Source organism: Nesoenas mayeri (assembly GCF_963082525.1).
Source record: "Nesoenas mayeri genome assembly, chromosome: 7".
In the NCBI taxonomy this organism is placed as follows: domain Eukaryota; kingdom Metazoa; phylum Chordata; class Aves; order Columbiformes; family Columbidae; genus Nesoenas; species Nesoenas mayeri.
The window spans coordinates 13,044,558-13,105,505 of NC_137551.1; the positions used below are offsets into that span (position 1 = coordinate 13,044,558).

The 60,948-nt window shown below is 38.3% G+C and overlaps 2 protein-coding genes across 2 annotated transcripts; one reads left to right on the plus strand and one right to left on the minus strand.

Annotated features, from left to right (window-relative positions):
• Positions 1 to 7,735: 7,735 nt before the first annotated feature.
• LOC308042382 (pulmonary surfactant-associated protein A-like) lies at positions 7,736 to 10,538 on the plus strand (the record flags this gene model as incomplete). Its single annotated transcript, XM_080347728.1, has 3 exons — positions 7,736 to 7,886; positions 9,365 to 9,442; positions 10,162 to 10,538. 3 exons carry the CDS (start codon positions 7,736 to 7,738, stop codon positions 10,536 to 10,538), a joined length of 606 nt encoding a protein of 201 aa, XP_080203854.1.
• Positions 10,539 to 38,946: 28,408 nt separating this feature from the next.
• MAT1A (methionine adenosyltransferase 1A) lies at positions 38,947 to 60,248 on the minus strand (the record flags this gene model as incomplete). Its single annotated transcript, XM_080347729.1, has 12 exons — positions 38,947 to 39,105; positions 39,609 to 39,688; positions 42,023 to 42,152; positions 42,931 to 42,946; positions 43,857 to 43,990; positions 44,535 to 44,717; positions 47,648 to 47,866; positions 48,663 to 48,806; positions 50,396 to 50,508; positions 52,248 to 52,370; positions 53,227 to 53,304; positions 60,155 to 60,248. 12 exons carry the CDS (start codon positions 60,246 to 60,248, stop codon positions 38,947 to 38,949), a joined length of 1,473 nt encoding a protein of 490 aa, XP_080203855.1.
• Between the last annotated feature and the right edge of the window lie 700 nt (positions 60,249 to 60,948).

The window sequence follows — 60,948 nt, forward strand, 5'->3', positions numbered from 1 at the left end:
TGCCAGGCTGCAAGAATGATTCCTCAAATTAGAGCAGTGAATGCCAAACCAAACTTAAACATAAATAAATGTTAACTGGTGGCTGAAGTGGTTATTGATAATTTTGTAGTTCATCTTGTCTTACTAAGAAAAATAACGTTTACACTTCAAAACTGCATGTAAAGCTGCTATAGAGGCTGTAAGGTGTGACCCCCATGGAACAACAAAATTCTATTTTATTAAAGTAGCTGACATCCACGATTATTACATTTCTCAGGGTTATTAAACATTCTCTCTGATTTGCCACACAAGCTAAGTCTGCTGTGTTTTAATAGCCTACCTTATTACTTAGTGTTCCCTGAATCATTCTGTTCGGCACAAAAATACTCTTTACTGGTTTGAAATAAGCCATACTTCTATTGAATTTATCCTCAATTTTGTCCTATTTATTTACCCAACTAGTAATATGAAGTAAAATCCATCATCTGTATCTCTGTTAGTAGATCACTGGCTTTGTTATACCTCAATATACAGGAAAATCCAAACAATTTCATCCAGTTGTGTTTATTTTCTTTAAGGGTTTGGCTTGCAAAGTCTTTTAAGGAGCTCAGCAAGGAAATTGGTTTGTAGAGAAAGACTGTAAGTATATTTCAAAATAGCAATAAACTTTTTAGTCTAAGATTTTTGAAAACAGTAACAAACAAAATTACTGCAGAAAAATACAAAATAACTCTCTTTAGTATTTGGGCTCTAGAGTGTTCTGTTCCAGATGCCCAGCTACAGTCAGGGAAATACTCAGGGTGAAAGGAAAAGGGTTTATATATGTATACATATATATATGTGTGTGTGTGAGTGTGTGTGTATATATATGTGCGTGCGTGTATATATGTGTGTGTGTGTATATATATGTGTATATATATGTGCATGTGTGTATATATATATTTCATATATATATATATGTATGTATGTAGCTGAGCCTTTCTTTTCTCTTAGTACCTTACAGGAGTATTCCAAGAATATTTCTACACTGAAACCTCTGTGACAGCTGCACCTTATGTAGTTCCAAGTCAGTTTGGGTATCAATGAAAAGTAAGGAGATTAATCTACTTTCTTGTCCACTTCAGTCTATGCCTGTTCCTTGGCACCTCAGTGCTGTAGCTCTCCCACCAGCAGTGCCTGGTGTGGTAGGTTTAAAGCTGCCAGAGATCTGCAGGCAGAAGCTGCCATGGTTGTTCATCTATGCCTTTGCACTAATTAGGATGTAAAAATGTGCCATTACAAAACAGGTTCAGTATATTAAATACTATATGCTTCAAACCACACTATCAGCTAAAACAGAATTTTGTGTTCAATGTCCTGAAAAGTTCTGTGCAAAATGAAATTCTGTAATACCTATTGTCTTAATTTGCAGCTCATAACAGCAATAACAACCACGGGATGTGGCGTTCTCTGGAAATTCATTACCAGTTGGGGTCCCTTCAGTAAGATGCCATACAGCTTCATTTACTGTGACCATCAGACCTTAACTGCAGCTTGGTTAGTTTATTTTCATTCGTAACTCTTTATTTTCTGCCATGTGTTTTCAATAACAAGTTTCTCCCGATGACTTTGAATTTCAATTGCAAATAAAATGTTGACAATGCTTTTGAATATATATGTTGTTACACTTATCAGTGAGACATTAACTGGGCCATTTCCCAGCAATAACAATGTAATAACAGCTTAGCAGGATTTTTTGCTATCTGCAGGCTAGATTATCTTCATTTTAGACTGATAACAAGGGCCAGGTGGTTGTTTATAAGGGCAAGATATAAATTGCAAGCGTATGTTTCCAAGGCAATGCTGGCCAGTGACTATTCAATCATAAATTGCTTTCTATTATATTACCACTTTTGAGAGGAGGGACATGGCACAGTTCATCTCCATGGGAACACAATATGACAGGACACCTCTATGATTACTCTTTGCACTATTTCCAGTAAAAAAAAAAAAAAAAAAAAAAAAAAAAGGCAATATTTACTCTTATCATAATACTGCTAATTGATATTGAAGTGGGTAATTTTGCTGTGTTGTTAACCAAGAATTAGCAATCATCTCCCACACTATTGTGTAGTATTCTTGTAGAGGGCTACATGCCTAGTATGAAAAATACAAGGATGAATTCTAGAGTCGGTAATATGACCTTACAGGATAGAAAAGTGAATTGATGCTTTTGGAAAAAAATTTACTTCCCCAACGATGCTCAATGATAGCATGTCTCTAAACTTTAGTTTCCCTAGCTGTGAAATAGGTTAAATACAGACCTTCCGGAAATCATTATTAGGTTGTGAGTTAGAATGAGATGATTCTGTTTGTTTCTAAAAGGACAAGACAGAAGCTGATTACAATATGGTTACATTTTTACTAAGCCTAGAGAGACAATACGAGAAGGGGAGAGTACTTGTCCTGCCTGAAGGAATGAAGATGGTTGCGTCTAAAAATCTGCCATGTTACATCAAAGCAGGAGCTGCTTACTGCCTTCATTTTAATGTGCGCTAGTTGATTTTCTCTCTTTTTTTTTTTTTTCAAGGCATAGAAGTAGTGGTTCAGTCAAATGACTTGTCTAGCCACTTGCCTACCATTTGCACATCATACAAAAGGCCACTTTGCTGGTGTCCTGTAGTATGCTGACTACGAACCTGTAGTTTAAATCAGTTGCTTCAAGTATATGAGAAAGAAGGAATCGGATATAATCTGAGAATAAAGAACAAGTAAGTTCTTCTGTTAATATAGTTTTAAGGTTTTAAGGTTTTGCTAGGAGAGAACTATACCTGTTTTTTTAACAAAAGCTCTGAAAAAAATAGCCACCCCTTTTCTTGATCATATGGTTTGAATTTCTCTTTCCTATACTTTACAAAAGTAAAATATACTTTATTAAGTTGACGGCATGTCACCAATACCATGTTTGTTCATAAATATGTCTCATCGGCAATCACATTCTTCCTGTAAGATGCTTATCCTCAAGTTAAAGTGGCATCAGTCTAGAGCACACACAGCAATAACACAAATTTTAAGAGGTATAGAAAGCAAAACTTGTATTCTTTCTCTGTTAGCAGTGTAGTAAGGTACCACACTCTCTACATTTTCATCCTATTCCTATATCAATGCACTGTAAAACAGCAAAAAAATAATTTTATCAGTGTTCCTTATTTTCCAGAGGCAGGGGGACTGTTGACCTTCCTATGTTTTTTGTTTAGATTTGCCTCAATAAAATCAAACTGGAGGCAGCACTTTACCCATTGGGTTGTTTCACTATGTAATAGGTGATATATATTTAGTTCCCTGTATTTCTGATGGGAGCTTAAGCTGATGCTAATGAGTCTTCTTAAAACTGACTACAGGCACCTAAGTCTGCATGATTCTAAGATCTGTAGCAACAGAGCAGATAGATTACAGTGGAAATACTAGACAAATATATTTTTAAAAAAGACTGCTGTTTTGAAGAAGGTAAAGGTGGAAAATTGACCACACCTGTTTACCACATAGATGCTGTGCCAAGGCCAAGCTCAGAGAGCTTCCATCAGGAACTTGCAGCCAAGTGACACATTTGAGAGTAATGTCTCACAAAGTGTTAAAATAAACTAGCGTGACTGTACAGCACTGCATTTAGCATTAGAGAGTGCAGCGTAGGTTTATGCAGATTGGCCTATCATAAGGTTGTCAGTAATCAGCTCATTTCAAAACAGTGTGCTGAGCAAAATAGAGAGTTTGTCTTGTTTTCTGAAAATTAGAGGTTTGAAGGCTACACAGAATTGATTCTGGTTTTTGGAACCAATTTGGCAGTTTTCAAATTACTTTTTTGAGAGTGAGTTTTTCTAGGTATGTGGTGTCTTTGAAAACAAATTTCCTCTTTTTGCGAAGTTCTCGGTTGCTAATAGTTGAGCAGGCCATTCTTGGGTTTGGGTTTAATTCACTGGCATTAGCACCACAGTTATTTAACGCATTAGGAGACATCAGAAGGAATGTTATTGTTCTACTTAATGACAGAAAGAAGGGTGCAGTAGCTGGGGCTCCCTGAAACCATTAGAGTTTCCTGGCTGGGTTTTGTGCATTGTTACCCAACTAAATATCTTCAACCATTTTCACACAGGTTTACCTCTGAATTTCAGAATACTGAGCCTCCTAGCTATTCTACAGAAGTGCTAGGCTGCAGGAAAAGAAATATTTACTTTCTTTCTTCCTTATTCTGGTATATTTGTTTTCCCAAATTCTCTGCTGCATAACTAAGAAAAGTAAATCTAATGATTAAGTAATTTCTCACATTGGACTATGTTTCAGATTTCTTATCAGCTTCCGTTGTGTAAGTATTATATGACTCATGGGAGAAGAATTGTTATCAAATGTATGTTTCTGTAAAAGTTTTGGTAAAAGATAATAATTTATAAGGTTTTTCTACATGTTAAACCATTATAAGCCATGTTTTTCTCATGCCACACTTTCTTGATTGGGCAAAAATAGTGGGGCTCTACTGACTTCCCTGCTTAACGTTTCCAATACTTTTAAGTATAAACTGTGTTAGGTGGAAGAAATAATCCAAATCTGCAAAGATTTTTCATGTTGTTCATGTATTAAAGTTGCATACATATGCATGAGAAGGATGTATATGGGCAGTGATACCACAGAACAGTATTAACCATTCCGACTGTTGCAGAGTTGCCTAGAAATAGGATCTACATGAGGTTGTGTTCTGGTAAGTTAGATTCCCAAGAACCTGGGCATTTAATCATTTAAAATATTACTTCCCCAAATCCACATCCATAAATTCCATCCTATCTTTCAACTGCAGAAATTTCTGAGAGCTGTGGGTACCCCAGAGTTCTGCTGCCATTCACAGATAGGATTAGCCATTTCTTGATTGTGCTGAGTTGCCTGGTACCTGTGCTGTTCCCAAACTGCTGCAGGATTCAGAAACAAGGTATTTTACCTACTGGGTTCTTTCTAATCCGCACTTAATATCGGTGCTTTTAAACTGCCTGATTTAACTACAGAAGGAAATAATTTCAACTGCTGGGCTTAGAGGCAAAAGAGACCAGATGCTCACAGAAACATTGAAGGTACACACAGCTAGAAAATTATATTAAGGTAAGGTAGATCAATCATATACAGAGAGGGGAAGCAAAGATTAGAATTTTGATTATCACGACAGACTATCTGGAAGGTAATGTGCTTCCCTAATTAACAAGAACAACTTTCTTTCTACAAAAGCCACTGGTCAGGCATATGCCTTTTTCGCTTTAAAACAAGAAAAAAGAATTATTGCTACAATAACACTTAGAATCACCAAAAGTTTATTTAATTTTTATACGTTTTGTATGTGTCTATAAATCTAGAGTTATTTGATAGTTCTAGATTGTTATTTCTTCAACTTGGGCTTTTTATTGTTATAAAAGAAAAAGAAATTTCTCAACTCTTAAAATTGTTCTCAGTATTTGCATAACAGGTGTGTAGGCAAAACTAAAAGACTCATTCGTGCCCTCATTATCCAGTCTCTGCTTCAGTGGTGTCATTTAACAAACACAACACTATATAAAGGGGACTTGCATGAATTGCTCTTTCATTTCACTTTGAAGCAGAAGGGTAAGTTGCATTTCTTTTTAATAAATCACAAGGAACTTCAGCTAGAAGGCAGACCTGTTCCTTTTAATTTCTGTGGTCATATTTACATTTTAAAATTAAATTTTCCTTTATTAGTATTTTTTTCCTTTGCTTATATCAGCAATTTTAATAGATGAGGAGATGCCTGAAGGACACCAGATTGTAATGACTGATGAAGGTCATTAAAATGAGATTAAAACTGAAGAGCTGTTTTTTCCATTCTGCTATATAACTGATCAGGACTCTAACTCTGCATTGTAATCCAATTATGAGCTGGATGCAGTAGTCCATTCAAATTTAATTCCCTGAACGATCAGCACCAGACAAAGAATACCTGTTGTAATTGCATTTCCCTATCTCAGGATGTAAGTATTCCTGGCCACGTAAGGTAGGTTTCTGTCAGAGACTTTATTAATCTACTCTCTGAGTCATTGGTCAGCATTGTCAGAGGTGTCTGTTAGCCTTCAATATAGTAAAGAGAAAACAACTTGAGTCACTTTAGATTCAACACATGAAATACAATAGCACTTTTCATACAGTACATTTGTTGTCAGGTGGACTTGAAATTTCCACTCATTAAAGTGGAAATTCTTGGCCAGGAGGAACAGACAGACACTGCTATTATTTAAACAGATTCCATACGCAGCAGGAAAACACTGACATTAATGATGTAACTGAATATTCTTATGTCCAAGGTGTGTCACACCGAATTCTTTTTGATGACACTTTCTTCTAGAAAACCAAGTGAACTTTGCTCTTAAAAACAGTTGATATTGATGTAAATCTGGAATAATGTCAAAAGCCACCTATGGTAGGGTCAGTCCAGAAGATGTGAACAATACTTTATTTTTAAAAAGCTTGGTTCAGCTATAGTGTATCCATTTAATAAATAGTAACAGCATATATGCTTTGAAAAAAATTCCTTGTTTCAGTTGATGAGCTCAGGTGTTAGTAACTGTGCTGCATTGAAGCCAGCCAAGATTTATTTTCAATTTTAAGTTAAGATGGATTTAGAACATACTATGTATCAATCAAAATTATCTTGTCGGTTCTGACTTTTTTTAAAGATGGAAGTTTTTAAGAGAGTGTAGTACACAATCCTCTCTAATTCATACCAAAAGAAAAGTGAAGTCATGGGTATTAAATTACATGTTTTGTACGTGAGTCAACCCATCATCATCATCTCATTAGAAAGGGATACCTATCCTGACATATTGAACCTTTCTTTATCTCTCTTAACAGAATGGTGCCAATAAGTGGACATCTCCATGCCACAGTGTCTTATGGTCCATTGGTTCAGGTTTTATAACTGCATAGCGTTACCAGTGCTGAATACCCACTGGTTGCATTGTAAACCCATGATCTATAGTTTCAGAGTGTTTTTTATCCAAGATATCTTGGCACTGAGATTATAATACTACTTAATGTTACATCTGAAAGGATAAAATCAGACAAAAAGGCTTATTGCCAACCAGCAAAAATGCATTTTCTACAAGACTAACTCTGACATTTTCAAGCTTGTGGAATTTTGTTCAAAACAGGATCAGAATGTCAACTGAGCTCTAAAATTTTGCACATGTATGAAACACTCTATCAATCTGCTTATTTCAAATAAATGTACTGAAATAGTACTGTGCTTAAAGCTAACTAGCTCCAAACCATTGCAACCACCACTGTAACAGATTGTGTGCCTTTCAGGTTGGTAGCATATGCATCTATGTTTCACTGAGTGACTACAGCTCTTACAGACAACTAATGGCTTAAGAGCTATCAGTTACAACTGAACTTGTCACTTCTCAAGGATTAATCCAACAAATAGTCAGTGATAGCAAAAAGGATGATTTGTCTTCCCTGCTCCCAAATGTGTAGCTATCATTCTGTAATGAACATACTAATCTGTATCAGTCTAGAAGAAGCTTTGTGTACAGGCTATGCAGTGGTAGCAAAATGTCTTATGCCTAAACCATAAACTTTATTTGAACAAGGAAAGAATGTATATTTCAAGAAGGCATGGGGCATGCAGAGAAATAAGTGTTCAAATATATACCCCAATGTTCACAATTTCTTACAGAATCATTGCCTGACAAATATGTGGGTTTCCTTACAGCTGGCCTGAGCAACCATGTTGTCTTACTCATCTTACGTGCTCACAGCAGTAGCTGCTTTGCTAGTGACTTGCCACGCACTGAGGAAATTTCCAGAAGTTCCCAGGCTAGCTGGTATCCTTGGACTGCCTGGGAGGGATGATCTGAGAGGGCAGCCACCTATATCTGGTAAGTAAACTTTCTTTTTTCTTTTGCAACAAACCCTTGTCATGAAGGCTGCGTGGATAAAAACAGCACAGAAGGACATGTGCCCTTGAGAAAGTAGCTGTGTTAAACAGAGGAGGCAAAACTGAATGGAGCAAATGGCCAGTTTAATTTTTTTTTCTCCTAAAAGATACACCTCCTCTCTCTTTTGGGAGAAGAGGGGAAATAAACAGACTATCATATAATATATTAAATATATATATATATATATCTTTGTCATCCTTTTCCCCTGATTCTCCAAAGGGAATTGCTTCTTTCACAGCAAAAGCTTTTTCTTTTCCTTTCTTTTCTAAGTATGAAAAAAAAAAAAGTTATTTCAGTATATACAAGTGTAATTAAAAGGCTTATGTCATGTTTCTCTAGTGTTCAAAGACAGTGTCTGCAAAAGTAGTCTGGTAAGAAACACACTTTGTGGAGTAGTCTTCTTTCTATGTAGAAATACTTTCTCCAGGTCAATTACCAAGGATAAAGCACCATCAAAATTGCTCATAGACGTAACACATTTCAGTTTGAGGTGAGGTTCTTTTTCGTCCTGAAGTTCCTAGAATATACATCAATTGGAAGGAAAATTATGCTTCTCTTTTCCAGGTCTCATAGGACCCTCTGGAAACCTGATTTGGCCTCCTAGAAATGGTCCTCCTTGTGTACAAGGTGAGAAATGAGAAGAAGGGACCACCATGTCAAAAAAACTGGTGTCCCTGTAATGTTCTGTCAGTCAAATGGACACTTTTTACTGGGCCAAATATGTCGCTTTTTACTGACTGTAAAGTGCAGTGAGAGTTGCAATATTTTGTGCTTCTACATTGCTATTTGTTTTAGTTGTGAATAATGGGACAAGGTCGTGGGAGCACACTAGTAACTTTATTCCACATATAAGACCTTTGTTACCCATGGAAATTTGTATTGAAAAGTACCTACATTTACAGTGAGTTCCCATCTTTAGCAAGCAGTGCTGGATGGAGTGCATTTCACACCATCTATGCAGGAACCCTCCTACCCGTGTTTATGGTTTCCATTGAAATAAGAAACCACTGTACAAACACAAAGCATTCACCCAGCAGATTAAAGAGAAAATGGTGTGGTGCCACAGGAGCTGTTCCCTAACTGTTATTATAATGAAAAAAATTCTCTTTGGCAAAGCCATGTTCACAGACATGACAAACATAAGGCTTCAACCTAGAAAAATTCGTTTTCTCCTGTGCAGAGGGGAATTATCAGCACTTCAGAGGGTTGGAGGTCGTCTTTTGTTTGCTTTCATATAGGTTAACAACAGCATGGAAATAAATATACGGGGAAAATGTTTATTTTATGCCAGATGACGTTAAAAAAATATATTGTGTGCTAGTTAAGTTTTCAAAATTATTAGTTTTAACCAAGAAATTGTTCCTATCAGCAGAGCCTAGTTTTTCTTGATTGTATAACTTTTATTTTCATCTGTGTAGGTCTGCGTAATTCTCTGGACACTGAGCTCTATGATATTTTAGTAAATTTGGGAAAACGACTTTCCAGACTTGAAGGCGGTAATTTTTCACATTTTTATTTAAGCTCACAATCAGTTTTAAGTGCAATCGGCAAAAATAATTATAAAATCATGACTTGCAGGAAAGAAATTGTACTTGAAAATCATACTGCATGACAAAACTCCATTTTCTTATCCAAAGCAGGGAACATCAGGACTAATCTTCCCTGGAGAAGTGTATTTGTTCAGGAACACTAATGCTCACTTATTCAAATTCGATTCATTAAAAAAAATTCTGATGTTGCACTTTCCACATGGATTCATGGGAACTCCTCAGCCTTGTAACACTTTGCTAGTATTTTTATCTATCAGCAACTAGATTGTTGAAGGTAGTAAATTGTTTTTTTCCTGAGAAGGAATTCAGAAAAATGATCATTTCTCTGTTTCACTTGTTCAAATTCGTAACAAGTTGATCGTCTTTAGAGAGTACATGGGATAATAGTGGGCTAAAAGTGTATGTAGCACATGTTAGTGAGACATCCTTGTCTTGGAGAAGACAATGACAAATGGTCACAAGCAGCATAACAATATACTTAATGAACAACTAGTCAATTGGTAAAATTTTGAAAACTTTTATTCCTCTTCATCCTTTCTATTCCCTCCTCTGTTCTTCTTATTACTTTTAATTTTTTCTTCATCTCTTGATTTGTCTTTGTTTTCTCATCAATATGCTATAAGAGCTTAAAAAAGTTAACTAGGTTTTTTCTTTTCCTGTTTTAGTGCTTGCTTTGAATGGAAAAATAACAGAAGTAGGAGAGAAAATACTTGCAAGCAATGGGAAGGAAGTTGATTTTGCATCTGCACTAGAAACCTGTGAAAAGGCTGGAGGAACTCTTGCAGCTCCCATGAATGAGGAGGAGAATAACGCTGTTTTGAGTATTGTAAAACGGTATAATCGATATGCTTTCTTGGGCATTAAGGAATGTGAAACTTCAGGTCAATTTAAGTATATAAATGGCACACCTCTGAATTATACCAAGTGGCACCAATATGAGCCTAATGGCAAAGGAAAAGAAAAATGTGTAGAGATGTACACTGATGGGAGCTGGAATGACAAAAAATGCAACCTGCATCGTCTCACAATCTGTGAATTTTAAAGAATGGCCTTTCAACAACTTGAGAGTATAAAGACAATGAAATATCCGGTGTTGAAGACGTATGCATTTCTGCAATTAGTCTATGTCAGAAAATCTAGAATCAATCATATTATGGTATTCCAAGATTCTGTGATTCTATTTTTGATCCTTAAGAAAATGTCAAATGTGGTAGGTGATTAACTTAATTAAAACATGCTTAATCTGATGTGTTTCTCTCTTTTTGGAGGGTTGGGAAGAGTTCAGAATTGATTTTTCATGGCAGACTCTCTCCGTACTTTTGTGAAGATCAGAGGAAAATTCCAAGTTTTGACTTGGAATGTTGTCTGAAGTTAAAATTGTCTGCGGTTTCATAATGGAAGTATTTAGTAGTTTCAGCCTTAAAAGAGATAAGCAGACATTGGCTTCACTGGAGCAATTATGGTCTCAGGTTTTGTACGTCTCTTTGCATTGTACTGCTTGTATAGTGTCATAATGAAGCATGCACTGATTCATTCGGTATCCGTATTTAACTTTTGTTTTACAAAAATATTAATGGTACAAGTTAAAATTAATTTTCTTAGTTTCAGAATCTAGTCTCTATAAAACGCTAAGATAAACCTTGCATTAGATCCATGCAGACATAGAAATACCAAAGATTGCGTATTGTTTCTAGAACATCACATTCCCTCATAGAACTATGACCATTGCAGTGTTAGAAGCTCACCTGTTTTCTCCCAAACCCCTGAACAACCACATACTATTTGGGGCAAGTAGGTAAGGTTGGTTCAATCAATTCAAACGTGAGCCATTTCTCTGCTGGTGTCACACCAAGCAACCACACGGTCAGACCATGACTCAATCTGCTACAATCGAGAAGCATCTTTTCACAAAATATTTTCACTGCTACTCAGTTTGAGCAGCTGAAACAGTGAAAGCTCAGTAAAGTACCACAAGCAGCAAATCCTCACATGCTTACCTTGCAGTGAGGAAGTCTTGGGCCCATCCATTAACATTTTCACACCACCTAAACCAGGGCAGGGGAGGGAAGGAAGATCTGGAATTAGAAAACATGCATAAACACGTTTGCTTCATTTAATTCTCTCCTTCTCCTGACATCTGACTCTGTGCAAAGAGCCCATAGGAACCTAGATTTGACCCTGGACCGTGTTGTCCCTTGTCCCTAGCCTGCATTAAGGAAGAGATGGAATCAGTTCACATGGTCATTTCAAGCCCTGTCAAGTAGGAAAGTTTTAGCATCTGCAGATGCAGGAGATAAAGGGATGGTTTTGGCAGTGGAGGATTCATGTCCAGCATTGCAAACAGCGCTCGAGCTAATCTGGGGGTGGGCAGGGACTTTGAAATGGGAAAAGTGCACCCAGTACCATGTTAAATAGATTTCAAGATGTGAAACTGCTTTACAAAATATCTTCCGTTGAGACTTACGACCATGATACAATTTTGGACAATAATTTTGAATGGGAAGGGAATAGATCATGCCATGACAAAAATTCTGACTCCCAGGTAACTTTAAGAAAAGATAAGGCTAAATTAATATGTTTTCATTTTCCTAGGCTTAGCTATGAACAGCTACACTAAATGTGTTAGAAAGAGTTGAAAGTTTACTTAAAACTACATCCACCTCTTGCATTTTATTTATTCGTATTTTAATAAGTAAAACTTGTTAGTAATTTTTGAGTCTTTCAATCATACAGATTCTTTGTTAGAGCAAGATGATTGCCTGGAAAAAGAAGTTATCATGTTGAGGACACACACACACATATAAAATCACTCTACAAACATGATCTCATGATCAGAACCAAATTCACATGTTCATTTACATAGATCTCCAACTAGGTTTAGAGTATCCTGTTCCTCTAGTTCATCAATTAATTATTTCCATCACATTTGGGTTTACAAAATGCCTATACAAATCTCTTGTTTTAAAATCCTTAATGTGTAAAATCTTACAAATAGCTTAACACAACATAATACGTATCTCTAACTGATTTAGATTTCAAAACATCTGGGTGGTTTCTATCCAGTTAAGAAAAATAAGATTATTTTTTTCAGTAATAAGTTAATCCTTATTACAACAATAAGGAAAGCATCTAGGCTTCATCTCAGAGTACAAATTTTTTTCTCCTGAAGCATTACTATTAGGGGCAGAAAAACAAAACGAAACACCCACAGGCTTCTCAAAATCTCATTAGATCCAGTAAAATAATTGCTAGGCAGCACTTTCTTCTCTGTGGTTCACATTGAGATCTGTAATATTTCAGGTAATTGAGCTAAACTCCTCAGTAATTTTCATAAAATATCTCCATATAACATCATACTCAGCTCTTCTCTTCCTATGCTCTAGCCTCTAGCTGCTCTAGCAGCCCTCCTTGTTCTGTGTCCAAAGCTTCACCACACCTCATATATAAAACAGAGGACATTATTATCACAGTGATATCTGCCAGTTTCCTGCCTTCTTGATAAAAACTGTGTCTACATTCTTCTGCATGGACTCTTATGTCCTAACTTTGATGAACTTCAGAAATAAAATAGAAGTCCAGTGTCAACTATCATATGTGGAAGAAATAATATTCCCTAATAAATGCAATATTCTACAGACAGGCTGGGAATGCATTTGTACCTCATGGGATTCATAGTGGGTAATTAAAGTCATGGTTAAGGTACATAATAGAATGTCACTTGATTTTTCTTTGCAGTTCCACAGAGGAACAGAAAAGTATCCAGAAATAATTATTTTGTTCTTTTAGATGGATTTGTGTGTGTATGTGTATAACCCTATCAATTTAAACCCTCAAATGCTGTTTAAAACAGTTCTAAGCATTTCAGTCTAAGTTTGTGACAGATCCAAATTCCGCATTTGTGTATTGATTTTTTTTAATGAACACAGACATCAGGCACAAAGAGAAATAGAATAAATTGTGTCTCTAATCTGTTATTATAGGAGAAATAATTTTGATAAAATCTTTCCTTAAAAATGCAATGAGCAAAAATAATCCCTGGTGCACAGTGACCAGACAAGGAAAAATACAGGTTAGTCTTTTTTTCTTAATTTATAATAATTTTCTACAGAAATGCAATCTAATTGTAAAATCTTTAATTCCAAAAATAACTTGTTCACTTCTCAAAATCTACAAAAACAGATCTTGAGAATTAAGATCTAGTACAAGTTAAAAGGTCACAAAAATTCAGTTTCTGCTAGAGAAAATGGATTGCATATCATGTAAGAGAAATTTAATACAATTGTGTTACAGTATATTTAACAGTGAATTTTGTCTTGCTATAAAAATTATGGATATTATTTTCAGAGAGAATTCTCTCTGGTCTAGACTTGATATCTTCTTTTATAACTGTGTAACCTAATTAGTGTTTTAGCTTAGAAATACTATTAGCAATTTTGAGCACTCAAAAACCTCTCCCCCACCCCTGACAATCCCTACAACATGTAAAGAAATTCACCTTTGATTAAATAAGTGTTTTTCTATGGCTTCCTGATTTTTGTAGAAATTTTATTTTAAAAAAAGCAACACCATGGTTCTCAGGAAAATTTAGTTCAAATTCATCCTTATATGAACATAGTAACTAGCAGAACATGACATGGGCGCTGGCAGGGCTACCCTATCTTGTATAAATTGTGGCCAATGCCTCCTTTATTTATTTTTTAAAAAATTTTGAAGCCAAATTTAAAGAATAATTTCATTATTCTTCTCTTTTTTTTTTTTCCCAGAGAAAATAACATATATGGTAGAAAAATACCAGTACTTGATGCTGCAATATCCTAGCAGTGCTGCAAATACAAAGCAGGGAAAGGTTAATCATACACTTTACATTTATTTGCGGTTTTTCTTCAGAAGAACAATAAGTGCAAATACGAGAAGAAGTATTTGCCACCAGGAAATTTGTTACCAGGTTTTGAAACCACACTGAGAAGTGGCAGAAAGACTAATGGCCCTATTACAACTCTTATGAATCAGAGGAAAACAATGTTCTTGGAAATATTGTGTAATGGTATAACAGACACTTAAGAGACTGTCAAACTGCAAGTGGGTTTTGTTATCAGAAGCTGAAATGTAATGTTATAAAATCATATTAACCTACAGTTATACAAACATACCTGGGTTAAAAGTACAACCAATAGAGGATGCTTGAATATTAGAGTAGCGCCTTGGAAACTGATAAGGGCTCTCGGATGTGAGTTCAAGTTCCTGTTAGGAAACCAGCGATTTGCAGAATCGAGCTCAAGAGTGATATGTCGGGTGAAACCCGGAATGAAACTTTCACCCATCTCTGCCCTCATGACTCAGGAGCCAAAAGGAACTGTAGAGCAAGGGTAACTTAACACTTGGCAAGGCTGCAGCAATGGTAATTATGATATTATAGTAGAAAATAATGTAACCACCTTCTACAGATTATGGAGGACAGCTGGAGCATATGTGGAGTAATAGCTTCATCTGGTTCATAAACATGAGAGTTTATTTTCTCTCGATAGAATGCTATTTTGCAATTAACAGCTATTGAAGAGATGAGATATCATCTTGCTTTCTATTTGTTATAAACACAAAACTTTCTTTCTGTGCTTTTCAGCTCAGCTGCACCGAGTGCCAAATCAGGGACATCTAGTGATCTCTACTTGGATCCTTCACATGTAACATAAGTTGGTGGAACAAGATGACAGTAGCATTTATGAGCGCTGGTCACACTACCTACAGGTAAAATTAAGACTTTCTGTTCTAAAATGCTGCTCATAATTAAAAAAGAAAAAAAAGCTGTCTTAAAGTTTTACTATCCCAGGTGCCCATATCTTGCTGAATTTTTTGCTTCCTGTTTTTAAAACTCAGCAAAAATAGCTTCAGCTCTCCTATGAGGAGGGGAGACACTAGGTCCCACATGCTCTGTGCTCTTCCTGATATTCCCAGGCATAAGGGAGCTGTTTGGGACAGTCTGATTTGGAAGAGTAAAGGAAATGCAGAAAGCACAGGACAAGGTGGTAGCCAGGTAAGACGGAAGCAACAGCAGAAAAGCACAAAATCAATGTAAACAGAAATTTTGAGTGGGGTTGAGGCCATTTAAATACAAACTGAGAAAATAAGCAAAGAATTTCCAAGCTTATCTGAGGTGTGACTAGAATTGTGAAGAAAAATCACCCCACAACTTTCAGGAGGTTAAGTATACAAAGGAAAGGCCGACAAATGGAAGGAACATGGAAGGAGCACACCCACTTTCATAAACTGAAATTCAGCTCTAGTGTCTTTATTTCTGGAAGCAGCTAAGAACACAGTGTTGAGCAACTTTCATCTTTAGCATGTTTTGCATTTACCTACCTATATTGTGCAACGCTGAACCTGCTCTTAGAATATCTTTCATTTGTTTCACTAGGACTGAAATTATCAAACCTCTTAGTGATAGATGTGGAAACACAGAGAAGAAGTTGCCTCAATACTCAAAAATTCTTTGTCCTTTATCAGATCTATATTCTTGAATCTTGCTGAGCTTCTGTGATATGCAGCTTAAAGTAAGATCAAAAAATAGTTTACAAGTTATGATAGTTATATAAAATATGCTATTAGGCAATCATAAACAAGTGTAGTAGAAATGTAAGTATTTTTAAATATCTATTTTAGCTTGCTCCATCTTATCAATATGCTGATGAAAATCAAGAGAAGAAAAGTTTAGCATTTATGAAGTCTATATCAGTTCTTCTCAGAAGGAGTCTGTGGCACAAGAAAACTTCTGTCTTCCCCCAGGTTTCCCAGGCCATCAGTCAGCATGTGAAACTCACTAATAGAGGCCAAGCCTCATCCCCTTCTCCCACTTGCCCAATCTACAGTTTCTTCCAGATGCAGCTAAAGTGCTAAAATTGTTCTCACCACAGATGCAAAGGCCCAGGTTCTGCCAGGGACCTTTTCTAGAGCTCACCCGGACCCCAGGTAATGGCTTGTCTCATGTTCTCTGTGTTTATTTTTTCATAAAACAATTAGAAAAACCTCAGCCAAAAGAATGTTAAAAGCATTAAGTCAAACACTCAAAAGTTAAGAAATGTGATATTTAACAAGAAACTTTAAACAAAGGTTACTTATGCAAATTTAAAATGGCCGTCTTCTGTCAAGGTACATACAACTGGATAGTACTTATTTATTTTTCACATGACTGGTGCCTTTTCCAGGGAACTCAGTTAACAATGCTGCAGGATTTAATCAGGTTTCTGTGGGTACACCACCAACAACAAAGGACTCTGCATCAGTTCTTGAGGCAGGTATGAAGGTACAGGTGCAGAATGCCTATGTAGTCTAGGCTTGCTTAGATCCAGTAGCATCCTAGACTAATATGGATACTGCTGACATTCCCCATCTAATCTCAAAGCACCTATTCCTCACTGACTCAGCTGTTCGCCTTGCTGCAGCAGTGGGATGCCATCCTGACACCACAGGGATGATATGACCACAAGTATTTGTTTTAACTGGTGCACAGCCTTTCCTAAAAGTCTCTCTTAGATAGTAACTGCTCTCAGCTGAGAATAACTTAAAAGTACAAGGCAATGCATTTCCATTTCAGCAATGCTCTGCATGTTGAGGCCTCTCTACTTACAGGACAGAGCAGCTTTTTCCTTCACTGCAAGGTCACTGTTCTGTCAGATAAAACTGTACTATTTATGTAGTACTGTAAAAGTGTGATTTCTTGTGATATAAGTTTCCCCTGAAGTATTCTGTGAGTTATCTATATGCTTCTGTGGTTGTTACCTCTGCACATGCTGCAGATGTACAATTTTCTTTTGGCTTTGCTGCTACAATTATGAGATTCTATTAAGTTACGAAACATCAATAATTATCACTGATAAGTCCTCAGTCAGTGATGAAAATGATGGTGGTGTTCCTGGTGTAAATCATATTTCAGGTGTTTTGTCTTATCTTCAGTGACATTTACAATTTAACACATACAGAGCCATTCTGTGGAAGCATTAGGTATTTCAAATATATATTGAGAAATTGCTTTGTTCTGCTCCAAAGTTGAGTTTTTAAATATGTGAAAGTGTTTCTACAAATCAAGAAAGTACCCTCAAATATTTTCCTCACATTTTAAGTGTGTTTACCTCTTCAAGCAAACAACCCCCATATCATTCAACTTAAAGGTCATAAAATTTCTATTCATATGCAAATTCATATCATATTACATGGTCTTTGTATTTTCTGTACGTAACAAGATGAATCTCAAGTTACATGCCCTATAAATTAGACCATTTAATGAGTCTTATTTAACATAGGAGCTGCTAGGTAAATAGAACATCCTTGAATAGGTTTCCATTTAAATTATGTTCAATCCTCTTAAACTGTATCACGAACCTTTCGTTTTGGATTTTTTTTGTTTGAACATTTTTATTAAAAAAAAAAAAAAAAACCAAAACAAAACAAAAAAATCACAAAAAAAACCCCAAACAAACAAACAAAAAAAAAAAACCACCAAACTTTCACCTACTTTTACAAGGGATATGACCTCGGGTGAAAATACTTTAAAAGATGGATGCCACAAAGAAAGAATAAGTGATAACAATTGTTTCACTCTAAAACAATTGATAAAGCCAGTGTGTTCTAGTTTATCTTTAACTGAATAAAGCAGACATGTTTATTGCTGCCCTCTAAAACTAAGACTGAAGCTATAGCTTTTTGTATGGAAAAAATGGCATGTATCTGCTAGGGGAAAAAATAAAAGGAGCTTTGGAGGGGATATTGCTCTGTAGCTCAAACTCTTAAGTAGACTAACAGACCAAGTCTTCCAGAAAAATATTTTACCTATTTGAAATAACTTAACTTTGCAACTACATTGATGACTTTCATGTTACTGAGGGCAAAACTTACAGTACAGAAAACTTGAAACCCAGACAGCATTATTCTGAAACATTGCCCTTTTTCAGTTTTTTAAAGACAGGATTCTACACTGGAGAGTAAAATAGTCTAATTTACATTTGGCTTTAAATAATGCTGTCTCCACAGTTCCACAAAATCTTAGGAGTAGCTTTTTTCCTGCTTCCATGCTGTGCTCAAGGTAATCCACCAGGAATTCCTCCACTGCTGATTTTTGCACACTTGCCTGAAGCTGGGATAGACGAAGACTTTATATCAGGTACATGCTGTTACCATCTCCACTTTTATCTACACGTACGGTTGTGTTCCATTGTTATGCTTGGTAAACTCAGTGCTATGCTGTATAATCTGATGTGGGTTCTACTTGATAGAAAGTAGAGATCTTTCTGAGTTCCTTGGACCAAGGTGCTTAGATCTGTACTACTTAATGACACAATGATCCACTTCACGGAGGAAAGGATATCACTTCTCATAACACAGGGCACAAGAAACTTGTTTCTAGGTGTTAGGTTAGATCTGTAAGCAAGTGCTTGAACAACCTGAAGGATTCCGTCAACAATCCCTAGACAGTTATAAAATCAACTAAACCTACTGCACAGGTGCCAGTGTTTTGCCTGGACTGGCTCAGTCACTTAGAGAGTAAAGACTAACTCAGTCTGCTCATTCAAGTTTTCCGTAAACATCACTGCTCTGCAGGTAGTTCCCAGGAATGGGAATGTACTCCCTATCCTTACACAGATCAATATGTGAAGAGATCCCCTATTTAAAACACAGCAGTAAAACAAAACAGGTAAGACATTTTTAAAGTTCATATTAATTTCACATTATTACCTCTGCTTTATCTTGAAAGCCAAGATTCAAACTGTAACACAGAGTGCATAACAGCTGGCTTTGTTCACAGGTTTCCTGCCACTGGTTGATGATGAAATTAGGAGACATTATCCATCAGTTAGAACACTGGATTTCCAGGCTTGAAGGAGGTAATTTATTTGCCTTTACTTTGTGCTGTAGCTGGATTAGTGAGCATAAAAAAGATGAGCAACAAAATGCCTTCTCATGAAAGGCAGAATTATCTGTGGTTTTATTGCATTCCATTTATATTTTGTTCATTGGTAGATGGAGGTGTGATAACTCTCAAATGGGGAGGCAGGGGTTTTTCAAAAACTAGTGGGAGACACCTAGTTAACAATTCTGGACTACGGGAGCAAGCAAGGCAGAAATTTATCAGATTAAAATCTCTGCCTATGCAGAAGTGCCCCATGGGCACCTGATGCTCCTATCAGACAAATAAGCCAAACACTAAAAATATACCGAAACGATCATGACTAGATGACATCTAAGATCCTACTCACCTACGGACTGACATATATCCTTCTATGCTATGAACCATCTCAGAGAGCTTGTGCAGAGTACAGAGACTCAAAAAAAACGTTTTCCTCTCCTTTACCTTTTCCTGGGTTTAATTTAAAGTTTCCTCTAAAGTGGAAAACAGCAGGAATTACAACTGGCAGCAAAGTGACCACAGAACAATACATTAGAAATTAACAGCTTTTACTTCATCTTGCAGTCCTCCGCTTGGGAAAGATGGTAATGACATCTGGAGGAAAAATATTTGCTACCAATGAAAAAAAACGCTGATTTCTACACTGCATTGAAAAAATGCAAACAGGCTGGAGGGTCTATTGCTACTCCAAGGAACCCAGCTGAGAATGAAGCCATACTGTACTTCATGAAATGTTTTAATACTTGTGCCTACCTGGGGATAAAGGAATCTCTAATTCTGAGCAAATTCCAGTTGCTAGGTGATACACAGCTGAGCTATACTAACTGTCTTTTAAATGAACCTTCTGGCAAAGGGGAAGAGGAGTGTGTGGAGATGTACACTGATGGCACCTGGAATGACAAAACGTGCAACCAGAATCACTTGATTGTCTGTCAGTTTTAGTGCTTCCTCTGCTGCTCTCCAGCAGGCTCCCTGAAATACGCTTGCTTGTCCCTTGTTTCTTCATTTGTAGCCAGTGAACTCAGGTAACGAAGCATGAAAAATAAAAGTCACTCTTTCGCAGCCTGATTTGCCTTTTAGACAAATGCCAGCCATCAAGAGGAAATTACTTATAACAAGTGTCCATTTTGCCTGTTCTGTTATTCATTGCCCACTGACTTTCTTTATCTGACTGCCTCTGGCTTACTGCTGCTCTGTTAGCCTGCTGACTTATTACAAGAGCAAAAAGTAGATTTCTTGGGCATATACCTAAAGTTATTTGCAGGCACAAGATCTTCCAGCACCCCTTTACCCAGAAGCCTTGACCTTGTGTGTATTTGGATCCCTTTCTGTAGGTTTCCTTTACCAAACCTACCCATATAAACACTCCTGCTACCACTGCTGTTGCTCTGCCTGCATTTCTTTGGTCATCTTCACCAATAATAGATCCCCTGACATAATAAACAGTGCTGCTAGGGTGACACAGAACTATGAGCACAAGAGGGTCTCGCCCACTTTATGCTTCCCATGGGAAAGTCTTAGAGTCAGCAGGTCTTTAATCTTCATATAACAGAAATGTGGTGGCCAGAAGCCACCCGTCCTGAGCCCCTCCAGCAACTCCTAGTTCGTTTCCTGACTCCGAGTGGTAGCAGCACAAGAAGCCCAAGTTCCCATGCCATGTGGGATATGTGTGGAAGGAACCACACAGGAGCCAACAGCAGTTATAGTGCCCAAGTGGTTTAGGGAGGCTGGCAGAGTCATAAAAAAGTCAATTTTTTTAAAACTAGTGGAGATTCAGATACAGTTAATTTGTGGGCACCACAGAGCTGCTTGGTAAACCCTTGTTTGGTGGATGCCTACATTTCTGAAGCAGCCTGTACTCTGCACTCATTGCAGAAGCAGCTCAGAGCCTGCATCCTTCAGCTCAAACTACAGGATTAAGACAAAGCTTTCCGAACAATGTCGTTACTGGAGTCCAATCACCCAATGAAGCTGAGTATTCCCAAGGTCAGATTCATAATTGTGCAGTATAGAAGGCATATCCAGAAATGTCTATGATTTTTTGCTTTCCTCTGAGACAGTTGCCTTCAATATAGCTTAGGCAATGAAGGCTCTGCATAGACTTTATGAATGTTGGAGAATCTCGGCATGTTTCCATATATATACATTTAAATGCCTGGCTGTCAGTCACACTCACGTGCACTTTATTAGTTCCAGCTTGGTCATGGAGAGCTGAGCAAGGAAACATCTAGCTTTAGAGCCAGACCATGCTCTCTCTAATGAGGAGACAAAACAGTCCAAGTATGAAGGTAACTGGGGAGGGAAGGCAAGCTCACAGCTGGTATGAATGCAGGGGCCAGCAAAGAGGGTGCTCGGAGCCCCATAGCCATGCACATTGCTGTCATTCCAGAACAGCAACTGGCCATAGCATTCCTACACAGACTTAAATTCAATTACTCATATATTTTGAGTACATGTTCTCACCACCTATTCTGTGACAAGGCATGGATCTTCCTGGCCTCTGTTCAACCTTCTGCTTGATATCATGGCCTGTAAATCACTCTTGCTGTTATTCTCTGCAAACAAAGCAATTTATCTTACAGGTATTGGGATAATTAATACAGTAGGACAAATGTCAAAACAAGACATCTTTCTGCTTGAACAATTTGGTGCCTGCAGGTGTTCTACCTCCACAGGTTACTTAATTATTCCCTGCAACAATATTCAAATCCTTCATCACAATAATGAGTACTACATAGCACCATGTTTTCTTGTTCTACAAGCTGTAAAGTTATCCTAACATATGCAAAGAAAAAAATTTGTAAACAAACTCAGTTTATCCAACACATCTCTTCAGTGCATAAGCAGATCTACAACCTGTTAAGTAATGCCTTATTTCTTGACAACATAACCAAAACACACTACTGAATTCTATATCCTGTAAGGTCTAGGTAGACTGTTATGTTGCTGTGTTACCTAGTTGCAACAGCTACACAGAGGGGAAATGAGGACTCAGGAATCCATAGGCACTGTTTCACTTTCAAGCTCTGTTCTTATTCTTACAAATGTTTTACAGTTCACCAGGATCTGCCTGCACCCATCAGCTCACCCACCCACAGTTTTCAGCCTTGCGTGACTCCTCTTGTGAAACTCCGCCACGAGCACAAGGAAACAGGAACACAGGCATCCCCTCCTGCAGTAGTTTTCCACTCGCTGTATTCCTTCCAATAAAGTTTAGGAAGTTTGCAATTATTAACATCAACCTGAGAATGAAGCTGGACCACCAAAAATAATTTAAAGCCATGGTAAGTTTTCCTATTTTATCCTGCTTATCTCCAGGGGGTTACAGAGTTATTTCAAAAATAGAGCTAGTTGCAAGTGTGTGAAAGAAAGCGGCTGCCTTCATAATCAGCCTCATGAATATGGGCCACGGCAGAAATATTCCCCCACTACTCCATGTTTGGGCATTTTTCCCTGTGGACTCCCAGAGAAAAGGGTAAGGGACTTAATGTGTCACTCACAGCTATCTATGCTAGCCCCATTCAGACACTCTAGATGCTTGTAGTACTTGATGAGGACCTAAAACTTCAAATAAAGCAAATATTTCTCACCCTGCCCTAAGCTGCTCCCTCCAGCAACCCTGCCAAGAGCAGGCAGGTCTGGAACCCAGGAGTCTTGGCCTGATAAGCAGATTTGTTCAGCATTTGGGCACCTAATCTTTTTTCCTGAATCTGAATGAGAGGGAAGCAAAGCATCCTCTGATTTGTAGGAGGACAGGATTCCTCACAGCTGGCAACTGTTTACTTCAAAGTTGTTTTCCAAAATATTTATGAACTTATTTAAAAAGCATAATCTACCCTATCCTAACCTTAAATACTAGTTGTGCCTCATAAGACTGCCACAATTTTCCCTGTATCTACCAGTACTCATGCAGGTACTGGCCCACCCAGCTTGCTCACTAGCTGTGTGGTGTTGTTCAATTTTCAGCCAAAGGAGAGCACTGTTTCCAAAGGTGAGAGTAATAACACCACCACCTGGATTATGTAAAATCAAATCTTATTAATCTTAAGAGTTAGTAGAAAACAGGAGAAGCAGATTTCTTAGAAAGAAAATTTAAAAGCGACTTGGTTTTGGTAGGCTCAGTGAAATATTAATGTCAAATATCAAGAGAGATAGAAGTTGCATGTCAGGTTTGGAAGAAAAAGTGTTACTGATTCTGCCTACTGATTCAGTGGAAGATAATATTTTTTTTCCCCAAGCAAATGTTCAGAAAATTGGTTTTATTTCTATAAAAATTATTCTTAACAATTATTTTCTGCAAAAACACCCTAGCTCATATTTTCTGTGTTTTGTAAGAGTTTAACAAAACCTGTTGCTAGTTAGGTGACCCTGAGGTCTAAAGGGACATTCTTGAATTCTGAACTTTGTTTTGAGTAGGCGCAAACATACACACACCCCTTTGGATATATTCGTTCCAAGACAGATAATTACACAAACTCCACTGTCCCCACAAATGGTTTTTTAACCCAGGCTGCAGTCTGGCCTTCACATCTTTCCTTGTCATCAGCCAAGTTCTTAATGGAGTACCGTGCACAGATTAAAGGGCTACTTCTCAGGGACTGTGCAATGCCACCTCCACAACAGCATGGAGCAGAGCCTGAGCTGGCTTAACAAAGCCTCTGAAAAGGTTTTATGTGCTTTTTACTCCATATAACCAGCACTCCATCAGCCTGACTGTAGCCCTGATTTTGAAAATATTTAAATAAAACTAAGCTTGTAAGTAGCAAGTGTTGAAGGTAGTTAGAAGAGAGTTTGGTGTATGGACCCCTTGGATCTGCAATAACCTTTGGGGCATCAGCCTTCATGGTCTGAAGGCTGCATGTGCTACTCATTAAGTAACTCAGATTCTGAGCAGTTACTATTATTAGATTTACATTACTGATTAAATAAGATCATTAGAAGGAAAGGCCAAGTGGTTTCCTGAAAAAAGAAAAAAAAAAAAGGGGGGGAGCATCGTTTTTCACTACAAGTGACTGTCTCCTAAAGCAGCTTGTGGATGTGTGAAGAGCCAGTTCTTGTTTTGCTGATCCTGAGCAAACTGTGATCAAGGCAGAATGGCTTCACCCTTTCTTTGGGAAGGATTGTTCCACTTTAAGAGCACCAAGTGGGAGGTGATATAGGCACCACTGTACAAACAAGTACCTGTGCAGGCTGCTGCGCTCACCTGAGCCTTGCATAGCTGAGGGGACACTGCCCTCACCCTCCCTGGTTTGTCTGGCAGGTTGGACACCTCTAACACACGCTCTGGCTGCCCAAAATCAGAGGATGGACACCCAAACAAAGCAACCCCATTTTATCTGCAAGACATCTTGAGGACACTGAGAAGGTAAGAGTGGACAGAAAAGAGCTGAGTGCCTACAGGGCCACACAGGCTTTAGAGAAAGCCAGAACTTATTTCAGGTAGACAAGTTGAGAAAAATGCAAACATGCAACTCAAATTCAACTGTTTGCTGGGCTTTCTACAAAAATAAAGGGATAACTAATTGGGTTAAGAGGTTGTCAGCAGGGAAGGGATGAAAAGGAAAATATATCTGGAAGTGCAGTGCATAATGCAATCCTTTATTTTCATTTTTAAATTAGCAGACCTTCAGCTTGCATAAGTTTATTCAAAAGTGTTTAAAGTCCAAATATTTCAGAACAGGAAATGTCTATTTGCCTCATAGATGCCTCTCTCTGCAACACATTCAAGAGTCAGAAAACTAAGGCATATGCCAGGAACTCTAAGATAACACATAAAGCCATCTTATTAGACAAAATAAAAAAAAAATCAGAATTTACATTTCCAGAAAAAAAGTGATTTGTACATACTTCAGCAGCAGAGAAACACTTCTGTTACATTTCAACTTTCATTGTAGTCACCTGCTTACTTTGGAAGTAGATGAAACATAATGCAACTAGAGGCATGATCAGCAAAATCCTGCCAGCAGTGTGTTATACTACTTTTGCACTATTAAATGTGATCTGTCTTCATCATACCTTTCTTTTTAATGTCTTCTCCCAAATTTTGTACATCTGATCTCTGCACCCAAACTTTGTATTTTTTTTAAATTCTCTAAGCTAGATTTGCATCCTGTAGTGACTTTACTCACAGAAAGCTAAATATACACAGGCTTTACTTAAAAGTAATCAGAATAAACTACAGCATGGTTTATAAAGGCTAAAATCCTTTTGAAAATGAATACTGAAATATTTATAATTAGCACTTTATTCAGTTGTTAGTTGTAGAGGAGATATAATAAAAGCAAATTCAGTAATATTTCTTTTAATATTTTATGATTCTGGGAAATTTCATAACACTTTTAGTTTGAAAGATTTGGCCCTCTAGAGATCAAAGCAGTGTTACTAGATCTTTCTGAGGTTTTACACAGTTGAAACACAAACCTTCCTCTGTGACACTAAACTCGTGAATTTGATTTCAGGTTTTTACAGGAGTTTTAAGTGACACTTTTAATTTGCAGTATAGCTGTTGGTTGATCATCACCCTCTTTTTGAGTCAGTTACTGTGCAAGAAATCCAGGTCTCAGAACGTTTCACATTTCTACTCTTTGCTACCTCTTCTTGTAACAGTCACAGAAGCGCACAGGAATTCACCTTCCTGCAGTTGCACACTGTTACAAGGCACGCTATGAGACATCACAGCATCGATGACCTCTTCAGAAAACTAGTCTAGACATGTGTAACTGTCTTTAAACGTTAATAAGAAGTTGGTAGTTATGTTAGCAAATAAGTACACAGCAAGACTTGTTTTCCCCACTTGAAGGCCAAAGATTTAAATCACTGAGTGGAACAGGAAATGAAACAAGTTCATTACTGTTGCTAGTTTAGCCCTTTTGACTTGTTCTTCCACTAAAATAAGAACATGCCTGGGAGAAGCCGTGTTCCCACCTCTGCAAAATGGGAAGTGTTCTGCAGCTCCAGCTGTGCTAAAGCAACAGAGTTGATCTGTGTATCTAACGGGGCAGCTCTCACATCTAGATAATAAAACCCCTTCCCACATAAAGCCTGATAAGCTCTGTTTGTATAACATACTGGAAATTCAATATTACATATCTGCCTTTATCTGATACACTTAATCAGCATAATTTAGTGGAATTGTTGACCTGCTAAAAATACCCAAAGTGATTATATAAAGAGACAACTAATATTCAGTCTTTAACATTTCAGGTTTATGGTTTTGTTTCGTACTATTGATTATGGGTTTTCATCCAATCTGACTGTATTAATCTCCACCAGGAAAACTAGTGATTGAATGCTGTCACTTGATTAGATGAGTCTGTGATTAAGATGTTCCATAAAGTGCCAATACAACTACTTTATGTAGAAGTTGTTTTGTACTGTCTGCTCTAGCTTCAGTCCATTTCAGTAATAATGAAAATCCAAGCTTACACTGAATAGGATCCTGCCTTTGGGGATGGAGAAGGAAAAGGGAAGGATTGATTCTTACTTAAATACTACTGAGTAGTACAATGAATGGCCTAGAGCTCTTGTAGAAAACTTATCTGGCTGATTTAAAGGCACAATCATTTTTTTAATGTAAGAATAACTTTTCTCATGCCTCATCCTCCCCTCAATAAGGAATGTGGAAGAGGCTAAACAAGTTGTGATTACTTGACAAGATCACAGTATCACAGTATATCTGGGATTGGAAGGGACCTCAAAAAGATCATCTAGTCCAATCCCCCTGCTGGAGCAGGAACGCCTAGGTGAAGTCACATAGGAACATGTCCAGGTGGGTCATGATAAACACTAGTGCCCTGCTACCAGCTTCAGGGTCAGCATCAAATCCAAGCCTCCCAGTATGTGTTTCCAGACAGGTTTTTCAAATAATACTTCTGAGATCCATATGCCTTTATTTGTCAGGATGTTCTTGCCTAAAAGAACATCTGGGTTAGAACCTGGTGCTGTTGCCAAGAGTTTCAAGTAACACTAGAAACAAAAATCTTACAACAGCCCACCCAGCACAGAATTAAATACCAAATTCACCTGTTTGGACATTAGTCAAGGGTCTAATTTCCTTGATGTGCTTCCATAAATACTCAGACACATAAGCCTGTAAGTGTCAGTCTAAGGCATGTTTATGCTGGCTTTACAAATATTTAGTAGCAAGGTTTTTACTCAGTAAGAAGGGTCCTAAGTAGTTCACCAGTGGGGAATTTGTTCTGTTGCAGACAGAGGTTCTCATCTGCCTAAAATCATCTAACTCCACAAATCACTCCAGAGTCATGTGATTACACAAAATCATTTCTTTCCAGAAGAATGTAAATACTGGTGTAAAGCTGAAATGCTGTTAAGGGAGATGAAGGAATTGCAACTTTTCTGTTGGAACTGAAGATGAGGGAAGGCAAACAGTCTTTACTCACATTTCTTGTTTGCTTCCAACTGAGTCCTTTGCTCAGATGCTTTCTGACTGACATTAAGCATTGTAGTTACTAATCAGAATATCCTAATGGAAACAGGAGAAAACTAACTCATTTCACTGATATGAAACAGGCCTTGCAGACTTTGATCCATTCTTTCTTTTAGTGGCTCCACTTACAAATTTACTAGGATCACAAAGTATTGTTTAAAACTGTTTTTTCTGTTCCCAGAGGTTAGCCAGCAGTACCAGATTTATGACCTTTCCAGACAGATAGAAAAAAATATTACATGATAGTCAATTATTCTGAAGTTTGGAGGAGGACGTGTTACAAATTACACAAATAGGTGTCAATTCCAAGACAAGTTCATCTTTCTGCCCCATGTAAAACATCTTCAAAGGAACAAGTGAGAGCATGTAACAGACTGGGAGGCCACAGCCACCCACAAGCATCTTGCTCAGGGACCTTCTCATGTTACAATGACCCCTATAAGATTTACAAGGCTGTCTTAAAGCTCTACACTTCTGTAGACTGCAAGTCAGCCTTGCTTTGTATAACACTATTGCTATCTTCAGCATTTGGCTTCATGATACATTGAAGAATTATAGTTTTCCCCCCCGAGTTGTGATAGGGGGATAAATACATCTGGGTTTTCATAAGGTTTTCCTTTTCCTTACTGTTAGCTCTCTAAAATTAAAAGATATTCATGAGTAACTTAGAGGAAAAAAATGCAAGAGTAGCAGAGGAAAAGAACTGACTTGTTAACATAGTTTTATTACAGTAGAATCAAAGGTTGCATTCAATCCATCAGTGCCTGCAGCAGGCAGGAGAACAACTCTTAAACAGTTTCAGCTGGTGGGGAAAGCTTGGGGTAGATTCATTGCAGGGCAGAAGCCACAAGGCAGCTGTCTCAGCTGCACCCCTCCCATCCCCTTCACTGGAAGAGAGCAGCCCACACCAGTGAGTAAATCATCCCACCTGCCTACATGTGGTTTTGCTTTTCCTAATAATCAAAGGTTAAGCTATAAATCAAATAGTCAAACAATATTTTCTGGCTTTTTGACATTTCAGCAGGCTGCAAGCTGGCAGATAAGTACATCAGCTAAATATACTATAGTGCAAGTCTCTTGTTTCCTGCTTATACAGTCTCCCACAAGTGTGCCATGATCTTAAAGATATAACAACTCTTAAATGGATCTATGCTAAGATAAGGGCAGCAATGGAGTAATCCACAATCTAAGACATACATTCTTACAAGGCCTACATTAGATTGCATTAAACATATATCGTTCATGAAGTACACCAGGTTTATGTAACAAGGTTACAATGGAGGGTATAAGGATAGAATTGTGATTTTTCTAAGAAAGGATTCTGTCTACTGTGCTAAAATGACCCCTTCTTTAGTGCCCAAAAAGGTTTCCCATCAACTATAGTTCAAAATCAAACTAATTTGTGTAGCTTCAGGCAAATCTTAAACAAAACACTGGAAATAGAAGGTATAACCAGGAATCACACCTCTCTAATAGGCCTCTTTTTTCCTCTCTCCAAATTCCTGCATTATTGTATAATTCTCTAAAAAAGTAATTTATTGCATTCTATTGGTTGCTTTCAGCTCCAGTCCTTGTGGAAGCCTTTACTCTTCTACCCAGTCGTTAAACTTAGGTATAGATCTTGAGAATCCTTCACTGCAAAATATTTTGTGGTTTAGAGACCAGATTTGATACGCTCACACATTTACTGATGGGAATTGTAGTTGAGATAAAGAACTTTTAAAAGCTCCAGTGACAGTGTGTATTTATTCTGAAAGAAATACCACTGCTTCCATATTTCTAGAGCTATGTTTTCTTTGACCACTATTTTGATTCATTCATACCCTCCCATAATCAAACCTTCAAGGTTTCAAAATTTGGCAGAGATACCGGGTGTTTGGAAAGATTCTTTTACCACATATAGCTTGTGTGCAAACACTGTCAATGTGAGAAACACCTTGTTAACTGAGCAGCAGCCCCAGGTCTTTTACAGCTGTGCTGACTGAAACAGGCAAGCAGCATTTAGCAGGGTCATTGAGTCATGGTCTCCAACTGATTGCACAGCACTGCAGTTTAGCAGACTTGCTTGTCAGCACCTGCTTCTATTTGGGATTGATTCAGTTGTCAGGAATGCACATTATTTATGATGTATCTGACTGAAAATTATGTAATATAGAAATACTGATGTATGACGTGACTCTCTTGCCATATAGGCATCATTATGAGGAACTGCTGATTTATTCAGTACCCAAAAGACCAAAGTGAGATGCATGTGCACCCCTGGGCTATGCAGCTCTCGCTCACAAGCCCTAAGCCTTAAAATATGAGAATGTGAGTGCAGGGAAAATGCACATTAGGTAGGTGAAGGGCAAATTAATAATTTGGGGACATGATATAAGACCTACTACTATCAGTTACTGGGTATCAGCAGCTTTTCTAGCTTAAACCAATGTAGTCAACAGCTCTGACAGGCAAACAAGGCCCTTGGCAAATGAACTGGTGCTCTTAACAGCCTTGACTCTTGGAGCTGTCTCTGCCCCTCATAGACCTTCCCATCACCTCCCAATTGCTTTTGCAATATCTCCCCCACCATTATCTTCTGACTGCAAGGCATTTCAGCTCCTCAGAAGGGCCAAGGCAGACTATTTCTTACACAGCATGGTATATAGTTCAGGTGAAGATCACTGGAAGTTTGCTTTGTGGAAGTTTAACTGGTGTGACCTTCCCTTTACAGTCAGGATTTAAGGAAAGGTGTAATGCTCTGCTCTCATCCTCAACAGACCGGGCTGCTGAGGGAGCAGTGGGCGCTCTCACTGAACTTTTTCCCTTAGCCAGATGCTGGTGAGGGATTAATAGAGCAGAAAATAGAAACGGGGATTTCCCGTGCAAACTATAGCTGAATAACTGTTTGTTCAAACAGGGGAACTGCAGCAAACTGAAAACAGAATGAGGAAGAGAATGAAATAACAGAAAGAATTTAAATAAAAGCTGGAGAAGGAAACAAAAGTAGCAGCAACAAGAGGTTAATAGAAAGTGCCTGAAAGAGAAAAAGGCAAGAACAAGAGACCACAAAGCAAGTCAGAAATTAAGATACATAAAGGAATTTATTGATGGACAAAGAAAATAGAATTAGAGTACAAGAGGCCCACATCTGATATCCCCAGTGCAGCAGCTGTGTGCAGCACAAGGCAGCCCCCTGAGCACAAACTTCCCTTCCCCACAGCTGCCTCCCCTGGTGTGAACAGCCTCACACTTATCTTCATCCACCAACTGAGGAGAAGAAAAACTCAAGAGTGCCACAGGAAAGGTCAGCATATCACATAGATTAACAAGCTCCAGAGCACAGCCCCCATCAGTCAGAGCTGCAGGTCTGAGCAGATGAAGACCAAGCAAAAGAAGCAGCTGTTTTGTAGCTCAGAGGACACCCAACAGAAATGCAGCTGGCTGCACGGAACAAACCTGGTGGGCAGCATTCCAGCACCAGTCCTGCCACAGGTATGTGTTTTAGGTGGTAGTAGCTGTGAGCATGCTCCAGGCTCTGAGCTATAGGAGCTTCATCCACATCCTCCATACTTTTCCCCAGTTTGCAAGATTTGATATTGATCTGAACTGTAAAACACCACACAACCTTGAGAGAGCTGAGGTTTCTGAGAGGTCTCAGCACTGCTGCAAGGCAGACACTGACCCTGGCTGGGCAGGCACAGCTAAATCTGGAAAACATATTTTGCACTGTCAAAGTCTCTCCAAAAAAAAAGCTGAAGGGGTACCTCAATAGCAAGAAGAGAAGGTAACATACAAGAAAGGATTGGACCAGAGAGCCAAGGTCTGACTGAAGAGCAGTCTAGTTCAGTTAGCAACCAAGAGACACTCCATCTAGAGCCTGCCTTAGAGATAGCTAGCCTTCTTTAAGAAATATTATTACCTAAACCCTCCAGGATTTGTTACCAGGCATCTGCTGCTTCTCTTTACAGGCCACAGGAAAAAACTCTGAACTGAGGGCAATTTTAACATTGTTAAGGCATGTACAAAGTTAGTAGCAACTTGCTAGTTTCCCCATATGCACTCACATTCTTTTTCTCTCTCCAAACAAACATATTCTATTAACCCTGTTTCAGTCTTCTCTTTCTCTCAAAGGTCAGGATTTAGTGACAAAAACCCACTATACCACTCCCTCTGAAAAGCAATGGACAAACCTGAAATCTCCTCTGGGGAAATCTAGGCCAAATTCCCTGGCTGAAGACAGCAGTGCAGTCTCTCAGGAAACCTCCTCACCAGCAGCATGCAAGGGGAAAAAGTTATGGGGTGAAAAAACCCTTCTTAGCCCCTGCCTACCACCTTTTATGCATTTGCTCTCCTCATGGCTTCCTTACGGCTTTCAGGTGTGTGGCTCCTGTGCTGAAGAATTGCATTGAGCCCTTGATTAACTAGGACACACCTGTTAACAGTCCTGGCTCTTTGTCTCAATACCAACATGATTTAATTCCTTCCTAACTGGTCTCCTCTTTCTGTTTTGTAAAAATGAAAACTTATGACTTAATAGCTCTGCTTCTGCTCTGCACATACTCCCTAGTGCCTGGCTGCTAAAGCTCCCTGCATCTTAAGCTCATGCTTATTTGATTAAAACATTTCAAATAGAAATCAGTTTTCAACAGATTTAACAGTTTCTTTAGAATGCATCTATAGTCGTTCTCAAAGTACATAATTCTTTACTGAGCATCCATTGAAGTTCTCTGGTAAGCAAAAAGTTTATAAAGCATACTTTATAGGGAAAAATAGATAAAATATGCATTCTAATGGTGCATAACTTACTGTTCTCCCTTCTTTCCATTGTATCCTTTTATTCTTAGCTCTAGCTTTCATGTATATCAGTGTCATAATAGTTTTGTGTAATGATGTGGGAGGGGAGGACCTTAAAAAAGAAATAAAGAGAAGGTGACAAACGCGCAAGTTTCAGGAACAGAATTTCAAGGCAGACATGGGGTATTACACCAGAATCAGCAACTGCAACTGAGCCAAAAGGGAAAGGCAAGCTGGTGATCCACCAAGGCTCTTGTGGGGACAGAGGGAGGGAGAGCAGGAGCTCTTCTGGGGCCTCCAGCTGGAGAAAATGGGTTTGTTCTTCAGGATTAGAAATTAATGGGCAAAAGAGTCTGACAGCCCTATGCTGAGTAAGACAAGCACATCTATACAGTCATAATGCCTTTTTGCAAGAAAGTCATGCAGTGTATTTTTTGCTTTACAGCTTCAGACTTCTGACATGGAGGAAATCATAGTGGAGACAGTCCTTGCCCCATGGGAGATACTGCTGGTCATTTTTGCTGCAGTGCTGATAATGAGTTTTCTCATGTTGCTGCCTCCTGCTGCAGTGGTGATCTGGAGAATGAAGCACGTTCCGCAGATCTCGCTGCATGGCTCGGTGTGAGCCAGCCCTGGTCTGCGCTGTAGCACCACCGGTCCCTTGGACGGATGGTTCAGAATGATAACACCCCTTGGGATCATACTTGTTGCCCAGGATCCATGCAAAACTGATATGTTTCCCAGCCTATTGTAGCTAACTTCCCATGAAGAGAGAATAGGTGTAATTTTGCCTTCATGTGCTACAGTTCTCAACACTTTGCCTTCCATTTTTTGGCTACGTTATAATTACTGTTCTTGGCTTAGTTCCTAGACTGACTACTTCTCTTGCATTATGATGAAGACTGAAAGAGAAGCAAGCATAATACAGCATTGTATTCCCTTACCTAATATCAAGAAAACCTGTCTTTCTCTAGTTACACTGTAAATATTACCAAAGCCTGAGAGTTATGCAGGTGGACATGTCAAAAGCATGCAGTATACTCTGGGGAGGCAGTGGCTTAGTCTGGCTGAACTGTGAAACCTAAAACAAACCAACAGAGAATGGTGAAATAAATAAGCATCTTATGTTTCTTTGGTCTGATCTGAAAACTTACTGGCCTAATGTGGTTTTTTGTTTCTTTCATTCTATATGCACTCTCCTTCCTTCACAAATCCTGAGTGCCAGAACGCAAAGCCCTCCCCATCCCAGGGCTGGAGCAGGAGGATGATGGTGACCTGATGCTCAGACATGCCCGGCCAGACACCGACTTGAAGTTTAATGCAAACATACAGCAACTATTTGCCTGAATTATATTATGCAAACTTACTCTGGGAAATAGTGTGATTAAAATTAGTTTTTAACTGTGTTGTAAAGGTGTACTGGTTCAACTTTCCTTTCTCATATATAAATAATAACTTTGATGGTGGCAATAGAACAAAATTGATACCCTACAAGTTTATGGGAAAAAAAAAAAAAAGACAAAAACCAAACCAACCAACCAACCAACAAACAAACACACCTCCCAAAAAACAAAACAAACCAACACACACACACACACACAACTCGCACACCACTCAGTCTCCATCTTAATATCAAATTCATGCCACATCAAATTAAAGTTTTCCAGCCTAATTCTTCCACATGATGGGATGCTCATTAGCAGGATTTCTATTTCACAGATTTAATAGTTCCTGTTAGTTTACAAGAGCAACAGGTTTGATTTCCTCATGAAATCCAATACTGAGTTTCTCTTCTTTTGTTGGTTGCTTTGGAAAGTCACAAGAATAGCTCAACAGAACTCAGAGAAAAATGGTTTTTAGCACCACTAGAAAAATTATATGGGAAAGTGCTCAGTGCCTCACCTATTTTAAATAAAATCAACATCAGTTGATAATGGATTGGCTGGAAGTAAAAGTCTCAAAGACATTTAACAGTTGAACTCGATGATCTTAAGAATCTTTTCCAACCCAAATGATTCTATGATTCTGTAATTTCATCGCATACAGGTTGTTTGCCAGAAACAAATAAACCAATCCACCAGTGACTGAAAACAAGTCTTTTTCTTTAAGACTACAGAATTTTTGTCTCCAACACAATGACTTAAGTTACTGCCTCTTAGTTTATAAGCAGCCAAAGCAGCCAACTCATCCCTTTGTTGGTGTAATTGTCTGCTACTCTCATACTCATATGACTGTCTGGTTCTGGGCCCAAAAGCAACTGATGATTTTTTTGCTTGTAATGACTGGATTCTGAGTCTGAAAGATAGTGTGTAATTTTATATATCTGAATAATTTAACTGATTAATTAGGTAAAGGTCAATTAACCATCATGTACCGCATAACTATGCTGTCTGTATCTGAGAGATTCACAGGAACAGGGAAAAGGTAAAGAAGAGAAAGCAAACACAGACCGATGAGCTGCCCGTCTTCAGATCTACAGCTTCACTATTTGCTCAACAAACAAGAAAATTAAAACAAAACCTCAAGCACAGATTTAACTGAAAACCAAGCAAGCAGTAACTAAGATTTTTGTTTAGATTTCATAATAATTCACATGCACGTCTGTTCTGTAGCTACAGCTCTACAAATAAACTGGATTTCCAGTGCTATGTTGCCTTTGTTCTTCACTTGCACTGAGTATGAGGCAGCCAACAGCCTGGGTTTCCTGTTCTCCACACTTCTTACCCTGTGAGTTTGGTTTTCAGAGCACACATTGGGTCGGGTGGGTCTGAAAAAGGGATAACTCATGGAAGTAAGAAGATTGAAGCAGGAAAATGTTGGGTTTTTTATTTCATTAGAAGAATCAACAACAACAAAAAAAAAAATCACTTGGATATTTGTTCATGTTTGAGGCTGTTATCAAATCAGATGACCAACTAAATTTCTGCTAACTCTGGCAACAGCAAACTCATCCACATTTAGTCCACATTTGGAAATAAAATGAAGAGGTGAAAAAAAAAGAAAGGAAAAGAAAAGGAGGCTGACTAGCCAGAACCTGTGCAAATCTTGGGCTAGAACCAGCAGCTGCCCTGGCACTAGAGTGCTGAGATCAAAGCATTTCAGCTGGTCAGCCTTGCTCTCAGCCCAAAACCCTACAACTCTAGCAAAAATACGGCCTGTCCCAACCCCTTTACCAACCAGACCGTGTTGTTCTGTGCTTTCTCTCTGGAGCTAAGCCATAGCTTGTGGTAACCACAGCCTTCGTCTCAGGGAGGCCCCACAGGTGTGTGTGCTGCATATGCCCAGGGATTGCAAGGAAGTGTGAGCACAGAAGAGTGCTTGCAGCCCCAGACCCCAACAGTGGGCACGGCCATTGTAAGCGCAAACCAAGGGTCGATAGGACTTTTTTTCCATAGCAACCATGGTTTTGACCCAAAGGGACCAAACAGAGGAGGCTGAAGCTGATCCCTGACACACTAAACAGAATGATTCTCATGCAGGTCCCTCAACATTCATCTCCTTTATCTTTTTGGCAGAGAAGACATGATGAAAATACCTGCTAGTTTAGGGCAATCCCCATTCTCAAGTTTTGTACTAGACCAAGATGGTACATTTTTTCGTGCCATTTTGCCTCATTACAACAAGCATATAGAGCACTTTTCAACTCTTAGAAATGCATTGAAGTATACCTAAAGGCTATGTCTTCTGTCAGATGTCCTAAGGTGATAAACAGAAGAAATCTTTGTTGTTCAACCAACAAACTGTAGTGCTTCAAGTCTGTAGCTCATACAAAACACAGCACCTTGAACAGCTGTACATACAACCCGATTTAACCTCCAATCAAGCAGGCACATGAATAAAGAATTATACCCCTACAGCCAGTAACTATTGGGACTTGCATTGCTTTGATGGTCATCAGGGCAACAATAGTGATTAATTGGTAACTGTAAAAGCAACTAAATGTATGGCCCTGTCTCAGTAAAGATGATCCCTGACAGACGATGATTTCTGGTAACAATTATTATGTTTAACTAATGACTAATACATTAAACAACTCTAATTCTTATTTAATTCCAGCTAGACAAATTTGAGCCATAAAAGTGACCTTGCTTTGAAACACCTCTGTCATGAGCTATGTGATTAGGTTTAGCATATATATCTGTATCCAAGAGCTGAAGTCAAGTTATGACTATGATCTCTAGTCCTTTAACCAAATAAAAGCTGTATGTTTACATGTCTTAGCAATTATTTCACTGCTTCACTTTTCAACATACCCACATCAAATTGCAGATGCCTGGTTGGTCTGTGGCACAAGCTTTTTGGTGCTACTAACCACAGATGATACAATCAGCCTCCTTGTCACGGCTGGAGCTGTCGATGCCTTGCTCACCAAGCTCTTTGAGGAAGGTGTTTAGATGCTCTGTCTGAGTTTCAGTGAAGGCTAAGGTGCTCAGACAAGTGCTGTTGGCAGGGAAATAAGCAGATTTTGCTCCACTGACGGCCATCTCAGAGGCTGGGAAGATCAAAGATGACAACAAACAAACACACAAACAAAAAAGGCTTAGATTTTTACTTAGCTTAGATTTGTCCTGATTTTTAAACAAGCACCGGCACTCCCGTTTTCCAGACTGAAGACTTCAACTTGGAATAAAAGGCCCTAGATGATTGCTTTTGGTAAACCTTGGGGAAGAAAACTGCTCTAACAACAAGGCACTGTCAACAGTAAAATACTTTCCATTAACCATAAGAGAGATAGGTTGGTCTTTTTGTTTACGTATACACACATTTATTTTTAAATTAAGGCAATAGAAACGGAGTCAGACAGCCTGCTTCAGGTCAAATTGCTCACTGGACACAATGAGAGTGATCTAAAAGCCCTTGGGCTCCCACAAGAAAAAGGCAGCATTGCTGGCTGGGGTCCAGCTGCTGGGTTTTATTGTATGTACATGCAGTGAACAGTGCAGGCGTTGGCCAGTTTTGCTGAGGTTCTTCAAATACTGTTGCAAAATAAACAGCAGTTTTATGTTCTGCTGTTGTCTGTCCAGTGGGTCACACAGACCTTGTGCAACGCAGAGTTTGTGTTAAGGTGGTACCTGTTTACTGTTTGAAAAAAGGGTGCATCTTCCCACAAACTCTGCATACATTTCATATTTGCTACCCCAAGCTGAAATAGTGATGCTCAGACCTTTGTGATAGTTTTAAAGCTAACATGATTTCTCATTCAGCAGTTTGCCGGCCCTGCACTTGCTCTCACAAGGTCACACTTGCCAAGGTTGTCACATGTTAGGAAAATATAAACTTTTCTGTTCTCCTTTTTTAAAACTAAACCAGCAGAACCCCCAGTCCCTGTGACCATGTGTCTGAGAAATACTCACGGTTACAAACAGCCAGTGCCTTTCCTCCAAAAAGCTGTGATGTCCAGGAAAACCCAGTGGCATTGCCACATGCTTCATACAATCTGCTTCTTCTGAGGAATTGGAAGTCATAGCCCTTGGGAAACAAAGACAAGGAAGAAACAAACAAATGGTGTCTTAGTCTACGTCATGGTAATGGTGAGATGAAAAAACATTCAGCCAGTTAAAGTCAATACACACAATACAACCTCTCCCTGCTTTAAGGGAGGAAAAAATATATATAACAAGGAAAACTATGCATTACACAATAAACACTTTTAAAATAGTGAATAGATACAGTAAGGCCTGAATATTACCTTGTTGCACATGGGTTTGCAGTACTGAGCATTGTCAATGGTGACACACACCAGCCCACCATTTCTAGGAGCCAGTGGGCGTGGGCACGGAGGCAGCTGCTTGCAAACTTTCGAGTGGATTAAAAAGAATGAAAGAAAGTGAGAAAGCAACATATCAGAATGAAAGGGAGTATAAAAGTCTCCCCCTTCCCACGGAAACCATAGGCACACTTATTGAACTGCTCCCACTAGATGATTTTGCCAAAGCAAGTCCTCTGTCAGCCCCAGTTACAATGCAGAAGTGGGTCAAAGTGGCGTTTGCATTCATAGCACTGACATTCAGTAATATTATGCCCAAACCCATCCAAATATTTATTGGAAAACTGACGTGTCTTCTGCCAGACACCAAAGAGGCTCTTGCTGGAGCCCTGTGCTGCTACTGGGCACCAAAGCTGGGCTGTGGGGACGGTGGGACCCCGCGCGTTGGTGCTGCCATGCCCGCAGATGCCTGCTGGCACAGGGGTTGAGCACTCTTGCTTTCTGCCTTGTTGCTAAGATATCTTTTAGCGTGTTTTTTCCCACCCTTCAGGAAATGCAGACACTTTGCTCATGCTAACTGTACGTAAAAAAAAAAAATTCTTATTGCTTCTCCACTGGCACTTTGTTCACCACCCAGCCAAGAGGAGCATCGGTTCAGGAGGGGCCTCACGTTTCTCTTGAACAGGGCGCAGGAGATCAAGTGTTTCTTGCAGTCTCCAGACAAGGGAATTGATTGAAGCTTTTTCACCTTTGGCAATCATTTCATTGAAGCATTTTGAATATTTCTATGGAGTAAGGGGAAAAAAAGGCTAAGCTGAAGAGGAAAGGCCTTGGAATTAAGTTATGAAAGTGGTCAAATATTTTTTCCTTTTTTTTTTTTGAAGAACCATCTTGAAAACTATATGGCTTTAAAAACCACTCATTTCCCCACCATATTTTGGAAAAAATCCAGTAAGTTTTTTTGAAAACAGTGATTAGATAGGATCTTTCCATTATATTGAGTTCAAGAGGGAGGGCTGGTGTGGGTTGGGGTGTTTTTCCTATATATATGAAAAGATGCCTTTCTAAACAACTTTATCTTATTTCTATATAAAACATTGCTTTATTATTCTTGTCTTCTGAATGTTGACATCTCACAGAGTGAGACAGAGAGAGTGTAAAAACACTTATTTGTGAATTTATGTAAACAAAAAGTTCCTGTATTTTTATCTAGCTATTGCTCTATACCCATATAAATAGCTCACAGTCCATATGTGTGTGCCCACGGCCAATGCAGCCAGCTTCTTACCTCAAGACTCTCATTCATATCATCTATGGTTGCACTTTTACATTCACTTGGACTGGCAAAAGCTCTGATTTCAGTAAAATCTAAAAGACAAACAGAAGGAGGTACATAGCTGGTTAACCGTCTCTCCTGATACATGTGCCACATAACAGCACTTGTTTATGTGAATTGTGGTAGCACGATTCTGTAGTCCTGGTGCTACTTTGTATACCTGAGGCCACCAGGGTTCAATAACCTGTGCAAATATTAAGTTATTCTAAACAGTTAGAAATCTGCCCGGTTTTGACCACCCAGGGCTGGATTCCCAAGTTGGATGCTTCATTTCTCTAAGAGAGCCACTGTTTAAATAATTATTAGTCATATTCAAGGATAGCAATATCTTACCTGTAAGTAGCACTGCTAAACTTATAAAAATCAGTGTTTTCCAGAGCAGGCAGGAGCTGAACAGCATTTTTTTCCTAAGAGCTGGGGCTGTGGAATCCAGCACAAAGACGCACGTCTGCGGGTCACTGGTTGTTTACCATGTGCCTTGCTCCGAGGCTGTGCTGTGATAAGGCGTTAGCATCAGATGGGAATGCACACATTGCCCAACTTGCTGGGAAGCCAGTGGAGAGTTTGCCAGCAGGGTTTGGGGAGGGCAAGGGGGGGTTACTTGTTACTGTACTGAGGTGGCCTGGCTTCCCTGCTGCTGCCAACACCACCAGGAAATTTTCAGATTAGCTTGTTTACTATAAACATGTTCATTGTATGCACACAGCTCGTGCTTTCTCTCTCCCTCTCTCTCTCCCCACCACCCCACCATCTGTCTCACTCACACACATGCGTATATATATATTAACGTAGAAGACACAAGTCTGCCTCACTTGCAGGGCTCAACCCTGTATCTCATGCTCAGAAAGAAAGCTTAGAACATTAGGTGATCTGATTTGGACCAAGGCGCTGTGCTCTATGTCCTGTAGCATCCAGAATTTAGCTAAAAAAAAATAATCCTCAGAGCATGAACCTACTTTCTGTGTGTTAGTCATACTACTAACTGCATGTCTGTCTCTGTGTGTATATTACACCAACAATTGCATGGTATTTCTAATTTTGTTTTGGTTTGGTTTTAATGTGGCCAGGAACCTCATATGCTTATATTCATTTATGGGAAAAGCTGAATAGCTAGCAAAATTGCCACAGAAGTTTAGTTATTTCTAACCTATACACCTACTAGCAGATTAATCCAATGATGCAAATAATGCTCACATGCTAGAGGTGTGACCGACTGATCCCATCTGTAAAGTTCAGGTTTCAGAGCCGCAGCCTTTCGGCCACCAGCCTGTCCCACACACCCCACTGCCAAGCCCCACACTGACCTTTCCTGCCAAGCGGGACACACACGCTTCTGCTCCAGCCAACACTGTAATGGTTGTTACTGTCACCACCAGAGCAGATGTTCAGTTTTGTTGAGACAGGGACATTCTGCTTTCATGTTACATTATGCAATAGATTTATTTATACAGCACTTTTCCAGGTTTTTTTTTATTTGTTTTTCATTCGCTTGTTTCTGCCAGTTGTAGTGAAACATGTTATGACGAGGCGATCCTCGAGTGGTTAAGCCAATGGTGAGGCCTCCATCACATTAACAAAGCTGTGCTTTTATTTGCCATCTCAGGGACATCTTGATGATCAGTTATGTGTAGGACTGTGACACTTCCACAGAACAGTTCTATGGAAGCATGAATGGCAACTTGCTTATCATTGGTAAAAGGCCTTTGTATACATTACGGGTAGGTAAAAGTTCATTAGCAAAACAAGTCTTTAATAATGAAGGCCAAGGTTTATGTTTCAAGGCGGACCAACAGGACCTGGCTCCAAACAGTTTACATATTTGAGGCCAACACACACAACAATCTTCTTCCTTGCAAGATGAACAACACAGAGCTGGGAAAATTGTCCCTGGGATATTTTTTGCCAACACAGTCTCTAAAATGCAGCTGCACTTTAAGATATTTTTCTGCCACAAATGTATCCAGTTGTCCAACGAGGGCAGTTGTTTAATGCTCTAAGTCCTCACGAGATCAGGAGCTACACATGAACCTACTACCTGCTCATCTCCACCGACATAGTATATATAGTGCATTAGTGTAATTAATAAAGTGCTGGCTTGAACAGATAATGTAACATACTTGAAGAGAATGAATGGCAGCTTTTCTTTAATGAAAAGTGATCTCACATCCTCCCAATTTAAACAAACCTGAATTAATCCACAGTCCTTTGCAAAAAGTAGTTTGTCACCTTATAGGACAATATAGCACACAAGCACAGAAACATCCTTGCCCTCAGTCTAGATCACAACCAATCCACCATGCACAACAGCTACCTGGACCTGTCCGAAGGAGCAGCTGCCACTGTCTCCTGCAGGAGTGACAGGGTACCAGCACCAGACTGAGTACCAGACTGAGTACCGACTTCTGGCACAAACGGGGACACACTTTTTGCACAGCCTTGCTGCCACAGCTGCGGGACACACAGCCATCTAGTGGCTCGTTCTTCAGTGAGAGACTGCTGGACAGGGGAGTGGTCCAAATTTTAACTTCATGCTCTCTATATATTTAGTAATGTTCTGCAGTTATTTCGATGTACTTTATTTTACTCCTGAATTACAGCAAACCTGGTAAACCACGGAATAAACATAACATTTAGGAGCAAAAATTTCAAGAGAATACTGCATAGCACAACCCTAAGAGTTAAAAATAAAAATCTAACAGTTTTTCACCAAGTTTCTATTAATCACAAGGACTAGACAGAGATCCCACATGTAGTTAAAGTCATACCACGATTTCAGAAGCTCAAAAAATTCAATTATGTCAGTAAACTAAAAAGCTACAAGAGTATAAGAGGCTGAGTTGAGATGCACCACTATACTGCAGCATTAAAACAAAACAAAACAAAACAACAAAACAACAAAACGGAAGAAGAGGCACCTGGTAGGAAAAAGCTTTTTATTTTATGATTATTTTTTTATAGGAGAACACGTTTCAAAACCACAGGTAATTGAAACACAACAGTAACAGCACATACCCCGTGAAGGTGATTTAAATACTACATATATGTAACCATCATCTACAAAAGAGGCCAACATACAGTTATGTGATATTCAGCCTTTTCCTACCAAAACAACCCCTAGCTGTATGTAATGCTAACTCCAGTGAGGAAATTGGACCCCAGAATTTCCCATTGTCTAGTTAGAAGTAAGAGATCTGCTGATCCTTACTCAGAGTTGGGAAACTTGTTTTTGCCTTTGCACATGAAAGGTTTGAGGTTCAGCCATTGGTTTGCGTACCTGAGTAATACTTTGCCTTTATCAGAAGAACCAACAGAGCAGAAATAAAAAGTAAACTGTATTTTGTTGTCTTATGGTGATTAACAAAACAGATTCTGTCCTTTGTATCTTAGATAATGAAAGACACTGAGGGTTAAAAAAATCAATTTCCAAGAAAATATCCTTTTCTTTCTTTCCATTTAAAATCTAAAATTCCTTTTGTTGAACACAAAGCTGTCAAATTTGATTTTTGGAAGCATCTTCATCATTAGTGGACTTCTCTTCCATTCTGTTTTAAAGGGTTACTGCTACTGTCAAAACACAAGTTTTTTAGGCACCTCCCATGAGAATTCATTTCTTCCAAAGTGACCATAACATGCAGTCTTCTGGTATATGGGCTTTTTTAGGTCCAAATCCCTGTGTGTATAATAAAAAGAAGAGAAAATTCCTCACATACCAGCATACCAGTAAACATGTCCAATAGAGAACCATAAAAGTGACAACAAAACTTAAATGTGAAGTACAGGAAAAGTTATTGAGAATTATTAATTTTAACGGAAAAGATGAAATAACATTGAATTCCTCTTGTAAAACAAAGCAGATCTTTTTCATAGCAAATTAACTTAAAATTATAGGAATACAAAAGTTATTTTATTTGAATTACAGATACTATATAAGCCGAAATGCTAGAAGTATATGCTTCATATGAAACTTGAAAAGGGCATCTGTTATCTCAAAAGATATGGTACACTGGTAGATCCATAAAAAGTATCAACTGTGAAGGCTGACAGAATGGCAGAATGAGAGAAAGTCTTTTTGTACTTCATGGAACAATCCCACGCTAGCTCAAGATGCTGACTCTTAAATTGTTACATCTAATGGTTTTGCAAGAAATCACATCTAGGATGTAATCACCAATGTATTTTTCTTTTTGTGTGTTTCTATACCTGACAATGACTCCAGGCCGAAGATCAAAGTTTTTGTGCACAATGTCCAGCAGCTCTTTCTCTGTTTTTTGGGAAGTTCCGTAAGTGAATATTGAAATGGACAGTGGGTGAGCTACCCCAATGGCATAAGAAACCTATGGCAAAAAAGAAACCATAGCAAATAAACACAGCATCTCAGCTGGTAACAGTATGCAACAGAAGAAAGCATTCACTCATGAGCCATCTTAAGAAAACTAAGGCCTCTCCTTCACTTCCCATATTTATGCAATCTGTATTTGTAGAACAAAAACAAAAACCCAAAAAAAACCCCAAAACAAACAAACAAACAAACAAACTTTGAAAATGCTGAATACTCTGGATAACTTTCTTCCCCGTCATCTGGATGCTCCATGCTTAATTCCATGACAGTAAGCATAAGAGGGTTGAGGGCTCAGTAACTGTCCAGAAAAACAGCCAATAAAATGAAAGCTAAATTAAAAGTTCCAGCTTCAAGAAGCTGATAGTACATTAACAACATTATAGTGGTCATGAATTGAGCACATCAAGGTCTTCCTTTCTTCAACCTCAAGCTGTCACCAAGACTGCTTCTACTACAGTGTCTCATATGATGTATATTCAAGGTAAAGTTGAAAAGGAAAAATCATTTTTTAGAAAAGCAGCATTCATAGCGAACCATACCTGAACCAGAACACGGCGACAGAGCCCAGCTTTCACAAGGGACTTGGCCACCCAACGGGCTGCGTACGCAGCTGATCGGTCCACCTTTGTATAGTCTTTGCCAGAGAAGGCACCACCTCCATGGGCTCCCCAGCCACCGTAAGTATCCACAATGATCTTTCGACCAGTAACACCAGCATCACCCTGAATTGATAAAAGAATTTAGTCACTTTACAATCTATTTTATTACAACTCTCAAACAAGGCTATGCATCCTCCAGCAGACTAAAACAATGTGGAAGTTAAGTTCACCACATATGGGTTGCTGTGGGGTAGCAATGAACTTATTTCACTGAGCTACAACAGCTATAAATATTTTTTAAAGCCAGATTCATAAGACAAGACATTCACAAATAGTGATTGATAGTCAAGCGAATGGGCTTACACCCAGATAGCTAGAACATGCACTGCCTGTTTCAAAAGTAAATATTCCAGATGATATGGGAACTTTGATTTAAAAGTTACCTGTCTATCACATCCAAACTGAATACAGAATATTGCTGACAAACCAAAAAGAAACCATTGAGAGATTTTACACTGTTAAAAAAAAAATCAAGCTTTTATATCGTTTGGTCAAAATCCAAAGTTCTGTGAATATTAAACAGTTTATGTCTTTTTATTTACCGTCAAAAGGTATGCCAGCACTACCTTATACATCATTACATGTAGGCTGGCACCCAATACTTCCTTTACAGTAACATAAGAGAGTGTCACACAAATATGTACTAAAAACACCTTTTCAACCCCAAAATAGTTATAATCTAATTTAAATTATACACAAGTATGGAGTAGTAGGCATATATAGGTAATGAGAAAGAAGGATTACTTCTTTCTAAGACCAGATACTTACAGATTAATAGTCTAAAATATTAAATAAGGAAGTGCAGATAACCTTTTAGCTGCCTACACAGCTATCCTGATTGCTCCTCTCAAGTACCTGATACGTTCACTTGATCTTAGTTAGCTGATCGGTACCTCACTAATTGTCTGACCCCTCAATTTACTAAAAGTTTAAGCTTTCTGGTGTAAATGCAAACATGGTCAAATTTGAAAATCTGTTTCTACCTGTGCAGGCAGGTTTGAAATTCTTTGCCTACAGAATATCACACCAGTAAAATTCAACTGCTGGAATCTTTTCACAGCAAACACAAGCAGAGAGAGAAAGTTTTTCTTAGAAAGACTGTGTGTATACATAGAAGGAAAACTTTGGTACTGTTTATTCCATTCTGTTAAGAAAGCAATGAGACATAAATCTGAATTGCAGATAACTGAGCTTGTCTAACGGAACCTGTCCTCCTGAAGCTCTGCTCAACTCAAACCTTAATTTCTGGTGGCACCGATAGTTGCAATGAGAACACCTTCTGTGGCATCATGACTTCACTGCAGAGCTGAGTGAGAGGAAAGGGACAGCTGAAAGGAAAAAAACCACCCCTCGTTTTGAAGGTGCTGAAAGGGCGCATTTGCAACAAGCTGTAATGTCCTCACAGAACCAGCAGGTGTTGCAGTAGGGAACACAGTGACAGCAGCAGAATTACTAATTTTGCCATAGCCAGAATTCAGGTTACCACCCTGCTTGAAAACATAAAAAATCCCAGATGAAATACATGTGTCTTCCTTAGATGAACTGAGCTGGTGATTAAGACAGCCTTCCATAGCTACCATTGTTAAAAATGAAACTTATTAATATCCTTATAAAAAGTAATCAGGAACTTACAGACACAAATGACAAGGAAAGAAATAGTTATCTTCTGGTTGCTGCAATGCTACTGGAAATTGCACAAGAGATTATAGCAGTTGTAAGGCCACGGACACACAGGCAGATTGACCCATGCTAAGTAAACTTATCCAGGTTTACAGAGCTACAAACATACACTGCGACGTACCTGTGTTTGTACGTGCAAACAAAAGCAATACAGTTCCATCATGAGAGTAGAAAAGGTATTCCTAGTTGGCTTAGCAAATGGAACTATATTACGTTTTTATATGGGTGGAGCTCAGTGCACACCTGAAAACTTTCATGTGTAGCCTTTGCATGTAGCTATGATTGCTACAGTGGTTCATTTGCTCCCAGCTGCAGCTCAGGTTTGCCTCTTAATTTGTCCATAGACTAGCATGTCGATGATACACAAAATTACAGTGATACAACCAATTCAAATACACAAAACTACACTTTTTGTATAATCATTATTATAATCACAGAATCACAATCTCAACACCTTCTTAGCTATTCCATGGCACTAACATAACAAAAAGACACAGCATCTTAGAAATAATTCTGGAAAATTCCAGTAAATAAATGAATTTGAACAGCAAAGGAAAAACCATGTCAACTTGGATTTGTTGTAAAATTGGGCCTAACTTCAGGAAGGAGCTTTGAAATTTTGCTGTGATAGTTCTGAAGGGAACTGAAACCTAAAACATTGAGAATGGTGAATTTGTTTTCAAAACCTAAATCTCAAAGGTCCTGATCCTACAGGATGTAAAAGTTCTGCATGACTTATGTGAGTTCACGATCAAATTACAAATCCCAGCTCCTGCATTGCACAGATAAAGCAAAAGTAATCATTACGTTCTCACCAGGAAAAGCCTATAAGGGGCCGATTTTCAGAACAGATAGGCACCTTCCACTCTCATTGGTGTCACAGAACAGTGCAAGCGATATAGATCTGAAAACCAGGTTTACCATAAGAGACTTAAACCTTCTCTTGTTCATCTCTGTAAGGCATGCTTTCAATGAGAAAGGATTGTGTGTCTCACTCAGTGCTGGACTCAAGATGGTTTGAGAAAACACAGAGCTGGGCTGTATGTTCCACAGGCAATATAAGATTCAGCTCAACTCGCCTGCCTACTCACAACACATGTGTGATATAACCATGCTCTCCAACGCTCCTTTGGAATACAGTACATGAAATCCTGGGTGCTTCTCCCACATAAAACTGCAGTTAAAACTTCCACTAGACAGCTTGCTTCTCACAGCCTAGGACAGACATGCTGAAAAGGCAAGCATTTATTTTGAGACATACACTCAATGACTAAGGCAAGCTGATAAAAGCACCAAAATAATACAACACAAACCTGAGGTCCTCCAATAACAAAACGTCCACTAGGTTGAAGGTGATAAATAGTTTTCTCATCCAGGTATTTTGCAGGGACAACAGCTTGAATCACACGATCCTTCAGGGTTCTGCGCATACTCTCCAGTGAAATGGTTTCATCATGCTGCACAGATATCACAATAGTGTGAACACGCACTGGGATGACTGCACCATTCTCCTGGATATACTGAACTGTGACCTGAATAGATAAGGAAGAGAAAGCAAAGTTGCTGTAAAATCTATTAATTGTCTCCATCAAATGACACGCTGTCCTATTCCAAGAGAAAAAATATCTAGCAAAATGTCAATGCTGACATTTTAATGATCACTGCTGACATTGTTACCAAGGTATGAGAAATTAAGCCTATTGCCTAATTCTTTGTGCAGTGCTGAGGGAAAAGAAAACCAAAACCAACCAAACAAACCAAATGAGAACGAACAAACAAAAACCAAACCAAAGCAAACCAAACAAAACAAAAACAAAACAAAACAAAAAGACCCAATGTGGACAATCCGATTTTCTATGAAATTGTCCCAAATCTGTCTTTTGGTTGGGATTTCCAGCAAAACGCCCAAGCCTCAGAAATTCATGTTCTTAGTGTATCTTCAAAAAGGCTAGCCTGAAACCCTAAATACAAATAAGTCCTTTGGATCTGCTGTCACTTTTCAAACAATCACAGACCACTTAGGTTTGAAGGGTTAAATGTTTCTTCACTGGTAGATGATTAAGTGCTCTTAGCACTCTGATACAGGTTAACCATTTTCCAGCAGTAACGGAGACAGTATCATCAGCAGAAGTGCTTTATATGCTACTTGTAGGTTATGTAGCAGGAATCCTGATACTCTGTATACCATCAATCGCTGGTTTGTTTGTTTGTTTGTTTGTTTTTAAAAAACAAAAAAAAAAACAAACAAACAAACAAAAGATTTCTAGGAAGGAAAGAAAAAAAAAATGTTAGTTTTCAACTCTGTGGACTACCCATAGCAGTATTTACCTGTGTCTTAGAGTCAGGTCTCAGCCAAGGAAGTTCTCCGTTACGCCTCAGCTCTGCTAACCTGGCATTCAGTTTATGAGCAAGAATAATTGTTAGAGGCATACATTCTTCTGTCTCATCTGTTGCATAACCGAACATCAAACCCTACAGGAGGAGAAAATGTACTTCAATCACTGTTAAAAACACCACAATGAAAGGCAACACGATCTCATGTGAAGCAAACAGTAAACAGTACCCTCAGGTTTACTTTCTACTGTTTTACATAACAGCACAAGAAGCCTAAACTCAAATCAGGCTGCAACACGTTACAGTGTAATGAGAAACAAACCAAGTCCCTAGAATTTTTTACTGAAAGTTTAAAGATTTACATGTCAAGCAGGAAACCTGGACAAAAATCGAGAAGATTATGTGAAAACCAACCAACCAACCAACCAAAACAAACAAAAGATTAAAACAAAAACAAACAAACCTCACAGGTTCTTTCACAGAAAAAAAAAAATCTATCGGAGCAAAACAATTTCAGGACTATTCTGTCATAGGAAAGGTGCTCTCATTAGCCTGGATAGGTTGCAGAGGCTTTAATGTGTGAATACAGAGACACTCATACTGCAGTTCACATCTGACATTTCAGAGGAATGGGATATGAATTCTCCATGAAGGATGTACCACTCAACAGTTAAGGCACCAGGCTCAGATTTTCAATGCCACACACTTCTAGTCACAGCTTCTATTGTTACTCAGTCATGTTCCCTGCATCAGGTTATAATCTGTTAAATAGAGTTGGCAGCATTTTCTTCCTCTTCATCCAGTGTCAGTTGTGATTTAAAAAAAGACAGGAAGATACTTTGATACAATGGGAAGGGAGGCCATCAAAGTACCACAGAAAGTCAGATATCTTTTCATCTTATGTAGTATTATGTCATTATGACAGCATAAAAATATTTTAATTTATTCCTCAAGGGGTTTTTGAACAATATTAGCTTGGCTCCTGGACTCTGATATCTCCACTTATGGTGCTCAACAGCATTGTTATAAACTAGATATTGCTACTAATGATAACTACTGTAAATGTTAAACTCACTCATACTGGCATCAGTCAGGTTATGGAGTTTTTATGTTAGCATCTTTCTCTTGGGAACACACCATAATTACCTACATATGTTATTTAGCTCATAGAAATGCAGCTTGGACAGCCTTAATTATGTGAAACACCTATTACAATAGCTGCCTCTGGGAAATAAGTGAGAATTAGAAGTACTCTGATGTATTTGTGTTCATTGTGCTAATGTTGCAGATAGTTGAAACATCGCCTAATTTTTTGCTGTGTAAAATCTCAAGAGCTCTGTGAAAGTGAAAAGATGCTTTGTTTATTCCATCTTTGAAGACAGGTCTGGCTGCAAGGTGTATAGTTTAATGAATCTAAAGCTACTCAACAAAAACATTAAATACATAAGCAAAAAATCTTTGCTAAGTTCTAAAGGGCACATTCTCAGCTACTACAAGCTGCCAGAGCCCTCCTGACTCACATGGAGTGCTATAACAAACAGCAGGCAAAGGTCTGCACTCCAAGAATCTGCAAGTGTTTCAATAAAATTATATTTTTTATTCTGGGCTAACTCAAGACAGAAGCGTGGAAACCTTCTCATGGGTTTTGATTTAGAAAACAGGGCAATGAGATAGGGTAAACTTTCCATTCAAACAGCTTTGATGTTTAGATGTGATGTCATGTCTACCTGATCTCCAGCACCAACATCCTCTTCATCCCTGTGTAGATGAACACCTTGAGCAATGTCAGGTGACTGCTGCTCCAGTGCCACTAGAACGTTACAAGTCTTGTAGTCAAAGCCTATTTGGAAAAAGGAATAGTGGCAAATTAGTGTTTCCTGTCACAGTTAAGGAAAGCAACACGGAACCACATGACAAAATTTTCATTCTGAAGGGTAGGATACTGCATTGAGAACTCACAACCTAATTGCTATTTTTAGTGACATTTTTTTGTCAATACAACAACATTTAAAACCTTTTTTTGGGAGGGAGTGTGGCATATAGGGTTGTCTTTATTGCTTGTTACTGCTTGTTTTCTCTTGCACTGGCACTCTGCGCCCAACCAATTCAGATTATAAATTCTTAACTACAGAAAAATAGTCAAAAAAGTAAATAATCAGCCTTTCCCAAATAAATAGTATTAAAAACCTCTACTTAAATTCCTAGGAGCTGATGTTTTCAGCAACTTAACTCTCTGCTCTCTGATACATTATTTTTAATACATGCAAAGCAGTGTCTGTACCTAAATCTCTTGAGGGAGTTTGTGTGAGAGCCATGAACAGGGAAAAAACCAGATTCAACTCTCACAGAAGTGAGAATTTACATTACTTTCAGAGATCAAAAGGAAGGTTTTAAAAAGAACTTGAAAGATTTACAGAAGATTGTGGCAAAATTCTCCACCTGTTCCTAGGCATATTAATAGTAACTTGCTTCTCTCCAAGTCTAACCTTCCCTAGAACTATTGCTACTGCCAGCTGCTGAACAAACTCATGTTCAGACAATACAACATATATACATGTCCATATTCACATGATCCATTTGAAAAACACTCTTCACCATCTTTTAAGTAGGCTATGTAGAGAAGAAAATTATATTTCTGTGTGCCATTGGTTTTTTTGACCTTTTTTTTTTTTTTTTTTTAACTTCTGCATAGAAATTGTTTTTTCTGGGTCACTGCGTCTCCCCTTATGTTTTTTGGCAGTTAGAATAAAAAGGAGATTTATGACCTACTAGATTTGCCAGCATTTTCTGAAAGCACTGCTGTTACGTGATGGTAGAGGTAACCTGCAGATGTGCTGATATAATAGTCTCCTGCCACAATCTCCATATGAATTCAATAGCAATTAAAGTACTGCAAGAAACAACTTTTGTTTAACCAAAAGCTCTTAAAAGAAACACTTTGCTGTAACAGTATACTTGGAATATTTCTAATGTATAAACTGATACATGGCAAATCAGAAGGTGAAATGTGTCTGGTATATAGAACATTTTGTCTTTTTTATCATTTGTACATTACACAAAATGGATTTAGACTGCACACTGCTCAGTCTAGGAGGAGTTGTTCAGAGCTAACAGAGCGCCTCGCAAAGTGAGAACCAGCTTTACACCTCATCATTCTAGATGCTACCACAGTACACGTACACAACGTTACAGTGAAATGAACTAGGTTTCTTCTTCCCACTCTTTCACATCAAGATGCTTCAATCAGCTTGCCAAATGAATAACCGAGATTCAAGTTCTTGCAGGTTTGGAGGAGCAGTAGATTCTGTGGCTCAAGTTGCAGTTAATTATTCTGGCATAGTACCACAGTTCAAAATATATTCTGCCTGCTCGACTTCAGTATTAACTAATATAGGATGGTTTTTCTACTTACTGGGATAAAGCCAGAAATTGTATCCCGTAGCACCATGTAAGCAGCTTTCACACAGGATATTCAGTTTTTATCAAGCTTGCTAAAGCCCGTATATGGAAGTGATGACAGACCTGTTTTGCAGTTGCCTATTGCTTGCTCTTCAAGGATCTTATGAGTTTTTCACCAACCTTTAGCTGAATCATCATAGCCAATATTTCTAATTGCATCTCGGACAACTCGTTGATAATCCACAATAGCATGAGATGTGATCTCCCCACAGAGCAACACCATTCCTGTTTTACATACTGTCTCTGAAAAGAGAGATGAAAACAGGATCACAACAGCAGAATAACCCAGCCTGCTAAGAGAAATAACAATGTTTGTGATGATGGTGATTTTGAGAAATCTACTGGCCATATACAGTATAAGTCCTTTCTACCCATATTTTTAGCCTTATTAGCTCCTTCTACAACAAGCCTTTTCATACTCACCATATGTCTGAAAGTAAGGAAAAGACTAATATGTCCAATTTACAAATGGGAAAGTCAAAACACTGAGCATGATGCAGTGATATACACAGATTTTAGTGAAGTAAAGCATTAAACTGTGATTTCTAAATGCACTTAATCACTCTAGGATACATACTGAGGCTAAACAAACTCATCCATGATCAACCATTTTGAAAACTTGCTTCTAGTCCCAGAAGGCAGAATCTGAAGATGAGATTTAGTTACATAATACATGGACTGAGGTAATGACCTGAGAATTGATAGCACAACTCTTTCTGAAGAGATTTCAAAAAACAAGCAGTTATGGGGACTTGGACTGAAAAAATAGTACTTTTTTAGATGTAGTAAATCAACTTCCAACAAAGCGTTCAAATATTCTTTCAAAAATCCACTGTAATGAAGCCAAATCTGTTTCTCCCAGGCAAATTCAGTCCACGCACAAAATTAATTATCCTATCCTTCTACAGCCTACTTAGGCTTCAGTCTTTACAAAACTTCTACTTTTTCTTCTCATTCCTCCTTCTTTTGAAGACTGTAATTCTCATGTCATTTTTTGAGAGTAGAATGAGTCAGCAAATAATAGCATCAAGATCATTGCAAACATTATAAAAAAAGAACAGTGACCGGGTGATCGTTTAAAGCAAAGCAGCAAACTTACCACAAGCAACCTTGGCATTTGGGTCCTGTTTGAGATGAGCATCTAGAACAGCGTCACTAATTTGATCACAGATTTTATCTGCAAGACACCAAAGCAGTCAACATGAAACATGGACTGTTAGCATCACTGTGAATAGGTTGATATTTCAGTGAGGACTTCTTTGTTGCTTATTACTGGAATATTTAAGCTAGATAAATAGAAAGACATATGAAACATCCTGCAAGCAAAGTCAGTAGATACAACAGAGAATTTACTTACTGTTGTAAACTCATACTGACTACAACTTTACCTGTAATTTTCCTTCCTTCCTTCCTTCCTTCCTTCCTTCCTTCCTTCCTTCCTTCCTTCCTTCCTCCCTCCCTCCCTCCCTCCCTCCCTCCCTCCCTCCCTCCTTCTCTCCTTCCCTTCCCACTTCCTTCCCTCCCTCCTTCCTTCCCTCCTTCCCATTTTAATGAATAATGAATCTTAATCAAATAATGTAGCTAATCAGATGAATACAGAACTGCAGCACCCATAAAAGTGCCTTCCACATGAAAATGGCAATTTTTCTCATATAATTTAATTGTATTGTTTAGATGTTGCTGTAACATGCTGTATGGCAAAACAAATTAATCTCCTGCCTTGACAGTCGCAATGTAATCTGTTGGAAAGCAATGTTTTGTTAGAGTATGTCATTAGAGACTTTCAATACATTTAACCTCAAGTCAAAATAAATTCTCATCTATTTTCATGAGGAAGGTGTATATTTAGCTAAGAGGGACAAATCAAAGACTAGAGAAGGAACGTGATTTGGACACTCATGTCTCATATTAGCCACTTCAGGACAAAAAGAATGAACACAAGAGACAATTACCAAATGTAGGCTGCATTGGAACTTTCAGCCTTGAAAGAGCTGTACATAGGTTTCTAAATCTGGGACAATTATTTCCAAACAGGAACCAGACACCATTCTTGCAATTTAGTTGGGAATCCAAATGAACTTTGTTTAGCAAGACTGGGGACAAAGGTGGCAGAGGTGATTAAAACGTATCTCTTCTTGCTCTCTTTTCCATTTGTATAAGGAAATACAACCATATTTTCAAGCATAAAAGAAAAAAATTATTGATGAAAATATGTAATTTTTTTATTACCTGGGTGGGACCACAGAGCAAGTGGGATAGGATGACCTTCTTAATGCAGGTCTGATGCCCTGTAGTAAACTCCTAGTGACCGGGACTGCTTTGTAGTCTTTTCACCAACCAGAGCTTCTATGCCAGGAACAATCTTTATCCCTGTCCTTCCTCCAGATGAAGCATGTCTCACCTGCACTAGATGCCAGTGTCCCATGTTTGTCTAAGCTCACCATAGGGCACATACAGGGATATTATATGCATTATTTCCAAAACTTTAAAGAAGAGTACAAGCAATACCATATGAGTGATTCATCCTCTTTTCTCCTCGTGGCATCTATGTGGTACAAAGAATCTTATGTTTGCTTTGCATGCTGTGGTTGAAATTAATTTCTGAACTAAAACTCTCATGAAATGTCTCCAGGGAGCATTAGCCATAGTAGGCAAGGAAATCAAGAAGTGAAGATTTAACAGGATGTTTTCATGGTGGTGTTTTTGGTTTTTTTTTTGGGGGGGTGGTGCATGAAATGTATCAGTATCTACACTATTTCATGGATACTGGTAGATAGAAAAGTAGATCTTTTGCTTCTCTCTCAGGGAAATAACATAGCAAACATTCATGAACAAAAAGCACAGTCCACATTTACAGAAGGAGAGAGATTGCCTTACAAAATGGTTACTCTGAAAAGATTGTGACAGAAAAACAGAACAGTTGTCCATGGAAATGAAAAAATCTCCATACGATCACGTTACTGAGATTGCTACAGAAATACTAGATTTTGGTGGTGGTATTCCAAAGAAGACATTAAGAAACTGTGGGAAGGCTTAGAAAATACTGAGAAGAATGTCCCAAAATCAGAAAAATCTGTCTTACAGGATTAAATCAATCAAGCTCAATCTAGTTTTGAAAGGCTGAAGGAAAGGCAAACTACCAGAGGAAACCCTTATATAGGCACTGGGATCACAGTCTCTAAGAATCTAGAAATAATATGCTGAGAGAAAAGTCTTTGTCTGATGGATAATAATGTAACTAGAGTTGATAGCTGGAAATTAAAGAGAGACAGATAAAGATTCAAAAAGGAAAATCTTAAAAGGGTGAGAGCCATTGAAACCATCCATCTAGTGGTATGCAGGATTCTTTGTTCCTTCGAATGTCTAGATGAAAACTGGGTAACTTTTTTAAAAGTATGAATGAAGTTCAACCATCATTTACTGGCATGTTGAAGAATTCTTGCATGAAATATTATTGTGCACGAGGATCAGACCAGATTATATATCAGAGGTCCCTTCTGGTCTTATATGAGAACTTAATCAATTAAAATAATACATTAGAGTAATTCAGTCTACTATTCTGTTAGCATACCTTTAGGTTAAAATAGGCTGAGACAAATCAGTTCAACAATTCGTGTAATATCTGATTGTTGGTGTAACAACCGGCAGCTCTAGTGCAACTAGATCCAAATTCAGATACAGATACATCTATCAAAACTGGAAAGAGAAACCTAGCTGGATGATTGGCTGATTAATGTATTAAATTAAAGACGTCTATCAGTAAAGGTCTCTGGTGTAAAATAAAACCAGGCATTTTATTTTTAGCAATGCTTAGCAGGCTTTGTGCACCCTTCATTCTGTTATTTAAATTTCTCAGCCATCTCATTTCTCTTATTAGCTGCTAAATGTGACAGAATGTGTTTGTCTATAATTTCCCTCCCATTTTTATTCCTTCTTTATTGGAAACAGGGAAAGCATAAAGGACTTCCTCTGGTGAGGTATTACTGTCTTAAAAAAATGATGTCGTAAGTAAGAATTCAGTTCATGCATACCTTCATGTAGCGAATTACTAGCCAATAGGATAAATATTGCAAAAGGGATGTCTAGGCTGAGGATTTCTTGACTGAGTAGGAAAGCATTAGACAACCATGAATTCTTTTCATGAAATCAAATCATTCCACAGACCCAGCCTTATGGCAGAGATGCCAATTAGCTGCAGAACAGCTCTTGATAACTGTAAAAGGAATGAGTGAGTCTAGGGGAGCTGATGACAAACCCCACTCAAATGCCCACTTGTCAAATTATGAGGTAAAGGAGGCGCTCAGCATCTCAAATAATTAGGAGCTTCATAGTTTTCCACAGTTGAACATAAATTGGTTTAATGAATCTAGATTATGTAAGAGCCTAAAACAAGCTGTGACACCTGCAAGTTCTCAAGACCTCCCCAAGGATTCAGTTTCACAGATTGTCCACACACACACACACATACAATCTATGAACAGCAGTTAACAACTGAAAATGTAGTTCAAAAAACCTCTGCCCTTTGAAGCACAACAAAAAGGTACAACCACACTTCTGGCTTTGATGGTATAATAAATAAAATAAACATTGAATATTTCAAAATGTGGGGTGGATTTTCTTAAAAACCTGTGATCATCAAAATAAAATTTGATATTTTTAATGATCCTTAATTTATATTGACAGAGAAAAATAATTTTAAACTAGAACCTGAAATTATATATTCAAAATATGATAAACTGAGCAATTCTCAGTTTTCTGGTAACAGATTAAAACAGTTAAGAAACACAGATACTAGTCATGAGCACTTCATCAAAAAATAAGGTTTCCACCAAAAAGGTTTCACTAGAAAGACTTTGAATAGCTGAACCGAGCTATATTACAATTTTCCCATTTAAAAGACTCTTGAGGAGTCCTAATTGAAAACTGCAGCGGTACTTCAATATTAACACCACATTGTTTAAATGTCTTGTACATCTGTTCTCTTTGTTCAATACATAGTTTACTGAAATATTATGTATATTGTTAAGTGTATACCATGTTGTTAAGTATATATAATGTTAAATATAAGACATACAAGCATCGACTTGCTGGAAAGATCTGCAATTTCCATTTTTTTGGTTTTGGGTTTTTATTGTGATTTTTTTTTCTGTGGATATCCAGAAGATACACATATGTTTTTAATATGGTTGAAAATCTGAGGGTGCTTTTAGCAGAGATTTTCCATTATATTTTTAAAGAGATTCCTTGATACTTACTGGAAAACTGAATGACATTCTATTGGTGGGCAATTCTGTCTAAGTCACACCAGATAGTGGAAGGAATGAGTCCCAACTGGTTTGGCACCTGTAGGACATTGTGGGTCAGTGAAGCACACAATGCCTTTTGAAGCACAGTGAAACCATTGTGCAGCACAGACAGATGCTACTGGACAAAGCAGAATGGAGTAGCAACAAAAACCAAGAAATATATATATATATATATATAAATTATTTTCCCCATGCTGCTATCTATGTGCTTTTATTTCATTGAAATGAAGAAGTCACATGTAAGACTTCAAAGAGTTTGGAATTTAAACCACTAAATGCTAAGATTAAAGACCTGGAAGGAAGTCTCAAATTTTATACCCGAGGGATTTTGAAAAATTTGTACTGGGAAGAGTCTTCAATGAAGTCATTGGGGAGCATAGGTAATAACTGCATGTTAATTATTGCCAGCCATTACTTGCTTCTCTGGAATTTGGGCTTCCTAGTGACATAGAACTCTTAGGCATTGTACAGGTATAAGGCAGTTCTCTGCATACCCAAATAAATAAGCATATAATTTCTCCTGCTTTGTTTATTAAGAAGAAGGTCTCCATTAAAGCACTCAGTCCTCAGCTAATATAATCAGAACAATTCAAATTTCCACCAGACAAAGATCTGGTTCGGGATCTTTACTTCACATAATGCCCTCTGGCAAAACTATACTATCGCATACAGAAGATAAACAATCAAGAGCACACAAATAATCCATTTGATAACAAACAGAGGAACTCAAAACTCATAAAAAAATTCTAGTGCTACTGATAATGTCAGAAGCCCAACTACAGCCTCAGATCCCGGGACCCATTTTAAGAAATAGACAAGATTTTCCTGGGTGATAAAAAAAACAATGGCATGTCTACACCTCTTCTGTAAAACCAACCAGGCAGCCAGGGAAAAGAGCGGTTTGCTAGGACGTAAGGTTGATCAGTTTGCTGTCAGAAACTAGAGCTATCACTGAGATGATTAAAACCTATTACTGGGCTGTGTTCAGGAATGAGAATTTGCAGGACCACCCAGAGTTGCATACTGTCAACCTGCCTTCCCTTGATCTGGAAAATGTGGATCTTTGTCATAGGCTGTCTAAGAAAGTATAAGCATCACAGTCTTGAAAATGTCTGAGTAAATTTCAGTTTTCCACTCCCTCTACAATACACCTCTTGGGTAGTCACTTCCCATCTCGCAGTATTCAAAGATCTGGCAACCTCTGTCAGATGAGAGGCTGTACACAAATCTCACAAGTGGTACCTTTGCCTGCCAAGTATTTCAGCACAGGAGGAAAATAATGTTCATGGGGCTTAAAAGAATGCCTACCGAGGGCCAAAAGAGTTTTTGGAAATAAAGAAGGAAGTGTGAATAAGAACTAACAAATGAGATAAATTCCAAAACAAGAAACAAGACAAAAAGACAAAAAGAGCATTGGTAGAGGAAGGACACCAAGGGACAAAGCTAAATCTGGGGACTCACTTGAACTCTTCCTGTTCTGAGACTTACCTATTACTGCCCCAGGGGGATTAAAAATTATTATTAGAGTAATACAGATTGTGAGCTGTTATATTTGGAAATACCATGAACAATTTAAAATTACTGTATTGTATAACGTTATTTTCCTACAAAACTACATTTTGCTACAGACATTGGATGTAATTATATATAAGTCTGAGATGGGACCTATGTCCCAAGTACCAAGTAAGGTTGTCATTTTCTAATTGTGTTACATCAGAAAGAACCCCAACTGGCTTAACTTGATGTAGCTGCCTTGACATTGACAGAGAGGTACTCAATTGCATCAGCCATGGATTTGATCTGCAGTAATAAGTTAATATTCTAGAAGACTTTCAGAATTATAGACATAAAATTCTCACTGCTGACTTTTTTATTCTCTGGTATGTCATTCCATCCATTTATGATTTACTCACATGAGTACAGATCTGAAAAAGCCTTGCTATAGCAAAAGGCACAGGATGCCAAAACAGCTTCTAAAAGAAATACACTTTTCAGGACATCAAACAATCCACTGTTCCCTGGCCTCATTTTGGAGGAACACTTGCTGTTGACATAAGGTACATGTTTATGGCAGACGAATATTTGTTTTCAATAAAACTGAACTAACCTCTGCTGACCGTACATAAAGTTTAGCAAATAACTGTCCACTATTTGCTTAAGCAATTCCATATATTGCATCAGATGATGGAATGGAAGGAAAAAAATCAGCAGCTTTGCCATGTACAGCTGCTGAGATCATTGACTTTTAAAGGCTTTAAAATAGCCTGCCTAGAGATATTCCTGTCATGGGTGACAGTTTTAGAGCATAGCATATATGCAGGACAGTTGCACAGGGCCCATAAAGATATGGAACTTGAGAAGTGAGCTATGCGTTCTTATCCATATGTGAAACTGGAGTCTATCAGAGATATAGCAGTGTCCACACAGTAATACTGGAAGAAATTTAGATCAAAAGGAAGGAGCAGCAACCATAAACCCCACTGCCCCCCTCAGTGTAACACGCACCCTGCAAAGGCACATAAACTCCAGTTGGAAGCACCCTAGTTATAGCAGTTCTATAGTCTATATGGACAAGGTCCAACAGAAATAAAGTAAAAAGCACCTTGTTACAAATTAGTCCCATAACAAGATAAATAGCAGAAGAATAATTATTTGGGCTTTTAAAAAATTTTAAATCAAAATATTAATATTTTTACACATTTGCCAGAGTTGGTTTCTTACCTGGATGCCCTTCTCCCACAGACTCCGATGTGAACATGAAAGCCCCTTCATCATCCAGCGTGTAATCGCATAAACCATCCACTGGCCCATTCATGATCGTGATGCTTTTCCTGACGGATTATTATAAACAGTGGCTGAAGAGTTCTGCCTTTAGTGCCTTCTCTTAAAGGAGAAGGTTCTTTGCCAACAGGACTATCGCTGTCTTCACTTATTACCTCTTACACTAACTTGAATTTCAGTGTGTAAAATCAGCGTGTGCTTGCATCTGTGTACACATGCAAGGAGTATGCATGCGCCTGAAGCCTGTATCCCTACCTAGCCTGATCTGTCAGTCCCTGAGCTGCTCCTATATATGGAAAAGTGAAAGTGCCTAGAGAATCATGTGAGGAAAATGGAAGAGCCCATTTCTTGGCAGGGGAGTTAGTTAACTTTAGGATATTTCACTAATTAACTCAGTTCTTGGAAACATTCTGGACTCAATCCGTGCGAGATTGGTTATCTTAGCAAATCAACTGAGTATGAAGTAGTCCAGGAGTCCTGGTGACAGCTCAAGTCAGTTGCTTCTTCACTTTGTCTCTCCCCTAATGCTGGGATCTATGTTGAGCTTGCAACTGTGTGTTGTGGTTTTACCGGGATAGATAAAAAAATCCACAAATGCACATTTTTTCCTAGCAAGAGACTGGAAGAAGTTTGCTCTGCATCATATAACTATATTTTCCTTTCACTTTTTCATCTCTTGAAAAGTAGAATTCTCTCAGGAAACTTTTTTTATTTCATTTTCATTCATTCTTCAT